Consider the following 72,089-nt stretch of genomic DNA (forward strand, 5'->3'; position numbering starts at 1 on the left):
GTACGCGTATGCGACATATATTTAAATTATAGGCCTATGTAGATCGACACAAACGAACACACACACACACACACACACACACACACACACACACACACACACACACACACATATATATATATATATATATATATATATATATATATATATATATATATATATATATATATACTTTTTTCTTTTGGGGTGGGGGTGGAGGGTGATACCCGACCCAGCGACGCCACTGATCAAAATACACACCCGGCTCTTAGATTCACAATCAAATATAACTATTAAGAAGGGTTCAGTGAATGCGCAAATAAACCTCGCGGAGTTCGGTACCTCCAAACAGTTTAAGAACCACTGCTCTATATTGATCATTCTACCAGGATGTAGCACGGCTGAACAGACAATAGAGAAGTGTAGCCACATTTTTACTTGTTATATTTCGTCATTATATCAAAGAATGTAAAACATTAACATTTACGTTTTGTTAAATAACAGAACTGATGTATGTAACCATGAACTTCATATTTTCGGCAGTTGTCTTTTCTTTCTAGGCGACGGAGTGGTCTAGCGGTAGAGAGCTGGACTGATAACCCGTAAGTCTCGAATTCGAATCCGGATTCACGTCAGTAGTTCGCGATTATTATATCACATTTCAATTATTCTTAATATATATATATATATATATATATATATATATATATATGTATATATATATATATATATATATATATATATATATATATATATATATATATATATATATATATACATATACATATATATATATATATATATATGTATATATATATATATATATATATATATATATATATATATATATATATATATATATATATATATATATATATATATATATTAGATTTGAAAAGAGTTTTAACCAATCAAAAGTACATTAGATGTGAGTCCTTACAAATTGGTAATCCCTTGATGCTGCCCACAACTCCGCTGCTTGTTAATTAGATCGTGTGTCGTTAATATTTTAATATCTATATCAGAAGAGGAATAAAGTAAGATTAGTTGAAAACAAATTAGTTGCTTGCAATATTACGATATCCCTATCAATACAAGCATACCTTGAGATCAGCGGAAAACAAAGCTTTACGTTTCTATAATTAGATACAGACCTTTCATACGTAGACGGAACTGACATTTTAGATTTCTAGTTTCTCAGTTCATATCTACATGTAAGTCGAGAATACAGTTTTGATTTTAAACATACAATTTTTAAAACTGTTTCATTTTTCAAGGTTTAAGAAAATGAGCAAATTCAAATTAATTTCCCTAATAATTATAATATTTCGACCTAACTATTTATTAAAAATTAGAAATCATAATTAAAATGTATTTTAAAATAAAATCGCAATGCGCATATAATCTTAATTATCCTTTTTCTATAAATAATGATACATCTTTTAAACAAAATTTAACTTTTTCCCCATAGCCGAAATAAAATCTTCTTTTGTGAACTTGCAATCTTCAGTTTTTGTTATTTATTCGAATTTCTTTTATAACATTTAGGTAAAAGTTTCGCTAGTGGTAAGTTAAAACATACTATTCATTTGTGCTGTTAGTAAAAAAAAAGTAAAGTTCCCTTTTCAAACCTGACGGTCTATAGGGCAAGTGAAGTAGAGTTCACTTGTTTCGGCATATGAAGATATAGTGTGGCCAGCACTATGCCCAGCAGCCTTTACTTTCCCGAACGTGAGTTAGGTACCCATCAGAGCTGGGTGGACTCAGGGACGGTCTACTGACTTGAACCCGGCTTCGAACTCAAGACTTACCAGTTAGAAGTCCAGCTGTGCTGTTAGTACGTGCACTTTCTTCTAAGTATGAAACTAAAAAATAAGGACCCTTGGATAATCGCGCCTTGGAAAACAAGGAGCAAAGTCTAAGCAGCATGTCGAGCCTGGTGTTGCCTATGTATCAGACATCCTCTCTCAACCTGCTGATGGACCCAAAGGAGCTGTCAAAAGTAAACTGAGTTGGTAATTCTATTGCCTAAGGGGCTCCACTCTGATCTAGGAGATCTCTACTAGGATGGTAGCTGTCAACAGCGTTCGAGCCTCATCTGACCGGGGGTTCAAACTCCGGACTTATATATATATATATATATATATATATATATATATATATATATATATATATATATATATATATATATAATTTGAATCTATTACTACACATTCAGCAGTGCTTGAAAAACATGTTGCGACTCCTATTAACTATTCTGGCCGTGTCTGGTCAGCTGATCAATGGAGAACAGAACCAGCAACAAGACCTCTCAGCTGCCACTTCAGGATTCTCCCAAAGGCTCTACCCGAAGGTGGCGCTGGATAAAGACAACGTTGTCTTCTCTCCATACAGGTACACAGATAACTTTCTTAAAATCTTGAATTATTGCGTAAAAAAGTTACTGATCGACAGCAGTAGTTCACCGTATTTCTAGTTTGTGTTTTCGTTTATGTTTGTATGTGTGTTCGGTTTTGGTTGGTTGTGTTTAGGGTGGACAATGCCGGGTAAGTGCTTATTACTAAACACACATGTCATGGACCTTTACAGATAGGTTGTTCACAGAGACCAGTGCAGGGCCTAGCCGGGACGGCTAGTATATACATATCCAACGAAAATATAGTTAAATGTGTCAGCCATTGTGTTTTTCGGCTCGTCCTGAACCAACAGTGAAGTGCAGACTCATATCACATATTCCAATCGAAGACACATAATATGGGCATCCATTTTAATACAATTTTTGACTTATTCAACACTGACGTTTCTTGCTTGTGTTAATCATATTAATATGTATAGCATCCAGTCAATTCTAACCATGACTTCGCTTGGCGCAAAAGGGAAAACTGCGAAAGAAATGTTAATGACGCTTGGTGTCGAGTCTGCTTCTCAGGTTTCTGCAGAGTACAAAAATTTCACCCACGAGGTTTGATTTAATTTAGCTGCAAATTAATTAAAATTGACATCTTAATGATTATCATCTTAGGTAAAATATTAAATTAAAGTTGCTGATTTTCGCATTGAAGTTTTAAAAACTGCACAGAGTTTCTTAATTAAAAACAAATATTGTTTCAACTTAGACAAAAAAATATTCTTTGGTTTCCTGAGGTTATGTTTTTAAAATAATACAATCAACTAAACAAAATACAAAAGCAAATTGGAAAAATATTCATATCCATCAAAATAAATACATCGTTAATCATTATGCTACTGTCATGCTAGGCTAAATTAGAGTGAATCGTTTTTTTTTCTGTTACAGATTACTTCACTCCAAGAAGTCGTCATTAGCACAGGAAACGGCATTTTTGTCAATCCAAGAATAAAAATCAAAACTGGATTCACTAAAGATGTTGAGACCAAATTTAGTGCCCTAGTGGAGAATATTGACTTTTCCGCCCCTGAAGGGCCAGAGAAGGCAATCAACGACTATATAGCTGGAGCCACAAAAAATGTTATTGAAAACGTTTTACAAAAAGGTTTTTCTAAAATTTCTGTATGCTATACAAATAAATAAACTCTTACGTGTAGATATAAGGTATAAGGTTTTTGAAACTAAAACTAAGAGAACCGAATACAGAAAACGTTCGTTATAAAGTTTTTGCACGGCTTTTGTTTTAGAAACATGAGAAAACTTATATTAATTTATCTAACTAAATGTGGATCGGCGTGGTCGGGACGGTAAGGCTCATAGTTGTTGAACTGAAACGTCCAGTTCGAACCCCCTGGCTGATGAGGCTCTATACCTAGGGAGGCCAACTATTTAGGAGAGAAAACTCCAAAATCAAACAAATGCTGCCTAGTAGTTTTTTTTCTTAGATGGACTATGAAAATAAGTCCAGAAAGAAAAGCAGGCTATGAACAAAGTCAATGGTCCTTATTGCGTATACCATGTTAACACGGAATCTTTAATTGTGTTGGAGGAAATTCCGTTCAATAGAGAACGAAGAAGAAGAACTGCTTTAAACCTGATTATTTTTTAAAAGGGCGAAATAGTTAGTTTACAAACCAGGGTCTTTCTCATAGCAAATGGTGCTACTACCCAATAGGTATTAATACAAATTGTGTTTACAATGTTCTAGGATTTATCACTGAGGACACGGCTATGGCCTTAGTCAACACAATTTTCTTCAACGGGACTTGGGAGACGGAGTTCCAACCAGCAACTAAAAAAAAGTTCTTTAGACATGGCAAGGATGAAATGATGGTAACGTTTATTGAACGATGTTGTATAAATTTACGTTCTATGTTGACCGACGCCAACTTGAAAACAGTTGAATAATCAATGAAACACACACATCATATTAAATTATTGAATAATCAATGAAACACACACATCATATTAAATTATTATACGTCGCAAAAAAATAAAGTACAAAAACACACAGATTGTAAATGGTTCTCAGTAAAATACGTATAATGGAAAACTGCGCAAATAGAAAAATTCGCAAATACAAATTAATTACATTAAAACACTTCAAATTTGTAATTATTTCGTGCAAAAGTGTTTAATTATGCTACAATGTACACCAAGGCAGCCTTTGCTAATGTATATAAATATTCGATTAAAGAAAACAAAAGTGCCCCCTTTTCTATGTGCAGCTTTCCGGGCAGCGATGTAAAACGTCGACTTTTTATTAAAATCTGGATTTCTTGTTTTTTTTTCTGACGATTACAATACTTCCACTCTACTCCGTATACAATAAGTAAAAAAAAATGCAATTTCTTCATGTGAGACTTTTGTCTTTTATTGCCGTTTTAAGATTGATATGATGGATCAATCCAACTACATAAAATACAAGAAGGATAAATCAAATCAAGTTGATGTGGCAGAGCTGCCCTATAAAGGGGGAAGGTTTGCTTTCTACATCGCCCTGCCAAAGAAAAAAGACGGTCTCGCAAATCTTGGTATGTTAACACACAATCACACAACACACCACACCACACCACACACCACAACACAACACACAACACACAACACAACAAAAATTAATATTAAAATACATTTTAATGATTTTCTTTTAAGAAAAATGGCTTTCAAATCCACAACACATGGAGGAGCTGTTCAAAAACCTCCGACCCAAATCGGTCTCGGTCACGATTCCAAAGTTTCAGACAGAGACGACGCTTGACTTGAAACAACCTCTAATGGATCTTGGGATGGTCGAGGCGTTTGGTCCTGGAGCTGACTTTACTGGCATCACCTCTTCAGGTAACCGACTACTGATTAGGTGTTTTAGTTTATATAACATCTTTAGTCTTAGGCAAGTGTTTTAGATAGCTTTTTCAAATTGATTGTTTTTGCATTTTGATGAATAAAATCTCGCACCAGTATTACCCGTTGCGGTAACCGAGGGTGTTACCCTACCCCTTACAACGATTATGCATATTCGGTTTGATGTCACCCTTTTCCCCATTATTTTGTTGTTGTTTACTGGACAAAACACGATATTAGTGATATTAGTGATATTAGTGATATTAGTGATATTAGTGATATTAGTGATATTAGTGATATTAGTGATATTAGTGATATTAGTGATATTAGTGATATTAGTGATATTAGTGATATTAGTGATATTAGTGATATTAGTGATATTAGTGATATTAGTGATATTAGTGATATAAGTGATATAAGTGATATTAGTGATATTAGTGATATTAGTGATATTAGTGATATTAGTGATATTAGTGATATTAGTGATATTAGTGATATTAGTGATATTAGTGATATTTGTGATATTAGTGATATTAGTGATATTAGTGATATTAGTGATATTAGTGATATTAGTGATATTAGTGATATTAGTGATATTAGTGATATTAGTGATATTAGTGATATTAGTGATATTAGTGATATAATATGTTTATTAGATGTAAAACTCCCCTCCCTCCCCATGTTATTAACGGGTGCAGACTGCGACCCCGCCCCCACTTAGTGACGCTGCTAATTATGGGCAACCTGTGCTTCGCCACTGTGAATCTTTTTCTTTTAAATGTACCAACCAACAATACCAAGCATTAACACAAAAGAAACGTAAACGCAAACGCAAACTCAAATATAAACGCTAACTCCAACGCAAACGCAAACGCTTTTTGAAATAGTTTGCCATCTCCCCCAACACGCGATGTAAAATTGTAATTAGAAAAACCGCCGAACAACAAACAAGACCAGCCGATCAAACACTATTTTCTATGAAAGACTCAATGAAATTATCAATGACAGAGTCAATGATAACTACCGCTCTCCTGTATTTTTCTCTTAAGAAACTCAATGATAAAGCGTTAGTAGTTATAAAGAGAGAGAGAGAGAGTTTATCAAAACGGAAATAATTCAACTCGTTTAATTAATAAAGCGTTAAACGTAATTATTAATTCTTAATTTCTCAGCGATTGATACAATTGTTTAGGGACAGTTAAACTATTTTTTAAAAATATAGATCCTCGATCTTCATTTATAATTTATTAATTAAAATAAGATTTTAAAAAAATAATTAAAACAGGTCTTTGTACTATATTATTAAAAAAAACAACTAATGAATATAATAAATAATTTTGACTATTTCTCATTCTAAACCTATCGAATATCTTTTTTTTAAATGCAAGGAAACCTTTTTTAGAACCTACATGATTAACTTTTCTTCTAATAATAAAAAAAAACTCTAAATAAAAACTATTATTCCTACAAATATTAGAGTAGTCTCCCTTGACAGTTTCTATTCGAATGTATTTTGTGTTAATTTTCGTTATGAAATACAGTTGACTTTTTAAATAAATTATATAAGAAAACAATCTATCTCTGTGTATATTTATTTAAAAAAAATATTATTACAATAATTAGAATAGGTGTTACTGGTTAAATAGCAATTATTCTCATTCTAAATCTTTGGCTATCGAGTTTCATGGGTTTTTAAATTTAAGATTATGAACACATTAGCTTGACGAAAATGATTATATACACTTAAATACATACTAAAATTTACTTTTGTTAATAAACCTACACTATTTTATGCACACATACAAAAAAAAAAGAATATTTTAGCGGCAGTTACAACGTCAAAAAAAAAGGAAACTCCTTTATACTGAATAGTTCTACGTAACAACAAAAATGTAAAAATACATAGTCCTAGAGGACACTAACACAAACATATATACATACGAAGATATGTGTGTGTGTAAGTAGGATGTGAGGTGTGTAGACAGGCGGGGTGGAAGGAAAGCAGTTTGGCAGGAATAACGGTAGGTAGGAAAGTAGGTAGGCAGGCAGCAGCGCAGGCAGGTTAGTAGATAGGTAGGTACGTAGGCAGGGAGTTAGGTATGTAGGTAGGTGGGCGTAGGTAGGAAGGCGCCTCACTCGGTATAGTGAGCGATTATAGTAGCCCATCATATTCATAGCGTTTCGCAATTATTAAAACGAACAAAGGTACCATAGTACTCACGGGAAAACCCGGGGAGCTAAATGGAACCCTGCCAGGGCGCCACCAAATCGAATTTTTTTTCGTAGAAACCACCACAGGGGTATTAGCATTAACTTCTCAAATTTGAATGACAAACGAATGAAATCTTTGATAATGCTTAAACAAACAAACCCACATATTCGTTTTTGGGGCGCGGGTTTGTCCACACTGCCGCCTAGACGCACCAAGGCTCACTGTATGAAAGCCTTGAGTGTACGTTAATCAACCTCTGTAATAGTGAGGTAGAACACACATTGGCGACCGCCCATGTGTTAGAGACGCGTCCCTTGGCGCTCCAGGGAGCCACTGGTTATATTTCCGCAGGGGCGCCCCTAATTCGGTTTAATTATAAAATGTCGTGTGCCACCGTGTCCCTATTGTAGGGTGCTCTTTAAGGAGGCACTCTCTGTAGAGCCCGGGGCGCTCGCTGTCGCCAACTGCCAGGGCGCCGGCGGGCGCTCATTATTCTACTTAGTGAACATTTATAGTAGCCCATCTAAACCGTAGTGTCGCCCGAGATGGGTCTTGGCCGCTCTGGGCCACTCAACCGCCGGGGAGCTGGCGGATGAACCTGTGTAGTTTTATCACTGAATCTCAGAGGCGTAGCACCATTCCTGGCGCCTGGGGACAAATTTTCAATTTGGCGCCCCCCCCCCTCCCGCCGAAGACAAACTTTCAATTTGGCGCCCCCTCCCCGTATTTTTTAAAAATATTTATAATGCAAAACTATAGCTAAAATGAGCTTTAAAATTTTTCCAACCATTTTGGCGCCCCTAGGGTTGGCGCCCGGGGACATATGTACCCCCCGCCCCCTCGCTGCGCCTCTGCTGAATCTAGTATTACCTATGACCGCAATTGAAGATAGCCCCTCTGGATTCCCCTCTGGATTCTGAGCTCATAATCGTATAATGAGAAAAATCGAACCCTCCCAGGGTGCCACATTTAAGAATTTTTTCTTTCTCGAAACCCTTTTCACCAACTACCCAAAATGTTATGACTCTCGTACGAACAGTGTCAAATTGCATCTGGCTTTTATTTTTATGGAGAAAAATTGCATTGCTTCCTGTCAGACACCCCAGATCGAATGGGGCGCCAAAAGGGGTAGACAATTTTTAAAAAATCCTCATTCTTCAGTAAAATTTAAGAAAACAGATTTATACATGGCTGATATCCTCAATTATTTTATATAGGGGGGTGTATGTAGGGATGTGCGCCTTTTTGCCAGCGTTTGAATAGGGTTGGCACATAATTGATAATTCGCCCCGGCTGCCGGAATAGGTTGCTACGCTTCTGCTTCCTGCTAGGGTGCCGCCCTGGCGAAATCTTTCCGGGGGGGGGGGGGCGTGCGGACACTGTTAAAAGTATTTTTTTCTATATAAATTCCGTTTCGTTCGGGGGGGGGGGGGTCGATAGACTTTCTTTGGGGGGTGGGGGGGGGGGTCTGCTTCCCCCCCCCCCCCCCCCCCCCCCCCCCCCCCTCCGAATAGATTCCTGGAAAAAACTCTGTTCACAAAGTTTTATGGCGATCCGATGAAAAAGATGTAGTAATTCATATAGGACAAACAGATAAACATACTTTCATTTCTATAAATATAAATAGATATATAGGGCCTACTTTAACTAGTGTCCGCATACCCGCACCCGGAAACTTAGTCACAATTTTCTTTGTTACATTTGAACCCTGTAGGTTAATCAATATTAACAAAATTGAACAAGATGCAACAAATACAGTTAACCAAGAAACTGAACAAATAAAATTCACGTTATCTTTTTATTGTTTTTAGATATAGAGTAGTAACAGACTACCTACAGGTCCTAACTCGCGACGAGGTACACATTTGTATTAAAACACACATCTAAGACATTTTCCATTTAGGTGGGTTTTGCAGTAGAGTGGTTTCTTAAGTCGTGGACAAGTGATTGCGCTTATCTCTGTTGAGTAGCTATGTATTCTGTCCTATATTAGACACATTTGTAAATATCTGTCACAATATGGGCATAGAGATGATATAACGATAGCTTATCTTTGCGGACGACGCTAAACTTTGGCATCGACACCACGGCCTACGAGTTCAAATTCGGTCTTTCAGAAATGTTTGAAGTCTCTAGATTAAAACTACTTTTCTCTTTTATGTACCTACTGACCACATCACATGCATTTGTTCTGAAAGTCTAAAAACAGAGGCACAAATATATCGTCTAGACTTGTGAGGTCTACAGATTAGGTATTTTGGCAGTTATCTAAGCCCTTGCCTGTTCTGACTAAAAGCCTTATTCTTTCTCTATCGACGCCTTGCGTAACATGGGATTGGGTTTTTTAAGGCGGCATAAAGCTTTATGTTGTTCTTTTTTGAGTACACTAGATTAAAAACTAACGTTTTCAGATGCCTAAAGATGTTTAACCACTAATTAATCAGAATAATGGGTCAAGATTTCAATTCTTGGTTTTGGGACACGTTAGTTGCCGGGGTTGAGCTAATGTCGATAGCATAAGGACTGTACCTTGATGCGGGCGTTTTATTTGTTGCCCATCGTAATAATTGAATGGTTGATGGGGCTTCTTCAAGGGTTTGATTTGCCGTAATGTTAATGATATCATGCATGTGCGGCTTTTCTAAGAAGAAAATGCGTTTAAACACTTTTTAGTTATGCTTTTTTTTTAAATAGGCCTATATTTTACGACATCATAATCGTAATGAACAATAAAATGAACAACTTTAGAATAGACCTGTTTCGGCTAACATGAATGTTATTCTTCAAACTAGTAATGTTAAACGTGTCTTTTTCGAATTTTCGACTTATAAGCAATACAGTAAATTCCGATAACGTCCATATGCATACAAGCAATGGCGTAGGCGAGGAGGGGTTTAATAGTGATTTAATAATGATACTTTCTTAACAGTGGCGGAACTAGATAAAAAGGCCCCCCCGCAGAATTTTTTTTTGGGCCCCTATATATATATATATATATATATATATATATATATATATATATATATATACATATATATATATATATATATATATATATATATATATATGGAAAACAAAGGTCGCACTAAATTTAAAAAAAAATGTATCCGGTACCCGAATAAATCAGAGGTTTTCCAACACACGAGCTGGCCCCATTCAGTTTTCCATGTGAGAAGCACGGACTCTCTAAATCTAGTCCAACACTCCAAACTGGCGCCGGTTTTTATGAGGCTTTCATCAAAACGTTACCAACCGTGTGCCCTGTTTTCCAGAAGTTGAATTAAAAGTTAACAATGTCGGCAGTTCATTTCTTGGATCTTAGGGCGCGGGTTTGTCCACACTACCAACTAGACACGCCAAGGCATGCTGTAAGTCCCTCGGCGACGACCCAGGTGTCAGGGGAGTCACGGGGCTCTTGGAGCTACCGGTTACATTACTGCACGGGTGATGGGTGCAACACATTGTTTCTTCCGGCAGAGCTCCCCCTCCCCCACCCCTCCTCCGAAAACAGTCTACCCAGGAAGAAACATTGGTGCGACACCTAATTAGATGTAGTCATCGAGTGTTGTAGCGAGACTTATTCCTAGTGTTGTGGGAACTTTTAAACGACTGTCTGTGGGAGGCCAACTTGCTCATATGTGATGCGCTCAGGATGACACTGACGCCGGTTGTATTCAAGTAGTAACCTCATCCGTTTATGCAGGATCACGGGGCGCTAAATCACATATTTCCGTTAGGAGTCCCCACTCCAATATGTACAAATGTTAGGCCTATGACAGAAACTTTTGCGGGGCTGTACTCAACAGCTTCCCAAGTTTTCATGGCGATTGGGTGAATGATGCAGTAATGCAAAATAGACAGAAAAATGTTTTTCACATGTACAACTGTATGTGGCCAGGTCACGCGTTGGATAACCTTCTGATTTAGGGGAGGGGGGGGGGGACTAACAAAAAGCCAGACCCTCACACACCCCCACCTCAATGACGTCATTTATAAATAGTAATTGACTATTAATAATGTTCAATTAATTCTAAACGTAATTAATTTCTAAATAATTATATAAAAATAATCTTACCTGCCCTGTTTTGTGAATTATATGTGCCTAATACTATGAAAGTAAATTAATATCTGTTGACTAGATCTAGATCTAATGCTGTCTAGTGTCTGAAAAAATGTGCTGAAGTGTTGAATCGTACGGTTAGGAAGTAGTTCATAAACGATACATTTATCTCCTCGATACTTGTGAGGTTGAGAAAGAGGGGTGGGATAGGGGTCGGCTCGGGAAAAAAACTTGAAAGCGACATCAAAACGCCTTGATCTATGTACGTCAGCATCGCCCATTGTAAAACTTACTCAGGGGAGATTATTCCAAGTATAGACTTTAAAAGTTTACTATGATATTTCTCGTAAAAGCAAAAACAAGTAACCGTATATAAAACTGAAGTTTCTAGTATAGTATTATATTATTTTTTTTATTATTTGTAGGATGCAAGATACAAATTCAACCACTATCACAAACACATTAACATTGAAAAATGTACAAAGGATTTCGGGTCCCTTACCAATGCCGCAGAGACGAAAGCCCACTTCATATGTAGCGGCTTTTCGTTCTATGGACTTTGTTGTTTTTTAAAAAGAATTTAGCCGACGAAAGCGTGTGTTTGATTGTAGGGAAATAGAACTCGGCCTTGACAATGGTTAAAAAAATACAACTATAAATAACTGTTTAAAATATGTAAAAAAAATTCGACAATTTTTGAACCCCCTTTTTGGTCCCCATCCCCTGCCTAATCCGCGACAGTACACTTTGGAGGATCGGTTAAACAGTTACGTGTCCTCTATTTAGCTATTAAAGAGGTGGGGGGCAACGAGTCAAAGAAGTCATTCAAATTTGAAGAGTTGCCTATATTTTACACTGTAGTTTGTGTAATGGATTTTATCTGTTGCGGAAGAGCGTGGTATAGTGACTGTAAAATAAAGATAATCGTACCGCAGCTAGTGTTTTTCTTTTACAAACCAAATATTAAGGCAAAAATGCACGAAAATTAAATTCAAAATTTAAAAAAATATTAATTTTGGTCAGCCGTGGACCCCTAAACGGCCTGCCCCCCCCCCCCCCGCGCATTGCGGGGTCTGGCGGGACTGTAGTTCCGTCGCTGTTCATCAGGTAAATGAACAACTACTGTCTAGTGTCTTTAACAAAATGTGCAGGAGTGGTCAGTTTACAGTTCAGTAGTTCATAGACGGTTCGTTAATCTATGCATTACATCTTATTGTAAGATTAAGGGTGTGGTGAGGGGTAGAGGTGAGGGGTAGGGGTGAGAGGGGGCAGGGGAGAGAGTTGGGAAGGTTCATTGGAAGGGGACAAGAAAGCGCCGATGAACATCTACATCAATAGTGCCGACTTTTTCCGGTCGTCTAGAAGACCAGGATAGTCGCCGCAACATTTCCCCAGCCCGATTTCAAAGTGTACCGGCACAGTCAAATTTCAGATGCTTCGCTGAAGGGAGATAACTTAAACTTTTACAAGTTTATTGATACAGTTGTTAAAGTAAAAATGAACGCAATTATAAATGTACGAGATCAAAATAAATAATTATATTTTTTGTAGAATTCAGGCCACACACAATCATAGATATGTATTTTAATAATGTAAACAATATAACAATGCTTTTTTGTTCTCCTAGTCGACGCCACTAAAAAGAACGGTAGGCTGCGTCTTTGAAGTTGACTTTATGTCTGGCGGTCTCTCGAGCTATATAGTCTGTGCATTTTTATCAAAGACGTTTGCCGACTATCGTGTTTGTTTGTAACTGTAGAAGAAAGATAACTTGACCTCCACCTAATTTTTTTTTTTAAATTTTTTTTTTAAATAATTTAGCCAGGATTTTTGGGCCCCCAATCGGTCTGGGCCCCCCCGCATTGCGGGGTCTGGCGGCACTGTAGTTCCGCCCCTGTTTCTTAACCCTCTACTGGACATCATGTTTGGTACCTTGCCCCCGGCAACTGGGTGGATTTGGATTACACCCAAGTTTTACTTCATAGTAAATGGCTTCAGTTTTAATTATTGGAGTTGGTAGCAACATTGACACAGTTGAAATCACATTAATTAGTACATAATTTACCATTACTAACAATAGGCCCTACTTAATTGTTTAATGTTGCTGGATATTAAGCCTAGTAGGTATTTATATTTATTAATTTGTACAGAAACAAAAAAAGGATTCCCAAACAAAGTTTTATTTTTCAGAAATCAATAAAGAACAGTTTTCAAAAGAATTTGTATAAAAGTAAATATTAAAAAATAAGAATATAGCATTGCATAGATAAAAATAAAATACTTGACACAAACAATATGAGGAATATTTTTTATCAGAGAAGAGAAAAATATATGATGTAGTTTGAAAATAATAATGTACAGAATGTAGCTTTTGCAGATTAAAATGAAAACTCTCATGCCTATATAATTTATTGAGTAAATGAAGCAAGACCCAAAACAATAGGCTAAATAATATGCATGGGACAGGCATTGAAAACTACAAATTGCATATAGTGAAGGTTACCCTATTTATTGGCTATATCCACAGTAAAGATTTATGGCTTTATTACCTGCTTGTAAAATTGTTAAGGAAAAAGTAAAGTATTGTTAACTTTTTATGGCAGACCAACTACGGGCTGTGTTCTGGGAACATGTCATCTGTAAGGGGCATTGTTCTCGGCACATGTTGTCATTTTTTGTGTTCTCGGCACATGTTGCCATTTTGTGTGTTCTGGGCACATAATGACATTTTGTGTGTTCTGGGAACATGTTGCCATTTTGTGAGTTCATGGAACATGTTGACATTATTTGGCTGTGTTCTGGGAACATGTTGCCATTTTGTGTGTTCTGGGAACATGTTGCCATTTTGTGAGTTCATGGAACATGTTGACATTATTTGGCTGTGTTCTGGGAACATGTTGCCATTTTGTGTGTTCTGGGAACATGTTGCCATTTTGTGTGTTCTGGGAACATGTTGACATTATGTGGCTGTGTTCTGGGAACATGTTGACATTATGTGGCTGTGTTCTGGGAACATGTTTGTTTCATTTTTAAATATTATAATAATTTTTTTTTAGAAATTCTATATTAGGAATTGTGTATATATATAAATTTATATATTTAATAAGACAATTGGATGAATTATAATAAACAGCAAAAATGATTCAAATAAGTTTAGAAGTATTTGGCTTGCTGTCCTAACAGTGAACTGTATTGCGAGCTTGTTTCCCTAGTGATAACCCATGTTTTTTGTGCGACCCTTCCAATCAAGTATCCAGCTTTTTCTTGGCCTGTATCAAAATGCTGGTCAGACTTGCTTGACTTGTGTATCACAATATGATTTTGAATGTTTTTCTGTAAATGAAAAAAAGGCAAAATATTTTGATACTTTCTTTTGTGGAACTTGCAAGAAAAATAAATTACAAATTTATATTACTATCTCTAATATTTCTTTACTATAACTAATTACTTTGAAAAGATAAAGCACTGAACATGATGAATAACAAGAAACAAACATTATCAGCAAAGATTATAGATTTAAAATTGTGTTCATTCATATTGAAGATTAATGAAGTAGATTATCAATATTTACCCTCTTGATGGCTGATACTTTGATTTGATGTCTTTACTTTAAGCTTACACATCAGTCTCTGTGTGGTAAAATGTGAAATAATATGCTTCAATAAAACTGTTTCAGTATATTAATTATATTAGATAAGTACATAGTTTTGAGCTCTATAACAATATGTGTTTCAATTATCATTCAAATATAATACCCTCAAAGTTGTACACTCACTGATTTATTAGAATTTAAAAAAAGACAATAATTAATAAAATATTTTGGATTAAAATCCATTATATTTATTATAACATACAATGCTATCTCTTGCTATAATAATTACTTTAAAAAATGGGTTATGCCTATAGTACAGTTACCTGAGGATGAAACTAGGCACAGTGTATAGTCCACGGAGACTGATTAATATCCCTTGTAATTGAACATCAGTTGCAGTTATGAAATCTGGATGGCCAAACACACACTCATAGTCCTGAAAAGCAATTTACACATAGATTAGCAAGAATATCTCACAAATTATTAAATTAAAGCTAACCCCTATTTAGTGCAATCCATCAAAGTACTAGCATTTTTCGTTAAGTTGTAGACACAATACAAAGTAATGTTTGGTTTGTGATTTACATACTTTTATAAAATAGCAATCAAATTATATATATATATATATATATATATATATATATATATATATATATATATATATATATATATATATATATATATATATATATATATATATATTCATTGTAAATTTTAGTTATGTCTTGCTATTAAATTTATTTACTCGACTGATCTAAACTCACTTTATTTAAACATAATATAGTGGATAAGTATAGTGATTTTATTATTCAGCAATAAATAGCAGCCCTAAAAAAATTTAAATAGTAACGTTTGCGAATGAACACATTAAATTCTATGTATTTCCATTTCTATGTCTTTCCCAACTTGATGCATATTACTAACCAAGCATTAAACTATAGTCCTAAACCTGACTCTAATTACCATTTATTGGACAACCTGAACCTTTGCGATACCATGTTATAATATATTATTTTAAAAAAGAGCTTACCACTAATTAGTAAAATAAATTGTTTTTAGTATTAACTGAGCCACATACTATCTGCTGCTATTGTCATCACCAGAAATCCAGTATGTTGGCAAAGATTAGTCTCTAAGTTCCCTGCAACCTCTTTCCTCTCGAGTGCGGAAAACACTGAAATTATTAATCATTATTTCATTATGCCTAATAGTTTAAAGGTAGTATTAAAGTAGTACTAAATAGTATGAGTCTTAGTTACTATAGGTCTAATGATAATTATTATTGTGTATGCTTACATGCTTTAAGTTTTATGCACAATATTGGTATATAATATATAGTCTATAGTATATAGCCTAAGCTATAGAGTATATAGGCCTATGAGCCTAAATATAACAGCAGCTTGAATAATGCTCATTAGCATGCATTCACTATAAACTATAAAGATAATCAAATATTTCAATATAATTAAATTATAACTAATAGGCCTAATAGTAAATAGACTTTTTTCTTGTGGCAACAAATTTAAAGTATAGGGCAGTACAGTTATAGTATAGGCCTACTAAATTCTATATTTAAGTATGTGGGCTTTTCATTCCAATGCACCACAATAGATACCACACATGATCAAGCTGGACCTCTAATCTAAAGATTTAATAATTGGGCCTAACAAACAGTGAAACTACAATAAAAATCATGTAAATTACTAATTTAACCTTCTTACCTCCGCTTCTCTAGATTCCTATTCTATTTCCTTCAAACTTTCTTTTTATGCAGCCGTATGATTAGATTCTAGACTATATTCTAATAAACATGAAATAACTACTAACCAGAACACTAGATCTAAATTTCTATATTCTATGCAATATGTATTAAACCTATAGGCCTAATATTTATTTTAAATTCCTATGCGATGTGTCGTGAACTGTAGGTTTCATGTTATTTTTGTAATGGCGGAAATCATTTTAAAATTTCGTTTCCTTCCTTTTGTTATTCTATTTATAGATTCAAACTGCTTAGAGACGGAGCAATTATCATTGAGTTAGTCGGCTGATCCACACAGGAAGTGCGGGTATATCTATTAATTACTCAGTGATCTGATCATTGACAAAAACAGAGATAGCCATTCGCATGGGGTGACAAGACAGAGAGAGAGAGAGAGAGAGAGAGAGAGAGAGAGAGAGAGAGAGAGACTGTCCAACATTCTCTAATTTAAGCATTCGTTTAAATAACATAAAAATTGTGATTTTAAGAGATCATAGCAATTAAAAAACCACTGTAAAACTCTGTTTCGACAAATCAGGAAATAATATAATCTTAACAATAGTAGTAGCGTAGCGAGGGTAGGGGGCGGGGGGGGGGGGACATATGTCCCCGGGCGCCGAGCTTAGGGGGGCGCCAAAATGGGTTGGAAAAATAAATTGAAAGGTTGAGGGGGGTGCAAATCGAAAGTTTGAAGGGGGGGGGGGGCAAATCAAAATCTCGAGGGGGGGGGGGTGCAAATCGAAAAGTTATCCGGGCGCCGGGAAGGGTCGCTACGCCTCTGAACAATAGTCTATTCTAATCATGAGCCTTAACATAATAATCAATGCGGTAGGATTAAAAACATAATACTTAAATAGCAATATTTTGCGCGAGTTGAGTTTCTTTTTAAATTACCTTCGCTGACATAATTAAAAGTACATTTTTAATAATTTGTTTTTTTTCGACCATACTGTTATTAAAATGTACTATTTTTTTCTAGGAATCTAAACGAAAATATCATTTGACATTAATCCGTTTACTATGATTTAACAATGTGCGTGTATTAAATATTTTATTCAAGTTCTTTTGTTGGAGTATACGAAAGTGTAAAAACTTTGCCAACCATAAAACAATTTAAGTCGTTACATAAATAGACCTTCGCAAATTATTTTTAATAAGACAATGCGATGCAATTAAATGCACGGCATGTGGTGTTTCTAGATTCTATAGCGATAAAGGAAGGAAGGAAGGACTGAAAAACTACCTAGCTGCTTACATTATATATATATATATATATATATATATATGTATATATATGTATAGGTACAGGTAAAGGTATAGGAAGAGGTAGGGGTAGGGGTAGAGGTAGAGGTAGAGGTAGAGGTAGAGGGAGAGGTATGTGTATGTGTATGTGTATGTGTATGTGTATGTGTATGTGTATGCGTATGCGTATGCGTATGCGTATGCGTATGCGTATGCGTATGCGTATGCGTATGCGTATGCGTATGCGTATGCGTATGCGTATGCGTATGCGTATGCGTATGCGTATGCGTATGCGTATGCGTATGCGTATGCGTATGCGTATGCGGATGCGGATGTGGATGTGGATGTGGATGTGGATGTGGATGTGGATGTGGATGTGGATGTGGATGTGGACGTGGACGTGTACGTGTACGTGTGTGTGTGTTTGTGTGTGTGTGTATGAATATATATATATATATATATATATATATATATATATATATATATATATATATATATATATATATATATATATATATATAAATATATATATATATATATATATATATATATATATATATATATATATATATATATATATATATATATATATATATATATATATAAATCTTTCACTCTTGAAATTATTGCCCGACACAGGCAACATTTACATCAGTCAAGTGATTCACAAAGCCAAAATTGACGTCACCGAGCATGCAACAACTGCGGCGGCGGCTACCGTTGTTGACTCGGAGGATTACTCAGCTGATAATATAGAATATTCGTTTATAGCTGACCACCCGTTTCTGTATTTCCTCAAGGATATACAATCCGGAATAATTTTGTTCCAAGGAAAATTTTCCGGTTAGGTAGTTCAAAATAAACTTGAGATAAAATGAAGAAAATGTTTTCGTTTTATTTAATCAAAAGCACCATTATCTACACAATTGTTTATTTAATCAAAGGCAACATTATCTACACAATTGTTTATTTAATCAAAGGCACTATTATCTACACAATTGTTTATTTAATCAAAAGCACCATTATCTACACAATTGTTTATTTAATCAAAGGCACCATTATCTACACAATTGTTTATTTAATCAAAAGCACCATTATCTACACAATTGTTTATTTAATCAAAGGCACCATTATCTACACAATTGTTTATTTAATCAGAGGCACCCATAAACAACAGTCTCCGAAGCAAGTACAGCGAAGATACAGACCTTCATGAACAGCTACCTGACACAGATTTTAAAATTCAGGTGGCTGACAAAGTGCCGAACATAGAATTTTGGAGAAAAGCAAGACTGGGTGTCACATATGCTGCGAAAGGCTCACTCAAATGTGACTCGCCAAGCGCGTGATTGGAACCCCTAGGGAAAGCGGAAAAGAGGGCACCCTAGACAGACCTGGGGCGGAGTCTTCTCAAAGAACTGAAGCCAACAGGGATGTCTTTGGAGGCGGAAAAATTAATAGCCGGGGATCTATTAACAGAACTGTTTATTTAATCTAAGGAAATCACTATCAACAAAACTGTTTATTTATAGTCTAGTTTAATGTTTATACATTATGAGACAGTTCTTTATAAGTAGTTAAATTATCGGGTTACCGTTACCTTAGTCTTATAAAATTAGTATTTTTGTTTTCTCTGTTTTGCATCATTGATATTGTTGAGGTGAGTATTGTCAAAAATAGAAGTTTTAGCTGTAGGGCTAACGATCAACAGGGCAGATGGAGAAAAAATGTACATGTTGCTTGGCATATGAAGAGATGGCGTGGTCGCCATTATGCCCATCTGCCTTTACTTTCCCTAACGTCAGTCAGCTACCCGTGGTAGCCGGATGGGCACAGAGATGTCAAACTCAACCCCGCGTTTGAACTCGAGACTTTTCAGGTAAGCATTAGTACGCTCTACTCGATAAACGTATTTACAGCGCTACAAATCTACAGACGTAAGATGTCTAAAATAGTTGTAAAAAAAGTTTCAATGCCTTGCTTAAAACATCCTACAGATGCGGGGTGACAGAAATGTGTTCCTTAAATCAAAAATTATACTTTGCTTGGTCGAGTTGGATTTGAGTTGATCTCTTTTGTTTTGGTCTATCTAGCAAGGTCAAAAGTAACGAGAGCTGTAACAGACTGGGGGTTAAAGGTCGTCTCCTTAGTCACGTGATTGAGGAATGAAGCCTAAAGTAAACAAACGAATCACCCCTTCTCGACATTTTTTTAGCGTTGACTTTGCACATATACCTTGCACATGTATGGAAATGTGTTAATTAAAAAACAACTGCTTTTTCTAATCTAACATTTTTCTTGTTCTCTTTAAAAGTGTGTGTGTGTGCTTGTGTGTGTGTGTGTGCTTGTGTGTGTGTGTGTGATTTGGGGCTTCAAAATCTATTTGACTTTAACTAATTACTTATCCAACTTATACAACGCTTTATTTTATTTGTCTACAAAACTTTATATATATATATATATATATATATATATATATATATATATATATATATATATATATATATATATATATATATATATATATATATTGCTATTATTTGAAGCGTAATATATGCTACTGCAGACACTCTGGCTCCCGAGTATCTGCTGCCTTTGAGTGCCCAATCATTCTTTTAACACCTAACTTGCCGAGTGAAGACAGAATTACACCCTGCCTTTAACCCCTAACTCCCCGTGTGGTCTACACCCGTATGATTATCGCCAAGTGCCTGGCTAGTAAAAGCTTTTCTATTTTTAGTTGAAACCAACAACTTCCGGTTAGGGTCTCTGGGGATGAGGTACAAGCAGGGAGAAAATTGACAGTCTTAAGACTTTTCACTTTGTGGAGTTTTCGTTTTTCTGTATAGACCACTTAAACAGGCTTAGTTTGGCCGACTGTTTCATTGATTGTTTATGTAAGAGTGTTCAGGAAAGTAAAGAAAGCTGTTGTTTTACACGGTATTTCTACCTCGATATGTTTCACGATTTTTTTTTTAAATCCTGTCCGTTTTGTGTGGTAAACATCGTGAATTTTTTTTTAGAAGTATAAATAACTTTAAATTCAACATACGTATTTTTTCAGTAAATGTACATAAGTGATGAACTGAAATTGTCTGAACATATGTGTTTACCTCCTGAAGTAGGACCTAAATCCTGATGAGGGGTGGTACATAAATGATGTCACATTTGTTTGAGGGGGGGGGGAGGTTGTAGCCTGAAGTGTAACGTCATTTTAGGGTGGTGGTGGGGGGAGGGAGAGAGAAGAAGGGTAGGAAAAAATCGTCAAAAAAAAGAGTGACTTCATTAATTGGGAGACTGATAAAAATCAAAGGGAAGTAGAGTTGCTGGTCGTACTACTTTTTTAAATTCCGCAATTGCGGAACCGGAATTCTACTTCACCTATTCCGTCACCGATGAAGAACGCGACTAAACCATAGTGTGAGTAAAAACAGAAGAAATATAAAATAGATTTTGATTGTAATTAAATATGGGCAAAAAAAAACCTAAGATATGATATATTTTGTTTCGTTTATTACACAACATTCCATCTTTTTACCACTAGGAGTCACGTAATGCCTGTTGATACGAGAGAGATAAATAGAGAGGGGGGCAGATAGCAGGAGAGAATGACAAGGAAATTGGTCGCCAAAGTTGTAGTCCGATAGCTACTGGGGTGGGAGGGGCGAGGGCTGAGGGGAAAATGGCTGGCCTGCATACGTCTGTTTGTATACAGTATAAAACTTAAAATGAATATATTTTTGAAGCAATCTAAATTTTCCTGGTAAAACAATCATAATTATATCATTCCAAACTTTTAATATCAGTATAAAGAATATATTTTCATACAACATCAATGTATTACTTTTATATAAATAAAATACCAACGAATCCGACCATGATAGCTTTATTTACAAGTCATTATACATTTAACAAATTAATTTCCCCAAATTATATTTCAAACATAAAATAGTATAAATAGTATTAGCTTCGATTTGTTAAAACAGAAACATCACAGTTTTCATTAAAATCAACATGGTTTTTTTTTAAAATTAGCAACTGGAATGTTGGTTTGGTTATTTTTTTAAAAATTTAGTAATTAGCATCAATCAACAGTTCAATGATTAATTAGTATTAATTAACAGGGAATGAGAGCGACATTTAAAACAAAAAGCCATAACTAATGAGCACACTAATGACTGAACTATGGACATATTGACTACAAGAAAAATGTCTACGATCTTTGAGAAAATTTAAACTAAAATATGGAGAAAAATGTACCTAATCGATGTCTTTCGATAATTACGTGTGAATCATAATGAGGCAAAATGGTGAGATGTAAGCTTCAAGAGAGGTATGAAGATGAAACATGATGAAAAGATTCGTTGAGATAAGATGAAAATAGATGATGATAATACAAAGTGGTTATATATGATAGTGACACATAGTTGTGTGATATGATGGTGATATATCAAAGTAATATATCATAGTCACATGAAGGTCAATTATAATTTCACATAGCTGTTTAAATAGACCATCGATAAAGGATACACATCGTCATTAGTCTGTTAAATTGCGGCAAAGCAGTTGGTCTTATATCTTCACTTTCCTTCTTCCTGTTTATTTGAATGGCATCCACACATCCACACACACACACACACACATATGTGTAAATAATAAACAGACAAATAAATAAAGTAAATAAAGTAAATAAAGCAAATAAAGTAAATAAACTAAATAAACTAAATAAAGTAAATAAAGTAAATAAAGTAAACAAAGTAAATAAAGTAAATAAAGTAAAGTAAATAAAGTAAAGTAAATAAAGTAAAGTAAATAAAGTAAAGTAAATAAAGTAAATAAAGTAAATAAAGTAAATAAAGTAAATAAAGTAAATAAAATAAATAAATAAATAAACAAAAAAATAAAATATATATATATATGTATATATATATATATATATATATATATATATATATATATATATATATATATATATATATATATATATATATATATATGTATATATATATATAAATACATATATATATGTTATATATTTATATATATATATATATATATATATATATATATATATATATATATATATATATATATATATATATATATGTGTGTGTGTGTGTGTGTGTGTGTGTGTGTGTATGTGTATGTGTGTATTTTAGTTACAAGAGCGTGTCATTAATAATTATAAAAATCGTCGCAAAAAATCATATTTGTATCACTTAAGTAATAGCATCATCACACAAAAATACTTTATCGTAAAAGTTAACGTGTAACAGTAACATACAAAGAATACAATACGCATGTAAAAAAAAAAAGATATAGCATATCTCCATGCACATTTTGAAACGAATTAGATTATCAAAATTGGTTCCATGACAAATGATCTCTGGACATTTTGATCTCTCAGATATTTTGTCAGGGGATCATTTATTCATGGTATCATTTGTCCAGATACAATTTGTCATGAGATCTTTTGTCATGAGATATTTGTCCTTATTTCATTTGTGCGTGAGATATTAATTTTGGGATATTTTGTCTGAGATCATTTGTCATGGGATCATTTGTCCTGTCACCCAAAAATATGTGAAAAACATTGAAAATATATCCTTGTCTTAGTTATGGCAAATAAATATAACCTGGAATTCTTATATGAGCAATTAATTTCTATATTATTTTTGCTGCAATTGGTTTCAAGAGCAGGTGAAGTAGAGTTGAGCAGTTACTATTGCCTGTATGCATGTCTTCCCTCTTGACAGCTTGCAACGTTTAGTCCAAACCCAGAGCTATTTCACAACAAAGGCAAAGTATAATAGCAGTGACGTGCCAATATATTACACTTACAATAGACTAACCTCACTATAGCATGATTTTATTTTGTTACCAAAACATATTAGAAGCGATAAACGAACAGTATTTGGAAGAATTTATTTTTTAAACTTCCGATTGTTCTAAGAAAATTGTATTTTCGGGTAGGGAGGGTCTCCTTCTGTGCTCCCCGGGGGTCCTAACAGTCACCGGATGTGACGTCGAGCGTTTCATAGCCAGGTCCGTGGTCATCTCGGGTACAACCTGGCAAGCGACTTTGTTGCCGGACCCTCTGACGTAATACGACAACCGGCTCATTAAGCCGGTCTCTGGCGTCTTTTTCGCGAAATCAATCGTAGGTTCGGAGCGACTGTTTGACTTTTTTTGCTGGAGATTTTTCGATTCCTTCGTGGCGTCATCGAGATTGGTTCCAAAAACGTTTTCGGACTGCGACCTCTGAGTTTCGAGTTTAGCGCCTTGTTGCGCTAGGAATAAATCACTACCGGAAGTGGTACCGTTAGATCGGTTAAACTTTTTGTTTTTTCGTGTAGAGTTCACGGAACTATGAACTTGTAAGTTATTTCCGTGTACGGGAGAAATTCCGGTGATGTTTTTACTCGAGCCCACACAGTTGAAATCATCGTCCGTGACGTCTGTTCCGGTACAGTTGTCGTCTTTCAGGATTAGCGTACAGGCGCTGCTGGCCGCGGAAAGCGGTTCCCCGTGGATTTTGTTTGTGGATCTGTTAATCTCTGACAGAAAAGATGTCGTGGAGCTTTTTTTCATGGCGTTGGACATATACAGAGATGTCGTCACCGTGGACAAACTCAACTGCCGCGGCGCTTTTCTTTTTTCAGAATTTGCTCGTACCTTAAACGATCGTTTTGTTTTTAACTCCTTACCCCCATCTTCGTTACCAGTAGCAACGGGTTTGGCTTCCTCGCCCGCGTCGTCTTCGTCCTTGCTGATGGAGGCTTGGAAGATGGAGATTTTCTTCCCGAAGGGGAGCAGTGAGAAGAAGCCGGATCTGAAGTGGCTGTTCATGGCGACATAGATGATGGGGTTCCAGATGCAGGAACTTTTGGCCACTAGAGCCGGGATGGTTTCGATGAGACGGGACATTTGTGGTCGTGTGCCGAACGCTATGGTGAAACTGACGACAGCGTAGGGGGTCCAGGAGAAGACGAATAACGCTGGGGATAGAGTGTGGAAATAGAAGAGTAGAGTATAACTAGCGTATTACACGAGTATGACAATTGTATGCAATGAGTACGAAATGAGTTGGAAAAGAGTATAACAAGCGTATTACATGAGTATGACAATTGTACTAAATGAGTACGAAATAAGTAGGAAAAGAGTATAAAAGAAGTATGAAAAAAGTTCGACAATAGTATGAAATGAGTATGAAAAGAGTATGATAAGAGTATGAAAGAAGTACGACTAGAGTTTGATAATATATGACATTAATATGAAAAGAGTATCAGTTTCTTTTTTAGAAAAAGTTATTCAAGCTTAGGGGAAAATTGAAAATACAGTCCATCAATGCTTAATAATGCACATTATTTTAAAATATTTTTTGTTAATTTATTTTTAAATTCTTAAGATGAAGTTCAAAATTTATTTACAAATTTTAACAGAGATTATTGTGTAGAAAGTAATTTATTTGTATGTCTGTATGGTATATTGTAAAACTGTTTTGAAAGTTTTAAGTTATTGCTAAAAGTTTGAACGTAACATCAAAGTGATTAATTATGTTGTTGTTAAATCCTCATCCTACCAATCATGACAACAATAGTTTTGATCATGTGACACTCCATCTTGTAATGTTTTTTGGCGTTCCGAATGAAAGTTCCACGGAATACTTTGCGTACCTGCAAGAAAAAGGTAACGTTCCATATAAAAAAAAAGGATTCCTGGGTACACAAATGATCGTATTCACATACACAGACAGACAGACACACACACAGACAGACAGACCGATAAAACTGGGTATTTCCGACTCAAGGAGGAGTACAACGTGGAGGTTCGTTAAAATCACGATTTCGATTTATTTGCACGATTACAATACTTTCTTTTCAAGCTTTTCCATAGTAATCAGTCTGGGTTTAGAAAGTTTCATTCTTGTCACACTGCTCTGATTAAGATGAATGAAAACTGGCTTATAAATATTAACAAAAACCTACTCTGTGGCTCGCTGTTTGTCGATTTCAGAAAAGCCTTTGATTCTATTGATCACACCATACTTCTTAAAAAACTAATTCCATACAAATTCCACGACTTTACAGTTAGGTTACTTCACTCCTTTTTATCTAACCGATCTCAACGCGTGTTTCACCTTAATACCATCTCTTCACAGAAATATGTTAATATAGGGGTTCCACAGGGCTCAATCTTAGGTCCTTTACTTTTTTCTTTATACATTAATGATCTTCCATTACATATTGACGCTGGTCAGTGCGAGATGTTCGCTGATGATACTTCTTTGCATGTCTTTGCAGACAGTGCTGAGTCACTCAGTTACAAACTTCAAACATGTGCCAATCAGCTTGCAACTTGGACAAAATTTAACAAAATGAAACTTCACCCCGATAAAACCAAGTCAATGTTTATTACAACTCATCAGAAACGCCTTCGTCTTCCATCCACCGCATTAAACATTACTATAGACAATTCAAACATTGAACAGGTAGACAGTTACAAATGCCTAGGATTGTTTATAGATCACAACCTCACTTGGTCTGACCATATTCATTTTCTAAGAATGTCCTTATTAAAGACAACCTTTCAGTTAGCAAGGATAAAGAACTTTCTCAACTATAGGAGCAGGCTGGTTTTTTTATGAGGCTTTTATTCAATCCAGGTTGGATTATGCTTCTGTAGTGTGGAGCGGCAGCTTTATATCTAAGCAGCGTCCTCTTCTTTCTTTACAAAAAAGGGCTATAAAACTGGTTACTGGCTTGTCTAGTAGTATGGATTCTTTTCTTACAACTAAAATACTTCCATTAAATAAAAAGATAATATATACTAAATCAATTTTCTTATATAAAATATTCCACGAAACAGCCCCCTCTTACTTATCAGATCTATTTTCTTTTAACATAAAATTAAATCGTCGTCTCAATTTACCATTCCCTTATTCAACCTTTTTCCAAAAACATAGCTTCGCCTACTCTGGTTCTAATTTGTGGAACAATCTTCCTAATAAAATAAAGCTATCTAGATCTGAAAATATATTCAAATCTAAATTAAAACTAAAATTATTTAATGACCTAACTGACTCATTGTAACATTTCTCATTCATCTATTATATTCTCTTTTTTATCTCATTATGTATGATAGCTATGTACCATTGTTTCTTTATTCCACATTTTCAGTGCTATGTGTTACTGCTATGTGTTATTGAATTGCTTTACTTGTTTAAACGGCCAATGTGAAAAAAGGCCTTTGTGCCTACAATTGTAACCGTTGTTTGAATAAATTTGAATTTGAATAAATTTGAATTTGTACTCTGTGTAAGAGAAAGTAAAAATTTCAAGTATCTGATAAATGACCGGAGGTATCTCTTGACTGTCGGGCGGTGGGGGGTGGGGGTACGTAAGGCCCAGGCGACTCATGAAACTATGTGCACTTACAGGTGACGCTCATTAGTAAGAAAAGTGGGGAAAAAATTAAATTTGTTTAAATAAATCGTTTTAAGTAGTTTCTACAATTGAATTAATGAAACCAAAAATTAACTTTTTAAGTAATATAACAGAGTCAATTACAAGTATTATAAAAGTACTTTACAAGTATTATAACAGAGTAATTTACAATTAGTAATTTATAATAGGAATATTGTCTCAAAACAGATTGAGAACTCCTGGGCTATACCATTAAGTTTCCATTTGTGGGTGTTGGGCTATTCCATTATGTTTCCATTTGTGGGTGTTGGGCTATACCATAATGTTTCCCGTAAGAGAGTAAGACATTTTTTTTAAACTCTTGTTGCAGTCCCTCTTTTAGAAAAAAATTCTTTATTTATTACGTCACATGTTCTATTCCAGTTTCTCAAGGGTGCTACATTTAATCAGACAATTCCTAAAGGAGGAAAAATAATTTGGGAAGCCCTGATCTAAAATTTATGAGGGTAAAAAAACATATCGGTCCTAATTATAAGCTACATGCCACCAAAAGTAAGTTCTTTTTTTGCATTGGACAATCTCTAGGGCAGAGGAAGCAGAGTTCGTTTGTGTGTGTGTGTACATGTGTGTATGTGTGTGTGTGTGTGTGTGTGTGAAAACGGTGTGAAAAAATGGGAAAGTGTGTTTCGTTGCCTGGCAATCAGGTTAAAGTCAATCCTGGAGGGATGAGTTCAAGTACGGGATCCTAACGCAAGACTTTCGGGTTAGTAGTTGAGGTCACTATTTTCCGACCACACCGTCACACACTTGCAGTAAAAATGGAACTGATTATCAGCCCCACGTTCAGCAAGATCTACAATAAACGCAATCCAATCAATCCCCCATATACCACAAGACTCACACGGAGTTTTTTGCATGCATCACTTTGGGGGGGGGGGGGGGGGGGTGGGGCTCCGAAGAAAGTCTACCGCCCCCCCCCCCCCCCCCACCGAACGAAATGGAATTTATATAGAAAATATATACTTTTAACTGTGTCCGTACCCCCACCCCTCGACATTTTTAGCCCCCCCCCCCCGAAAATTTTAAGTGCCCCCCCCCCCTCCGGAGATGAAAGTCTGGTAGAAACACTGCACACAAACACACTAACATCCCCCCATATACCACATGACTTACAGCAAACACGATCCTAGCATAGCAGAATCCCATGATGATCAGGGGCAGTAGAAAGCAACCGATAAACAAAGCGATGATGAAGCTGAGAAAGTTGGTGTCTTTCCTGTTCCATGTCACACTGCAGGCCACGCCTGTAAGGATCACGTCAAGGGTTAAAATATGTAATAGTTTAGCATGTAAAGATCACGTCAAGAGTTAAAATATGTAAGTTTAGCATGTAAAGATCACGTCAAGAGTTAAAATATGTAACTGTGAACCACGTAAAGATGACTCGAACAGGTCAAAATCTGTAAGTGGCCATCCATAAATGACGTCACGCTTTTTTGGACGGTTTTTACCTCCCCCCTTCCCCTCCGTCACACGTCGTCACAAAAAGCCAGACCCCCACCCCCTTAAAATAACTACAACCTACAACCTACAACCCCCTTCAAAATTGCAGATGAATTTTTTTTAAACATCGATATTTTTCCAAAATCTTGTCTTAACTCTGTCAAAATAGAGTCCTTTAATCAATCCCTATTACAATTTATTAAAGTAGTTTTCTAAAATGGCTAAAATTCTTTTTCTAACATTGCTTTTTTATAATGCAAACGTGTGACGTCACACCATCTAACCCCCCCCCCCCCCCACCCCTCCTCGTCACACACCGTAACAAAATTACGTACTCCCCTCCCTCCTACAAGTGTGACGTCATTTATGGACGACCCCTAATTGTTTAGCACCTAAAGATCACGTGATGAGTAAAAATACTCAACGTGTACTCAACTTCTCAACGTGTGAAATTCACGTAAAGAAAAATGAAAATCTGCAACTGTTTAAATAAAACATGATTGAAACATTTCTGTGGTAATTCATTGTCACACTTGCAATAAATTTTCAAAATTTTCATTCATTTTTTTTAATTGATTGAAGGCAGCTAATTATTGGTTGTGTTGTTAGCATAAAAAATACATTCTGTGTCATGGTAACATGGGAATTTTCATCCAAACATTCTTGTTATCAATCTTTAGTTTTTATCTTTGAATGTTTTAATTTAAATCAAACTGGGAAAAAAAAACGATGACATCTTTAAATATTTGACAGTGATTTATTTGATTAAATGGGTACAACAGACATAAGGCTAGGATAGGTTAGGTTAGGTTAGGTTGGTGAGGTTGGGTTGGGTTGGGTTGAGTTAGGTTGGGTTGGGTTGGGTTGGGTTGAGTTGAGTTGGGTTGGGTTAGATTGGGTTGGGTTGGGTTGAGTTAGGTTGGGTTGGGTTGGGCTAGGTTAGCCTGTCGCACCTCCTGGGACATAGGCCGCTGACAAGAGCGTTAAAATATTAGATGCCTCTTTTCCTTACACAGATGTGACTCTTACCTAAGCCATCTACTCCCCGCGTAAACGTAAGTTACTTTGCCCACACACATATTACACGTATAATACCCACCTACGACATAACACACATATTATACGTCGAATTCTTACCTATGCCCTCACTCACCTAAATATATTACATCTGTAATACTCATCTTTACCCTTACGCACATATTACACATGTAATTATCACCTATGACCACACACACACATATATTACACATGTAATTCTAACCTACGGCCACACACATATTACACATGTAATGCTTACATATCACTACACACATATTACACATGTAATGCTCACCTATGATCACACATTTTACTCATGTAATGCTTACGTATGATCACACCACACATATTACACATGTAATGCTTACATATGACCACACACATATTACACATGTAATGTTCACCTATGACCACCCACATATTACACATGTAATGCTCACCTATGACCACACACACACATATTACACATGTAATGCTCACCTATGACCACACACACATATATTACACATGTAATGCTCACCTATGACCACACACATATTACACATGTAATACTCCCTATACCCTCAAACACATATATTACATCTATAATTCTCACCTATAATCACACACATATTACACATGTAACGCTTACCTATGACCACACACATATTACACATGTAATGCTTACCTATGACCACACACATATTACACATGTAATGCTTACATATGACCACACATATTACACATATAATGCTTACATATGACCACACATATTACACATGTAATGCTTACATATGACCACACATATTACACATGTAATGCTTACATATGACCACACATATTACACATGTAATGCTTACATATGACCACACATATTACACATGTAATGCTTACCTATGACCACACACACACATATTACACATGTAATACTCACCTATACCCTCAAACACATATATTACATCTATAATTCTCACCTATAATCACACACATATTACACATGTAACGCTTACCTATGACCACACACATATTACACATGTAATGCTTACCTATGACCACACACATATTACACATGTAATGCTTACCTATGACCACACACACACATATTACACATGTAATACTCACCTATACCCTCAAACACATATATTACATCTATAATTCTCACCTATAATCACACACATATTACACATGTAACGCTTACCTATGACCACACACATATTACACATGTAACGCTTACCTATGACCACACACATATTACACATGTAACGCTTACCTATGACCACACACATATTACACATGTAATGCTCACCTATGACCACACACATATTACACATGTAATGCTTACATATCACCACACACATTACACATGTAATGCTCACCTATCCCCTCCAGTGAGTACTGGTTCCATCCCACCAACGGCAGTGTCGCCCAGATAAAGCCAGCACAGAAGCAGAGGACAATAGCAAGATTGGCAGCTCTCTGGGGAAAAACATACGCAATCAGGTTACCATGACAACATATGCAAAATCAGGTCGCCATGACGACGTATGCAAAATCAGGTCGCCATGACGACATATATGAAATAAGGTCACCACGAGAAATCAGGTTACCATGGCGACACATGTGAAATAAGGTCACCACGAGGAAATATGTGTAATCAGGTTACCGAGCCGTTTTGTTGCCAGCTTATTTTCTCTTTCTGCGAGATCTAAAATAAAGGGGGGGGGGGGGGGGCTGAGAGCATTAGCACCAATTTGCCCATTGTTACATCACTTGTCGGATGGTTTGTCAGACACAGAAATACAATTTGTTGGACAGCCACATACACAGGAATGCAATCTGTTGGACAGGCACACATATCAAATACATCTTGGGATGTCGCCCATGTAATTATTACATGCCGTTATGTCGCACCAATAAATTCAGCGTTTTGCGACATCGCTATGATGAATAAAGCTTGTTCAAATATCTTTCTCTCTCTTCCGCCAAGCCTTGTTCCATATCAACCCCCCCCCCCCTCCCATCCTAAAAGATTAGAACAATGTGTTTGTTATATCGAACCTCGTTTGATTCACCGCCAAGTTTTACCCTATGCCATTCCCAAATTCTGCCCTATGCCGTTAACCCGAAAAGTGCGCACTTTACATACCAGATAAACACAGCCACATACAAAACTCACAACACCGATCAGAAGTAAATGTGATCAATTCTGGAATATGACGCCATGATCTTTTAAAAATTTGATCACGTGACCGTTTCAAGACTAGAATGAAAACCCGCTTCTTTCTCTTCTTCAATTCAAAAAGTCTGAACCTTCAGAAAAAAAATATTTTTGGATTTTTTGTTTTTTTTTTTGTTTTCCCGCGAAAATTGCTAGCCAAGATCCGTTTCACGTCCTGGTTGTTCTATTTGATTTACATCTTCTGCTCGGCACATTTTAACGATGGGGTGCCGGGTCCTCGAATGATGGAATACAAGAGTAATGTTTTTTTTCAGCTGTTGGGGTTAATAGCTGATGCACGGATTGTGGGGTTAACATAGTAACACTGGCCTTAGTCGTCTAGTTTGGCTTTATCTGATCCACACATATTAGTTTTTTAAAGTCTCTCTTTCATACGAGCTTATGAAATCAAATAGATTTATAGCCAGTTTGAAAGTGTAAACTCTGTGATCTAAACATAATGTTTGTGACTTCAGTAATTTTAGCTCTTTTCTCTGAAGTTGTATTTAAAAGCGAAACAACACTGGTAAAAAATGTCATTACACAGGTCTCTGAGTACAGGTTATTTGATGACCTACCTGTAATATAGCTACAAACACAGAAGATGACCTACCTGTAATATAGCTACAAACACAGAAGATGACCTACCTGTGAAATGACCAGAGACGCGATAGGTTTGACGATGATGAAGTACCTGTCCACAGAGATGGCGGTCAGCAGGTAGATGGACGTGCAGGCGAGGAAGTAGACTGGGGGAGGATGTAAAACATGAGTCTGTGTGTGTGTGTGTGGGGGGGGGGGAGGGTTGTGGGGGGGGGGGGGGTAGATGGACGTGCAGGCGAGGAAGTAGACTGGGGGAGGATGTAAAACATGAGTCAGTTGGTGGGTGGGTGGGGGGAGGGGTGTGGGGGGGGGGGGGGGGTAGATGGACGTGCAGGAGAGGAAGTAGACTGGGGGAGGATATAAAACATGAGTCAGTTTGTTGGTGGGGAGCGAGAGGTGGGTGCTGGGGGGGGGGGGGTTTATATGGACATGCAGGAGAGGAAGTAGACTGGGGGAGGATGTAAAACATATCAATTTGTGGGTGGGTGGGTGGGTGGGTGGGGGAGCGATGGGGGCTGGGGGGGTGGCAGCAGACACAGAAAAACGCAGGCTGCTTTCACTCTTTCAGTTCGAATTTTAGTTTATTTGTCCTATTTCCCAACTGAGAGAGGTTATACACTACGAGCCGACCCGCGGTGTATCAAACGCCGCTATTTTGTTGTTTTTTCTACTTTTCAGTAATTCATAATTTGTGAATTCGACAGTACCAACGCTGCCATTGAAAATATTTGCTTTAAAACACTAAACCCCCACTCCCCCCCCCCCCCCCGTAAAAGCAGCCTCCTCTTAGTTACCTCCTCTAAGTTTAAAATCGTTTCAAACTGAATTATCTGCCCCTAATAGCCGTCACCAAACCCGGTTCTACGATTGTTTTGTAAACATTTAGCGTGAACTACAACTCACCTGACCATGTGAGGGGGGTGGGGGTGGGTGGGGGGTGGTAGCGATAGAGAGGAAGAGAGGGGACTGCAAGGCGCGCGCTTGCAGCTTGTTTTCTAACGTCTCCCAGAAGAGAATTATATATATAGATAGCAGGTCACTAAGTACCAATAAGGATTTTTTTTTACATCGAATAAGTAAAGAGAAAAAAAAGGAAACAGAAAAAAACTCATAAAAAACTTTAGTCAAATGTAAGTAGAAAAAAAGAAAATATCAAAACTGAATTATTGACTCAAGCCTTGAGGGACTTGTGTGTATGTGGTGTACAAGTTACATGCATATTAAATTAGATGGCATTTATTTCAGCACGTATTTTATTCGATAAAAGTTCAAGAAAGGTGAAATCGGTACACATTATACAATTTTAAAGGGTCAGTGGGGAATAGCGACCAACAGAGGATGCATTTTATTTCAATAAAATCAATTTGAATATAAAGTAGGTGAAGGGGAGGGGGGGGGGGGGGGCAAAGCTTAGCTATCAAGGCCAGTAGAATCAAGATTCCAGGAGCTTAGCAAGGCTCGATCTAATGTAACACGTGACCTTGTAGCTTTGAGGCTTTAAGCGATGGGAATCTTAACACGGATGGATATAAATCTAATACAACAGACGGATATATATCTAATACAACAGATGGATATACATCTGATACGATGGATCTGTATAATCTAATTAAGATCAAAGGCAGAACATGGCAGATAATGGACATCTTAACAGTGTCAATGGCATAAATAGTATAAGATAGGTATGAATCTTAACAGTTAAGGGCAGAAAAGGGCCGATGGTGTATACAAAACTTACAGTGAAAACTACAAGGGCAGAAAGGGCAGATGTTGGACTTGAATCTTATCACTGTCGGGGGCAGAACAGGGCAGACGGTGTATACAAATCTTACCAGTGAAAACTACAAGAGCAGAAAGGGCAGATGTTGGACTTGAATCTTATCACTGTCGGGGGCAGAACAGGGCAGATGTTTATACAAAACTTACCAGTGAAAGCATCAAGGGCACACAGGGCAGAAGACTTGATGTAGGTCTCCAGCAGGGCGTAGTAGGCAGGTATCGGGGCGCCGATGATGCTCATGAGAACATCACAGACACACAAGGCAGCGATGAAGCTGTTGGTGGGCGATCTCAACTCACGGTACCTGAGATGTGGTCAGTTGGTCAGTTGGTCAGTTGGTCAGTTGGTAAGTTGGCCAGTTGGTTAGTTGGTCAGTTGGTCAGTTGGTCTGTGTGTAAGTTGGTAAGTTGGTATGTTGGTCATTTGTTCAATTGGTCAGTTGGTCAGTTGGTGCTTGGTTTAGTCTGAGTTTCTCCCAGGCATCTCTTCGAGGAAGGCGGGGGCAAACCCTCCCCCCATCTCCGAAGAAACTATATCCGCCCCCCCCCCCCACCCCGAACAAAATAAATTTTGTATAGAAAACATATACTTTTACCAGTGCCCCCCCCGGAAAATTTAGTAAGACCCCCCCCCCCCCCCCACCGAGAAAAAAGTCTGGAAGAAACACTGGTTTAAGTAAGCAGCATGATTTTAAAATACACTGTGTCCCAGTTAAGTTTAGATGGTTTAAAGTACTGTGCTCAGTTTTTACTTAAAATACAGTGGGTTCAAGTGTAAACAGTTTTGGTCAAATTACCAAGAAGAAAAGAACATGAAACTTGACTTTGATTATAAAATATTACCACACCATACGTAACGGCCTATTCTAATTTTGGACGGACTTGGGTTTCATTACGTGTTTCGAAATATAACAAAGTATTATAAAATGACTGTCTAGTGTCGAAAATTAATGACGTATGCAGGGAGCTTTTAAAGGACCGCATAAATGAAACTTTATTAAATAAAGAAAACATGTGTCACTATTTTATCTATTTTCTGAATAGCTTTGCTTAAAATTAAAAAGCGAACCACGCTTTTCTTTACAGTTATTTAAATAGGAGTGAGTTATTATAGATTTAATAAAGAAAATAATTTATTTTCTACTTTTTAGTGCATAATTATGTAAAAGCTTTTTAAAATACGTTATCTAAATTATTTTTTGGTGTAAAACTCACTTAATTTTTTAATAACATAAGTGATCTATATATTATTTTCAACGCATTTGAAAACGTTATTATTAGTTTAAGTTCTAGAAGGCACAAAATGGGCCATGAAAGTGAGTAACAATTAACAATGCGTTATTTGCTGACTGTGCGTGACCTTGAACTAAAAGTTCAGACCTGATTGTCAGGAGCAATTATATCAGACGACGTAGTGCTTCCAACGAACAATGGATGAGTATTGGCTGGGGACTGTTCGTTAATGAAAACACAGTACCGGTATATTCGTGTGAACCTAGCGTGATTCTAGTGTGACTCTAGTGTGACCCTAGCGTGATTCTAGTGTGACTCTAGTGTGATCCTAGTGTGATACTAGTGTGACCCTAGTTTGAGTCTAGTGTGACCCTAGTGTGATACTAGTGTGACCCTAGTGTGATTCTAGTATGACCTAGAGTGAGTCTAGTGTAAGTCTAGTGTAAGTCTAGTGTGACCCTAGTGTGACCCTAGTGTGACCCTAGTGTGACCCTATTGTGACCCTAGAGAGAGTCTAGTGTGACCCTAGTGTGACCCTAGTGTGACCCTAGAGAGAGTCTAGTGTGACCCTAGTGTGACCCTAAGCAGACGACTACGGTAAACTTCGTTAGTTAATTTTGCTCAGTCTCGTTTTGAACTTGGTCGTGAGAACATAAAAGTTCTAAAACCCGAAACCAAACAGTTCTAGAATACACACACACAAGTTCTAGAACCCACCAAACAGTTTTAGAACCCGATACAAAACTGTTCTAAAACACACCAAACTGTTCTAGAACTGACCACAATGTTCTATAACCTGACACCCAATTGTTCTAGAACCTGACACCCAACTGATCTAGATCTCACCACGAAGTTCTAGAACCCGACAGCAAACAGTCCTATAACACACCAAACTGTTTAGATCTGACCACGAAGTTCTACAACCTGACACCCAACAGTTCTACAACCTGACACCCAACAGTTCTAGAACCTGACATCCAACAGTTCTAGAACCTGACACCCCACAGTTCTAGAACCTGCCATCCAACAGCCCAATGTGCCAACAGCCGATACTCTATTGATTCCCACGCTTCTGGCCGCCGAGGAATTACGCGCTTGATTCTCCTCTTTTATTCATTGTCTCGTGATCTCACACGAAATCTCGCGAGAGCCCTCCCCTCTCCCCCCTAGACCCCCCACCCCCCTCCTTTGACTTCCTTTACATTAGGATAAAAATAGAAAGATCTCGCAAGGAAATCCATAAAAAATTAATCTTGCCCAGCTTCTCTACGCATTGAATCCCCCTCCCTCCCCCTGTATCCTTGTAGACATGTCCCAGCCGTTAGGACCTTTTTCCTTGATGTCCTCTGATTGTCCTAAAATAGAAAAACAACACTCAGTTCTAGTCAGACTTTCGAATATAGAAACAGCCTGCGGGCTATTCGGAGACCAGTTCGCTGTTTGAGAAAATTGGCTTTCATATATCCCGGGCAAAACGGTGTCAAGCTGTGTCTATTCACCGGCTGTGTTGAACGATCGGGTTTTCCCACTTTAGCATTAGCAACAAGTGACCGGGGTTTCAGATTTTAAAATTAAACCAAAACAAAATTAAAGTCTCACTATATCTCTAGAGCCGGAATAGTTTTTCCTTTTTTAACATAACTGCTATAAATAGCCATACGCTTTTATTTTCGGTTCTTTTTTTTTTTGTCTAAAATTCATAAAAGGTGTATAATTTAAAAACTATTATTAAAAAATAATTTAAAAGAAAACAACCCGAAAATATAAACACAGAAGATTATGATTTGACCTAATTTGACTCAAGTCTTAATAGACGAAAGTTTACTTCTGGTACAAATAGGCTACCTGAATGATTACTTTTGGAATATGACTACCTTGATGAGTTGTATTTGATTTTCTTACTCTTATTGAAATTCATGACAATGACAACTGTAAACATGTCAAAAGAAGGGGAAAAAAGACAAAACCTCAACGGGTTAAATTTAGACGTTAAAGTTTCGTCACAATGATTCTATTCCAAGAAAATCAGTAGCTGGGTATAAAGTTATTGTACATTGCCATTATATACTGATTTCTTATGTTTTGTGCATTCAGGTAAAAGTAGAACGCAATTCTAAAAGTTTTAAGATAGAAATAAATGAATAAATAAAGGAATAAATAAATGAATGAATAAATAAATGAATAAATAAATGAATAAATAAATGAATAAATAAATGAATAAATAAATGAATAAATAAATGAATAAATAAATGAATAAATAAATGAATAAATGAATGAATGAATGAATAAATAAATGAATAAAATGAATAAATAAATGAATAAATAAATGAATAAATAAATGAATAAATAAATGAATAAATAAATGAATAAATAAATGAATAAATAAATGAATAAATAAATGAATAAATAAATGAATGAATGAATAAATAAATGAATAAATAAATGGATGAATAAATGAATGAATGAATAATAAATGAATTATCAAATGAATAAATAAATAAATAAAAGAATAAATATTTATTGACTAACTACCCACCTGATGAAGACAGCAATGGCGAGCCCATTAAACAGGGTCCCAACAGCCGTGACCCCAAGAAGGGTGACCCCAACTATGATGTAATCCAATCGACTAACTCCTTGAGTATAGTCCAGGTCAACATAACTGTCCAGAGCAGGTGCAGTAGAGGTTATCGAAGTAGTATTGACGGTGGTCATAATCCCCAGGTTCCAGAGATATAGCGTTAACCTGTTCCAGGTATACAGCCCTAATATGTTACCTTTGGTGGGTGTTGTTTCTTCTTACCTGGGTATAGAGCATTGTCGTGCTCTGATGGAGGTGTGTGTTGGTGCTGGTGTACTGTTGTTGGGGTATGTTGGTTTTTTGTTGCTGATGTGTGTTGGTTTTGTGTTGGTATGGTGTGTTGGTGTTAGTGTTCTGTTGATGATGTGTGTGGCTATTCGTGTTGGTGGGCTGTTGCTGATGTGTGTTGGTGTTCTGTTGCTGGTGTATGTTGCTGCTGATGTTATGTAGTTGGGGTGAGATGTTGGTGGTGGTCAGTTGCTGTTGGTGTTGGTGGGCTGTTGCTGGCGTGCGCTGGTGTTCTGTTGCTGATGGTCAGTTACTGGAGTATGTTGTTGCTGATGTTCTGTAGTTTGGGTGTGATGGTGTTGGTGTTGGTGGTCAGTTGCTGGTGTATGTTAGTGTTCTGTTGATGGCGTATGTTGTTGCTGATGTTGTGTTGTTGTGATGGTGTTGGTGTTGGTGTTGGTGGTCAGTTGCTGGTGTATTGGTGGTCTATTGATGGTGTGTTTGGCATGTGTTGGTGTGTCAACATTGTTAATGTCATTGGTGTTGTAAAATTTATATTGATGTCGGTCGCTGCTTCTGGGAAAAATTGGTTGTTATTATGCCTGTGGTCTATTGATGATGTGCTTGGCATGTGTTGGTGTGTGTTAATATTGTTAATGTCATTGCCTGCTTCAACGAATCTCTGGCTGTTATTATACCTTGTGGTCTATTGATGATGTGGGCTAGTGGTTAGTTGATATTATAGGTCAGTGGTCAGTTGTTGACAGGCTGTTCTGTCAAGTCTTCAGCCAGCGCCTACACAGTTCACTCACAGCCAGCAGTACAAAAAACGTGGGCTGTAAGTGTAGGGGAGGCAGGCGGTGGGGGCTGAATGTAATTATTCTCTATTCGCCTCCAGCCATCTCTATGGCTCTCACTTCTGCTGGGGTTCTCAAAACATCCAGGGTCAGTCTCAAGAACTTTCTAGAACTCTTCGTCTTTCAATAGCATGTCTTTGGGTACACAATTTAGTAGTTGTAGAACTCTGATGTTTAGATCTTCTAAGATGTGTCTAAATAAAGCTGGTACTTTTACTAGGATAATTCTACTCGGATGTCTTGATCTTTGAGCTGCACAAAGGAAATGAAATACACAAAACATTTAGCGATTAGAAGTGTTTAAAACATTGTAAATAAAATACTTTCAAACATACATACTAAAAACTACTGGTTAACGTGTAGTAAAGCTGATTGTGTGATGTTAGCAAAAGAATCTTGTCTTTGTCGATATTTTACCAATATATGGGGGAGGGAGGCTAAGAACTGAGGCAGTAGCAAGTTTGGCAAATATTAAATTAACTTGAGTTGTATAATACGAATCAACGGCTAGGAACAGAGGCTTATCAAAGGTTATGCAAACAGTAGATAAACCTTAGTTGTATAATAGGATCAAAGACTGAGAACAGAGGCTAGGCAAAGATTAGGCAATCAGTAAATTAACCCGAGTTGTATAACATAATCAAAGGCTGAGAACAGAGACCGTTAAAAATTTGTCACTCAGTAAATTAACCTGATTACTTAAAGCTCTTACTTTTTTTTTAAAGAATGCTGTAACAGAGAGGCCAAAAATAAACTGTACGGGCATCAACTAAACGCCTGCCGATTCCAAATTTTCAGTGAAGAGGTGAAAATAATATGAACTGTTTTAGGGGTTAGAGCGAGTGGGTTCCTAAGTCGAGACATTATAAGATCGAGCGGGTTCAATGTCAGGACAAAATTATGGCCAGTAAGTTCGTAAGTCGGGGCACACACAAAAAAACAGTTTTTTTTTTAAAATCATTTAACCGTATCAGAGCATATTGAAAATACTACGAATTCATTGGAATTACTGTTCTACCCCTCCTGTATTATGTTTATCGGGTGCGTGTGTGGGGGGGGGGGGGGGGATGGAACAGAACTGAGACAAAAAGATTATGTAGGGATTCTTAACATGGTATTAGAGAAGGGTTATAGGAAGATGTTTGGAATTAGAAAACACCGATTCTCATAAAGAAACAAAGCTTCGATATAAAACAGTATTACCATCTTTTATCTACAAGATTTTCTTTTAGCTTGCATAGTAAAACTGGATTTTCTTCGTAAAATCCTTATAAAATATTAACTTTAGCATGCCATTTGTTGCGATGTAAGGTTTTTACTTACAAAATTTAAACCAAAAGTATTTAACTTCAATATTTTTTTCATTGACAAGCATTATAAAACATAATCACCCAACGGGGACCAAGGCTTTCATTTATAATTCTATAAGTCTTTGTGTACTGTTATAACTACAGAAGTGTATAAACAAAAGCTTGTTTTATAAAAGCTTTTTAATGTTTTTTATTGATTGTGTGGCTCATATTCCTGTTACCTTGGTATTATTTTTTTATTTTAAATTCAATTCTTGCAACAATCACTGTTCGCACTACGTATTATATGAGTTAAGTTGATAAAAAGAAAGTCAATTTTTATACCCTTCAAGATGACTAAAAAAATCAGGGAGTAAGATAGGTCGAGTTATTTATAGCACAGTAACTCTATACATTCGTCACTACTTTTTTACCGGGGTTATTCTGAGTTATATTTATCAAGCCAATCGCCTGTCAGTTTTTTTTTCTCTAATACAAAAATAATTTTACGTATCTCAAAATAATAACAGGTTGAAACAGAGGCGTAGCGACCCTTCCCGTCGCCCTAGGACAAACTTTCGATTTGCACCCCCACCCTCAAACTTTCGACTTGCACCCCCCTCAAACTTTCAATTTGTTTTTCCAACCCATTTTGGCGCCCCCTAAGGTCGGCGCCCGGGGATATATGCACCCCCCCCCCCCTCGCTACGCGTCTGGATTGAAATCTTAAAGCAAATTTATACGTTTTTTTTAGAGCGCAGTTAGTATTAATTTAATAAGCTGGTTAACTATATTTGAAGCGTTTATCTGGTAAAAAAAATATGTTTACGCACCTCTAACTAATAACAGATTGAAATTTTCAAGCCAAGTAATTACAAATTTAATTAGGGCGAAGTTGTTAAATTAATAAGCTGTTAACGATATTTAATGTGCTTGTTTTTATCTGGTAAAAAATATGTTTACATACCTCTAAATAAAATAACAAGCAAAGCTATCAGTTTATTTGGAACGAAGTTATTACTTTAATAAGCTAGTTAACGATATTTAAAAAAAAAAGATGATCCGGGTTCATGACCTCTTTTTGCTGAAAGCTTTATGGGATTATTTTCTTATTTCTAATTTACAGTCTGGTACCTGCTAGACAGATTAATAATTTTTTAAAGCCGGGCTGAGACAGGCTTATCGTATAGTCTAACTAAAACACCTTCAAAGACAGCCTTACCTAAGCTTTGGTAATTTCATTTTTCGCACCTTTGAAAACCTCCCTCACATCCTGTCTGGGACGTCAGTGTTGAGTTATGTTAGTGTGTGTGTGTGTTTGGGGGGGGGGGTGTTTTTGTGGTGTTATCGGTACTCTAAGTTATCTTTCCCTGGCGGAGTTTTTTTTTTATCTCCCGTGGTAACATGGAGACGGATAAGAAGAATGGGAATTCGTTGATAAATGGAGAGATGGCAAGCTGTCAATTTGTGTGCTGCAGGTGGGGTAGGGGTAGGGGGGGTAGTTTTGTGTGAGGGGGGAAGGAATGATCAGAATGGGGTAGTGTTGTGTGAACGGAAGGGAATGAACAGACATCCAAAACAATTCATATTATTTGCTTACTTCTTAGTTTTTTGAAACATTCACGTTTATCTAAGCTCCAACCTTTGCTTTTATTTCCAATTTTAGTAAAGTAATAAAACGGGAGTGATCTCACTTAAACTTTCTCGCCTATTCTTGTATAACGGTTGGGATGGCACCAACAGTAGATATTGGGCTGTAGATATAGTCGCTAAGTTTGTGACAAAACTGTTTGTCTTTCTAAAAAATGGATAAAGTTTTTAGAGTTCCCTACTTCATAAGAATATGAGAAATCATTAAACTATGAAGGATTTTGAGAAATCGGACGTAATCAATAAAAATAAAACATAGGTTATCAGAATCAATAACAACGAGGTCCTGCCCATACAGCTAAATTGATAAGATATACGAGAAACACATTCACCTATCCTGGAAGTGTGATCAATAAGGACGGGGGAGCAGACGAGGACACAAAAAGCCGTATCAACAGTGCCAGATGTACCTTCAATTCACTGCGCCAAATAGGGAATTGCACAGTCTTGTACTCCAGAGCAAGATAAGAATCTTCAACACACTGGTTACAGCAGTATTATTTTATGGCTCGGAGACCTGGAGGGTTACCAAGGCAAATACAGACAGGCTGCAGTCGTTCACAAACAGATATTTACGACAGATCCTTAAGATTAGATGTCTAGACAAAATGTCAAACAAAGACCTGAAGTAAGACACAAAGCAACAGCTAATTGACAGGAACATTAAGGCCTGTAAATGGGGGTGGATAGGGCAGGCCCTGAGGAGGTAAGAGGACAACACCGAGAGGCAGGCGTCAGACGGGAATCCCCGGGGATAGGGGACAACATAGAGAGGCAAGCGTCAGACGGGAATCCCCGGGGGTAGAGGAAAGTGGGCCGGACAAAGAAATCCTGGAGAAGGACAGTAGAAGGAGAAGCAAGGGCTGCTGGGCTTATGTGGGCTCAAAATCCAGAGCCGCCCTAGCCATGTCCTGTTGAGAGGTGGAACTACAGCCCTTTGCTCCTCAGGAGAGTTGTAAGTAAAAGTAAAGTTCCCTTTTCAAACCTGACGGTCTATAGGGCAAGTGAAGTAGTGTTCACTTGTTTCTGTGACCTCGGCATATGAAGAGATAGTGTGGTCAGCACTATGCCCAGCTGCCTTCAGTGTTTCTTCCAACCTTTTTTCTTCGGGGGTGCTTTTGAAATTTTCGGGGGGCGGTCAACATTTTCGGGGGGGGGGGGGGCGGACACTAGTAAAAGTGTATGTTTACTATATAAAATCCATCTCGTTCGGGGGATGCCTGGAAGAAACTCTTGCTGCCTTTACTTTCCCTAACGCGATTTAGGTACCCATCAGAGTTGGGTGGACTCAGGGACGGTCTACTGAACTCGAGACTTACGGGTTAGCAGCCCAGCCCTCTACCGCTAGACCACTCCGTCCCACCAGGAGATGTATAGCTGCAGCCATTTGCTCATCATGGGCTCCAAAGGAACAAGTCATTTGACTTAAACGGTACTCAAGTATTTTTTTTGTATCGGCATTATAAATATTGTATAAAAGTAATTAAATTTCAATTATAAACTGAGGCAACATCATTTAGCCACTATAGTTCGCAAGCATCTAAGAATAAATCACATCATGGAAAAACATAAAAAATTAAAACATCCCACTAAATTGCATTAAAAAAAACACTTCTTACCGGCCAAAAAAATTATAATAAGTAGATTAAATGTTTTTTAAAAAAGCCCATTTTGAATTTCAAATTACCTGCGCTGCACCGAACGATCTGAATAAACCAATCAATGAGCCAATCGGATGACATCTATTAATAGCAACGTCAACAGGAAGTAAATAATTTTGCCCTCATCTCATGCAGCTGCCATTTTGTAATTATTTTAAATTTAAAAAAAAAAGTCTTTTCCGTGACATTGTACATCTAAGCCAGTGAATTCTTAAATATTTTTTAAGTACATCTGTACATGAAACGTATATAAAAACTTCGCCAGACGCATGCATACATTGTTGCTTGGAATTTAAAAGTTCAGAGGCTTTATTTTGTTTTACGTTGTAGACTTAAGCAGTTTGACGATGAGAGAAGGGGGGGGGGGGGGAGGAGGGATTAGGACTCTTCCTCAGATTGTACAAAGCTTATGCAAGTTAATGTTGAAATTATTGATTTAATGCAAGCAAGGATGTTTATTTACGATCTCTGGTGTTAAGTGTGGATGTAAATGTCTGCCTAGATGTCTGAGCAGATGTCTGTCAAGATGCCTGTTCAAATGTGATGGATGTCTGCCAAAATGTCTGCCCTAATGTTAGATTAAATGTTTGCCCAGATGTCTGTCTAAATGTCTGCCAATATGTTTGCCCAAATGGCTTACTGTATGTCTGCCTTAATGTTAGATTAAATGCTTTTTAATAGTCCAAAAGAATTACTAAATGTCTGGCAAGATGTCTGCCTAATGTCTTACTAGATGTCTGCTATAATGTTAGATTTTGTCAAGATGTCTGTTGATATGTCTGTCCATGCGTAACCGCACATTACTAAATCCAAGCTTTCACTGTCAACGTAAGGAAGTTATTATAAGAAAGTAACGCGCTTTGTGATAACGTGCTTAAGCACCACATTGTATTCAGTGGGGGGGGGGGGGGGGTTGAGTTAAGGGGGGATGGGGATTGGGAGTGAGTCATGAGCAGTTAAAAAGTCAAAACACGTCAAAACAATAATGAATCATAAATATATTATGAAGTTCATTTTTAACTGTATTGATTTCGATTTAAATAAACCGGTAGTGATCTCCCCTAAACTTTCTCGAATATTCTTATATAAAACAACAGGGGATGGTAACTGGGGATATAGTTATGATTTTTAATCCATTTTAAATACTTAAACTTTTAAAAATAGAATAGAATCTCATAAAAAAAACATTGCGCACCAAGCAAACGCCGAATAAAATCGCGTATAATAGTGCGCAATATTATTAGTACTTTAAAAATTTACATTAGTTTTTTGAGAAATCGGAAGTAGCGTAAATTACTACTTCCAGTCAACGGAAATTACTCAAAATTTAACAGAAGGTAGAGAATTAGATCTTTTACTTACATGTGAAATTTCATTTATCTATCTGAAATAGTACTCAAGTTATAGGCTTTTAAAAAATTCAAAGTAGGAAAAGTACCACTTCCGGTTATCGGAAATCGCTCAAAAGTTGATACGGATCAACGATTTTGATAAAATACTTATATATGAAATTTCATCAACCTAGCTGTAACGGTACTCAAGTTATCGTGTTTACACACGGACAGACACACACACACACAGACACACACACACACAGACATACGGACAAGATTGCAAAATTATGTTTTTCCGTATCAGTGAGGTGTAAAACGTCGAGATTTGTAAAAATCTCGATTTTTTTTTTTGCACGATTACAATACTTTCTCTATACTACGTATATACGAGAAAGTAAAAACAAATCTATTCTAATTAGCCGGTAATTACTTTATAATAAGTGGTTAAATAATTTAACAGGTTAAGGGTCACGTGAGCTTGACCTACCTGCCTGTGCTGCCCCCTCCCCCTCCCCTCCATCTCTACTCTATTGAGTCCGTTTAAATCGACAAGCTTCTGTTTGTTTAACAAAAACCTTCTAGGAAATTATTTGTCTCGCGAACTGCAGCTCTCTATATCTCCACTTCCATTTTTCTCGAGATATTCAAGCTCTGTTCACCCTGATGACGGCACTACTCTTGCGGCACTCTAGACAACACCAGACTGCATTAGCCTTCAAGAATAAGAAATGTTTTAAGAAATGTGCCGAGAAGATTCCTCTGTTCAATTTTACTGTAAACCTTAGAAATAATAAACACAGCCAGAATCCTCTGTTACATTTTACTGTAAACCTTAGAAATAATATAACAAACACAGCCATAATTCTCTGTAATGTTTACTGTAAACCTTAGAAATAATCGAACAAATACAGGTCAAAATGTTGTTATAGTTTTACTATAAAACTATTTTAAAAATGGAAATATTAATATTATGGCTAGAATCTTCTCTCTGGAGCCTTCTAGCGAGGCCTACCTTGGTGGGGGTGGAGAGGGGATGGGGCAATTTTTGAACCATTTTTCAACAGACTACATAATATAAACCCGACAGGTACGGACCATACTGAAATCAAGGGGTGATGACGTGTACATAAACATCCAGTGGATCTAACCACATATCTCCCCCACACGCCCATAAATAAATAGCATAGACAAGTATTTCATCGAATACATGATTAATGGGATAATTAAATGTTTAAACTCCGGTTTTAATTATATTCAAAGTTTGTAAAGAATTGCTAATTTTAATTACATAGAACTTACGTCCTCGAGTTTAATTGTGTCCACACTGTCACTAGAGAAGGTCACGTTCCCTGTTCTTACAAACACAAATACAACGTGAGACATGGATACCAATGAAGGAATAGCCTCCCTTAATAAGCGAGAGTCTCGGGTTACTTCCCCTGTATTTTATGGATTATGGTGTTCTTGCGTTGATGAATACGCTGATCGAAATTCTTTGATCGCTGTCAAAGACAGTTTTCTCTGGGATGGTAGTGGTGGTGGTGAGGGGGGGGGGGGGCTTAAAAATGTCATGTGGGGTGGGGGTTGGGGTTGGACTTAAATTTTCTTCGGGGGTAGTTAGTATTTAATTTAGTATTTAATATGTCGTACGTACATTCTATCTCGTTGGGGGGGGGGGGGGGGGAAAGATGCATGAAAAACACAGATTACTGCGTGTGGAAACTGAACAAGCAACATATCAGGAGCTAAGCTTCGCGTGCCACCTAGTCTATGAATGAACCAGTAAACTGTATGTATGTAGATTAGGTATCGGAATAACGTGGCGAAAGAAAGAGAGAAATAGAAAGTTATCGGTAGCTTGAATTTCTGAGTGAAATGTGCCATACACGTTTAGCTCTAGACAGATACGCATGACGTCAATTAAGCAATACTGATTTTAATTAGAACGCCGTGGGCTAAAACTTTTTTTTTTAAAGGATATTTTGAAAAATATAATTAGCATCGTATACTACGCCATGGCTATATTTAGCAGAAAGTACTTTTTTTAAAGCGTCGTTAAGTAAATGCAGGACTAAACAACATCATTTCTTTGAGTAAGTTTTGCGTGTTTGAAATAAGGCCTACATATTTTTTAAGTTGCATGATTTCAGCCCGTTTAGAACTTGGTCGTCTACAGTCTGGTCTTTTCTATTGTGGTCATTTAATTGCTTGACCTCTAGATCACGGGCATCAATGATTTTAGTCCTTTATTGTGTTAATGGCATGGCGTGGTCTAGCTGTAGAGCGCTAGACTGCTAACCCAAAAGTCTCTAGTTTGAATCCATGTTCAAGTCAATAAAACGTCTGAGTCCACCCAGCTCTGATGGGTACCTAGCTCGCGTTAGGGAAAGTAAAGGCGTCAGGGCATGGTACTGATCAAACTATCTCTTCATATGCCGAGGTCAAAGAAACAGGTGGACTCTACTTCACTTGCCCCCATGGGCCGTCAGGTCCGATTATACTAATCTAGTTACTGGTCCTGTTAGTAGATTTCATTTATTTATATTACATGTCAGGCTAAATTCTTGTCATCTAATTGCTTGTCAACTAGGATATTTGTAGTGGGATACGGTGGTTGGGTGATAAAGCGTAAGACTGCTAACCCGAAAAGTCTAGACTTCCGTTCCCAAGCTTAAGTCAGTAGGACGTCCCTGAGTCCACCCAGCTCTAATGGGTACCTGACTCACGTAACGGAAGGAAAAGCTATCTGGTATTAATCCTGACCACATTATCGCTTCATATGCCAAGGTCACTAAAATGGATAAGCTCTACTTCTCGGACAAGAAAGGTAACTTTAGTTTTAACTTTTTAAGCTAGTCAATTATACTGAGGTAATGAAGTTGGTCATACAGGTAATTGTCTAACTAGATCCGTGTTAACTAAGTACTAGTCTGCACGTTCGTGCTCAAAAAGGCCACAGTCATCCAACTATCGTCTTGAAATAACCAATAACCACAGCGACGGGACTGTTTTGGACCATAATTAAAGTGAAGACATTACATTCTGTAGCTCACATCTCATATACCATTATGTGCCAGTTTGGTCTGAGGTCTCATTGTCACGAACAAGGGAGATAACGCTTATACCGAATCTCACAAAAAAAAATTTGTTTTTTATTTTTGAAAAAAGGGGAAGGAAATCAATTTAAGGAGGGTAACTCGATATTTTTATTTAAAAATGTTGCTAGATATATCGTTGGCTCGAGTAAATTGATATTTTATTTACGGGCACGTTATGAGGTTGTTAGATTTTGCAAGACGTAATTAAAATGCGGTGATGATAGTTTCATTTTTTTTAAGTGTAGAGGTTATTGAGCGATTAGATGTTATAAAACATAATCAAAATACCATTATGATAGCTTCCTTTTTAAAAATGTCAGAAAGGTTATTTTTTTCATATTAAAATATGGGACGGAGTGACCTAGCGGTAGAGAGCTAGACTGCTAACCCGAAGTCTTGAGTTCGAATCCGGGTTTAAGTAATTAAACGTCCCTGAGTCCACCAAACTGATATGGGTACCTAACTGATGTTATGGAAAGGTGGCTGGGCATATAGTGCTGACTAAACTAGATGAACTCTACTTCACTTGCCCCATAGACTATTAGGTTTGAAAGGGAACATTTCTTACTTTACTATACGGTGATGATAGCTGTATTTAAAAAAAAAGTATAGGCAGTATATGGTGGTACATTTTTTAATAAAACGTAACTAAAATACGGTATTGATAGTTAAAACTGTTTTTTTTTAAGTGTAGACGTTTTGTGGTGGTTAGATTTTATAAAACGTAATTTAAAATAGGTTGATTATAGCTTCCTTTTAAATAGAGTTTCTTCAAGGCATCTCTCCTGGTTAGTCTACCCCCCCCCCCGAACGAAATGGATTTTATATAGAAAACATTTATTTTTACTAATACGCCCCCCCCCCCCCTCCCCCGCCCGGAAAATGTAGTCCGCCCCCTCTCCCGAAAATATGAAGTGCCCCCCGGAGAAACATTCTGGAAAAAACACTGCTTTTAAAAATATGTTGACGTTATAGAAAGGATATTTTTTTTAAACAGGGGGTAATTAAAATACGGTGATGATTTAGCTGCTTTTTAAAAATGTATTTGCTTTCATACGATAGTTGTAAACTTGCTATCCGCGGTGATAAATGGGAGATAACACTTCCTATATAAATAGAGGAAAGGGAGACAAGAAGTCACCGCTACTTTAAAGTTGTAAGGTTATCTATAATTACGCTACTCTGGCATAGCTAAATAATAGACAGGACAAAAATAAATGTATAGGTTAGGCTTATACGTAGCATTTGGAGTCCCCATTCACACAAAAATAAATAAATAAAGATTTACATTTGGGGATGATGCGTGTCTGACACATCATTCCCCAAGTAAAAATGATGTGTGACTGACATCATAACACTGTCTGTGAGAATAATGTGTGAATTTTATTATTATGAAGTTTAACATATGAGAATTGGTGGTGACTTTTATTATAAAGTTACATGTGACCATATTGTTGGTAAACAACATCATGAAGTTTAACATATGAGAATCGTTGGTGACTATTATTATAAAGTTACATGTGACCATGTTGTTGGTGAATTACATCATGAAGTTTAACCTTCGAGAATGATGTGTCATTTACATCACAATAGTATCCATGTTAAAATGATGTGTAATCGCCACCATCGTTTAACATGTTAGAATGAAGTATTACCTCACCGTATCTTTATGAGGGCGATTAGGGAGTGAGTATTGTGTGTGTCGTGGTCGAGCAGGGACCTGGAGGGGGGGGTGGAGGTGGGGGGCGGGAGACATGAAAGGCCCACAATCCTCTAACCTCTGAGGCTAAAGTTCGATCTGGATCGATAGCCCAGCATTGTATTAGGTGTGATGTCCGGACTGGGCAGTAGACTGTCTTTAATGGACATTACAATGTGGCCTCACCCTGTGTTTAGTGCTTTAATCTGCGTGTAGTCGACTTTATGCTTCGTGGAGCGGACTTTATACTGCGTGTAGTGGACTTTATACCGCGTGTGGTGGACTGTATACTGAGAGTAGTGGACTCTATACTACGAGTAGTGGAATTTATACCACGAGTTGTGGAATTTAAACTGCGAGTAGACTTTATACTACGGGTAGTGGACTTTAACCCAACATCACAGACTAAACAAGCCAACATCACTGACTTAACCAGCTAACATCACTGACTTAACCAGATAACATCACTGACTTAACCAACTAACATCACTGACTTAACCAGCTAACATCACTGACTTAACCAGCTAACATCACTGACTTAACCAGCTAACAGCACTGACTTATACAGCTTACATCACTGACTTAACCAGCTAACATCACTGACTTAACCAGCTAATATCACTGACTTAACCAGCTAACATCACTCACTTAACCAGCTAACATCACTCACTTAACCAGCCAACATCACTGACAAATAAGTTCAAAGTAAGCTAAAGTTATATTTAAAGTTAATAATGTAAACTAAAAATAAGTTTAAAATTCACTCAAAGTACGCTCAAAGTTTACATTTTTAGTGAACTCAACTAATACCAAAAGTAAACGCAAATTCTACTCTACGTAGGTAAAGCCATCTGTTATCACTCAGATTAAACCTAAACCAGGTGTAATGGTGATATTACATCAGTAAGAGGAAATGTTATACCTACGACAATAACCAATCAACAAAAAATGTATACCAATACCCTTATACAAAGCAAAAATACTCATTTAAAAAGCATAATTTACTCTCAAGTAGTGCTCAATTTAAGCGTTATTGGTTAAATGTTTCGACAAAAGGTCTTCGTTGGAGAAAATATAACTAAACATTAAACGAGGAAAGCATCTGTAATATGTTAAGCTTCTATAAAACATGTTTGTATGTTTGTTCATGTGTAATATTCTAGCTACATTAATGTACCAAGAAGGACATACTGTTTGATTCGAAGTCGTTAAAGATCACTGAAACAATCGATCGTACAAAAATCATACAATAACACAACTCAGGCACTGTATTAAGCGTTCCAATATTGACTAATGTTCAATAAACGAATTTATGACTAATTAATTTTTAATAATTTAAAAAAAAATCACTTAAAACATAGGACAAAAATCACACACGTTCTAATTGACTAAATCGTTATTGAACGAATATATGACTTATTAATTTTTAATAACTAAAACAATATAATCAAAAAACAACATAATGTACTAGTGTTCTAATTAACTAAATCTTCATTTAACGAAATATTACTAATTAAATTTTAATAATTGAAACAAAGACTTACATTAAGTTTGCGTCCGTTCAGAAACCAACGAACCTTGATCCGACAGGCCTATTCACGTGACCAGAACCGACAAATGAAACGACAGGCTCCGTATTTGTATCAATATGGCGGGACAAGGGGAGTTAAGCGGCGATGAGTGAGTGCCCTCCCTTTGGCTCTTAGCGATGTCTTGGCTAGCTGTCTATGACCGGTCGCGCGGGGAATGTGTGGGAACGTCTTAAAAGATAGCTAATAATTGAGGGTTTTTTTTTGTCAGCGCTCTTCTTGGCTTTATCAACGAACAGTGTTATAAATAGTGGAAGAGAACAGAACAAAAGAAATAATAAAATGGTTGTCAACTTTAACGGAAATGAAAATTTCGATAACTTATGTTTCGACATTCGGTATTCATCAACTTAAAAATGGGGGTCGTTTAGTACATTAGTATAAAAGAATGAGTAAAAGGAGGAGAGGGGAGAGGTGTGGGAGGAGAGGGGAGAGATGTGAGGTGATTTGTGGGAGGAGAAGGGCGAGGTGTGGGAGGAGAGGGGAGAGATGTGAGGTGATGTGTGGGAGGAGAGGGGAGAGATGTGGGAGGAGAGGGGAGAGATGTGGGGTGATGTGTGGGAGGAGAGGGGTGAGGTGTGGGAGGAGAGGGGAGAGATGTGAGGTAATGTGTGGGAGGAGAGGGGAGAGATGTGGGAGGAGAGGGGAGAGATGTGAGGTGATGTGTGGGAGGAGAGGGGTGAGGTGTGGGAGGAGAGGGGAGAGATGTGAGGTAATGTGTGGGAGGAGAGGGGAGAGATGTGAGGTGAGGTGTGGGAGTAGAGGGGAGAGGTGTGGAAGGAGAGGGGAGAGATGTGAGGTGATGTGTGGGAGGAGAGGGGAGAGATGTGGGAGGAGAGGGGAGAGATGTGAGGTAATGTGTGGGAGGAGAGGGGTCAGGTGTTGGGTGATGTGTGGGAGGAGAGGGGAGAGATGTGAGGTGAGGTGTGGGAGTAGAGGGAGGAGGGGTGGGAGGAGAGGGGAGAGGTGTGAGGTGATGTGTGGGAGGAGAGGGGAGAGATGTGGGAGGAGAGGGGAGAGATGTGAGGTGATGTGTGGGAGGAGAGGGGAGAGGTGTGGGAGGAGAGGGGAGAGATGTGAGGTAATGTGTGGGAGGAGAGGGGAGAGATGTGAGGTGAGGTGTGGGAGGAGAGGGGAGAGGTGTGGGAGGAGAGGGGAGAGATGTGAGGTGATGTGTGGGAGGAGAGGGGAGAGATGTGAGGTGATGTGTGGGAGTAGAGGGAGGAGGGGTGGGAGGAGAGGGGAGAGGTGTGAGGTGATGTGTGGGAGGAGAGGGGAGAGATGTTAGGTGAGGTGTGGGAGGAGAGGGGAGAGGTGTGGGAGGAGAGGGGAGAGGTGTGAGGTAATGTGTGGGAGGAGAGGGGAGAGATGTGAGGTGATGTGTGGGAGTAGAGGGAGGAGGGGTGGGAGGAGAGGGGAGAGATGTGAGGTGAGGTGTGGGAGGAGAGGGGAGAGGTGTGGGAGGAGAGGGGAGAGATGTGAGGTGATGTGTGGGAGGAGAGGGGAGAGATGTGGGAGGAGAGGGGAGAGATGTGAGGTGATGTGTGGGAGTAGAGGGAGGAGGGGTGGGAGGAGAGGGGAGAGGTGTGAGGTAATGTGTGGGAGGAGAGGGGAGAGATGTGGGAGGAGAGGGGAGAGATGTGAGGTGATGTGTGGGAGGAGAGGGGAGAGGTGTGGGAGGAGAGGGGAGAGATGTGAGGTGATGTGTGGGAGGAGAGGGGAGAGATGTGAGGTGAGGTGTGGGAAGAGAGGGGAGAGGTGTGGGAGGAGAGGGGAGAGATGTGAGGTGAGGTCTGGGAGGAGAGGGGAGGGGAGAGGTGTGGGAGGAGAGGGGAGAGATGTGAGGTAATGTGTGGGAGGAGAGGGGTCAGGTGTTGGGTGAGGTGTGGGAGGAGAGGGGAGAGGTGTGGGAGGAGAGGGGAGAGATGTGAGGTGATGTGTGGGAGGAGAGGGGAGAGATGTGAGGTGAGGTGTGGGAGTAGAGGGAGGAGGGGTGGGAGGAGAGGGGAGAGGTGTGGGAGGAGAGGGGAGAGGTGTGAGGTGATGTGTGGGAGGAGAGGGGAGAGATGTGAGGTGAGGTGTGGGAGTAGAGGGAGGAGGGGTGGGAGGAGAGGGGAGAGGTGTGGGAGGAGAGGGGAGAGGTGTGAGGTGATGTGTGGGAGGAGAGGGGAGAGATGTGAGGTGAGGTGTGGGAGAAGAGGGGAGAGGTGTGGGAGGAGAGGGGAGAGGTGTGAGGTGATGTGTGGGAGGAGAGGGGAGAGATGTGAGGTGAGGTGTGGGAGAAGAGGGGAGAGGTGTGGGAGGAGAGGGGAGAGGTGTGAGGTGATGTGTGGGAGGAGAGGGGAGAGATGTGAGGTGAGGTGTGGGAAGAGAGGGGAGAGGTGTGGGAGGAGAGGGGAGAGATGTGAGGTGAGGTCTGGGAGGAGAGGGGAGGGGAGAGGTGTGGGAGGAGAGGGGAGAGATGTGAGGTAATGTGTGGGAGGAGAGGGGAGAGATGTGAGGTAATGTGTGGGAGGAGAGGGGAGAGGTGTGGGAGGAGAGGGGAGAGATGTGAGGTAATGTGTGGGAGGAGAGGGGAGAGGTGTGAGGTAATGTGTGGGAGGAGAGGGGAGAGGTGTGGGAGGAGAGGGGAGAGATGTGAGGTAATGTGTGGGAGGAGAGGGGAGAGATGTGAGGTGAGGTGTGGGAGGAGAGGGGAGAGGTGTGGGAGGAGAGGGGAGAGGTGTGGGAGGAGAGGGGAGAGGTGTGAGGTGATGTGTGGGAGGAGAGGGGAGAGGTGTGGGAGGAGAGGGGAGAGATGTGAGGTGATGTGTGGGAGGAGAGGGGAGAGGTGTGGGAGGAGAGGGGGAGAGGTGTGAGGTGAGGTGTGGGAGGAGAGGGGAGGGGAGAGGTGTGGGAGGAGAGGGGAGAGGTGTGAGGTGATGTGTGGGAGGAGAGGGGAGAGATGTGAGGTGATGTGTGTGAAGAGAGGGGAGAGATGTGAGGTGAGGTGTGGGAGGAGAGGGGAGGGGAGAGGTGTGGGAGGAGAGGGGAGAGGTGTGAGGTAATGTGTGGGAGGAGAGGAAGGAGGTGTGGCAGGAGAGGGGAGAGATGTGAGGTAATGTGTAGGACGAGAGGGGAGAGGGGAGAGGTGTGAGGTTTTAAACTTAAGACGGTTTATATATCAGACCACGATCAGTGCTAAAGAGGTACGCCAATAATAGTGACAACATTTTAAAATTCCACTCTCTATAAATAAATAGAAACAGTTACCCTTTCAATCCTGTAGTACATGCGGCGCGTGAACTAGAGTTCACCTGTTTGTATTAACATGTGGCAGGTGAAGTAGAGTTTTCCTGTTTCTACTACCATACGTCAGGTGTAGTAGAGTTAACCTCTTTCTATGATGGGATAGCGTAATCAGCACTATGCCCCGCCGTTTTTACTTTCCCTAACGTGAGTTAGGTGCCACTCAGAGCTAGGTGAACTCGAGTCACTAGTAAACATCTGTATTTTAATCGTTTTCAAACCTCGCTCAACTCTACTTACAGGTCAGCGCTAACTATCTAATTAAATCAGACAATAATTAAAAACCGATGTCGCTCATTGTTTAAGTACAATAACGAAAGATAAAATTAAATAAATAATATTTAGAGACAAACTAGCAAACCAGAGCAGTAATGAATTTCTCCTAGAAAACAAGAAAAATATTCGACTTAAAACAGGCGAAACGAAACAAATCTAATTTTTGCATTATTCTAAATGGCTCGTAAATTGATTAAAATAAAAAGAGGGAAAATACCACAAAATCAAATAAAACCAGGTGTGATCATTCAAAAAGTCACGTTGCCACAAAGTAAAAGGTTGAAATCCTATTGTTTCGGACTAATTAATTTAAAGTTTTAATTAGGATTATTACATTTTCCATAATTAACAAAAGTACATGCTTTGGCGATTCTTAATGAACCAAAAATAACAAGAGAGGGCGGAATAAAAGACCACACGCTCGGCGGTAAAAGACGGACATGCCCTAAGTTATCAGCATAAAAGTGAACACAAAATTGACAGGGAATTTTTACAAAAATATCGGCATAATTAGTGACAAACTTTTTCTCTCAATATTACATTTGAAGGTTTCGCGTTTTGTAAAATAATTAACTGAGGTATTTAAAATATATTTTGTAGTCAAGTGCGTTTTGTAAAATAATTAGCTGAGGTATTTAAAATATATTTTCTATCAACGAGATAGTAAGAACTGGTTAGTAAAACAGTGCGTTGTTATCGAAACTCGATCTATTTTTAGGTAACCATCGTACCTACCTTAATGGTACTGTTATACTATGGTATTCTGGCGAAAATATGTTTTTTTTAATATAACGATATCTATCAAAGTATATATATATATATATATATATATATATATATATATATATATATATATATATATATATATATATATATATATATATATCAAGCAATATGTCTTTATAAATATGTATAGGGCATATAAATACTACATTTATTTGTGTATATATATATATATATATATATATATATATATATATATATATATATATATATATATATATATATATATATATATATATATATACATACATTTATATACATACTTATATGATGATTAAACCCATAGTCTAATGAGATCATTAAACACATCCAGATCTGTTCATGTATACATTCTACACGATCTGTCACTGTACCTTGTTATTTGTTGCCGGAAATCAAACTAGATGTTGGCCTTGAATTGAAAGGCTCTAATTGTAATCAGGATAGGTTCGTCCCCCCCCCCTCCCCCACCCTCCCCTGCCCACTTTTGGTAACCATCAGGAACAAAAAAAACGAAAACATCGATCTCGTTCAAAGGGAAGATAATCCACATTTAGGGCATGTTAACAGTTTGTGCTTGTGTGTTCTATTTTTTTCTGTGAAGCTAAAAAGAAAAAAAAGTGAGATACTGACAGTAAGAAGCTTTTCTTTTGTTTATGTTAGAACGCACGCACTTAATCTATAAAGGGACAGTTTGTCTACAGAGCTGCACTTAATCTATAAAGGGGCAATTAATCTGGTGGTTCTGCACTTAGCGTCACAAAATTTCATGACAAAAGCACCCAATGTTAGAAAACTGTTCGGGAGAATGGAATAAAAAACGGACATTGAATAAGTGCGTCCAGACGTGGTCTAATAAGGTGATCGGGTGATGTGAAGTTGGGGTGGGGGAGGGATTGGGGTGGGATTGTGTATTTGGGTGGGGAGTGTGTCGGATGTTTGGAAGTTGTGTGTTTAGGTGTATGTGTATGTGGGGGTTATATTGAACTTTACGGACTGCAGTAAAATTAGCTACAATTTATTTACCCTCGTCTCAATATGTCCGTGAAACTAACAAGGACGACCTGGGGGTTGGGGGAGAGTGACCTGGGGGGTTGGGGGTGGGGCGGGGAGGGGAGGGATGGCATTTGGTTCGATCGTTCTATAAGATTCCTTTACATACCCGTCTTGTAAGCTTGGAATTTTGCGAGGGCTAACAATTAGATGACCAAACACGATAATGTGCAGTCAGTCATCTAATGAGACTTAAGTAAAGTACCACTATTCGATCTCAGGGTCCATTCAGCCAGATGTACAGTTCATCTTAAAAACCCTCATCTTTTCCCGAGTTCACCGGTTTCAGTAACCTTGTATACAGGTTTCTTCAGCACTATGTTCAGCCAACTTTACTTTCCCTAAAGTGATTCAAGTACCCATTAGAGCTGGGTGGACTCAGGAACGTCCTACAGACTCAATCGCTGGATCTGAACTTGAGACTTTCGGGTTAGCAGTCGTAAGCTCTGCCATCCGACCATTTTGCTCCTTTAATCACCTTTATTTTGAGCGAAATGTTAGGAGTTGTAGGAGCTGTAAACACAACCAGGGAATTCTTTAGAATAAAAATGTGTATATATATATATATATATATATATATATATATAACCTTTATAGCAACAAGCTTTTAAACGCACTGAAAATAAGAAAATAAAACTAATTTGCTCTCTTTCATAAAAGCTTTGGTCGCTCATGAGATCTTTTAAATATTTTAGCAACCATAGCTTTTATGAAAGAAAGAAAATTATTTTATTTTCCTATTTTCGGTGCATTTAAAAGCTTGTTGCTATAAAGGTTTTTTATATTCGTTTTTTTAAACTACTTTTTAGTGATTCCTAATTTATGACATCGACACGACTAAAAATAAAACACTTAAAACACCATCAGTAGCTCGCGATATCTAAAAGACTATTGTCTGCCCGTGAAAGCAGCGGTCCGTGACCATATTTTACAGACGAAAGCAATAAGTTCTAAATCATGTTACCTGCCCTTAGGTTCAAATCGTTTAAAAATTTTATTATCTGCCCGTAATAGCCTTCATTAGATCGACCGGCTCAACTATTGTAAACATTCTCGTGAACCACAGCTCACTAGACTGTTAGGGTGATCACGTCTAGCTAGTTAATATATGTTATCTCTCCTTCTTTTATTGAATATAGTAATCTATCGAGTGATTTAACATAGTTATCTCCCTTTACTTTCGAAACCGTTTAATTAATTTTAATTACAAATCAAACATGTAATTAAATTATAAATTAGATTGCTTTGTATTGTTATCGAAGTGGAACGTATCTGGATAGTTTAAACGAAATCGTTGCATTAGAAGTGGGTCAAAACTGAGTTTCAAGATTTGCCAGAAACCTACAAACAAACAAACAAACAAACAGACGCTGCGAAATAAATAAAACCTTGTAAAAAACAACCTGGATCTTCAAAATTAAAATCTTCCTTGTTGATGCATAAACTCTTGAAAGTATTCGAAAAAAATTTGAACAAATATTTTATTTTTATAACTTTTATTCAATAATCAAGAGAAACAATTTTTAGCATAAATAAATAATGAAGGAATTTTAAAAGTTAGTTCTTACAACACGATAAAAATGGTTCTTTTAAAATTCTAAATATTGCTGCATTCACCAAAAAGAAAAACCCATCGGTTAAAAATGGCTTTTCTCTCAGATTTTTTTTTTAGTTGCGTGATGTCAGTCCCGCCCTTCCCCATAAACCAGGAATTGAAAGACAGCTATCAAGTTTAAGCCAGCTAAATTAACTTGCCGTATCTCAGAGAAAATTGATCTGGACATATTTACCTCAAACCTTTTTGTCTACTGGCCCCCAATCACGCGCTGTGAGTGAGTTGGATTAGTCACTCAACAAGACAACGAATACCGTCTTAATTCTAGTTGGATTCTTTAAACAAATTGAGCTGTTGAGTAGAAGTAGGGATTTGTTTGAGAGAGCTTTAGTTGTTGTTGGGTATTGACTTGTTGTGGTCAAGTGTTGTATTCGATACTGTAGTCGTAATCGACTGGTGTTTGTGTTGAGAATTGTCTTGTTGTGGTCAAGTGTATTCGATACTGTCGTCATACTGGACAAACGTTTGTGTTGGGTATTGTCTTGTTGTGACGATGTGTTATTCGATACTACGGCTGTAATCGACTGGTGTTTGTGTTGAGTATTGACTTTTTGTGGTGATGTATATTCGATACTGCCGTCGCAATCGACTGGTGTTTGTGTTGAATATTGATCTGTTTTGACGTTGTGTATTCGATACGGCTACGTTCACCGACAGGTCAAGTCAGTATCGGATTGATGGTTTTTCTTTCTCCTGGTATTGTATTGGAGCGATGAGATATGGCGAGATCGATAATTAAGGCCGTGGTTAGAGACAAGTGGGCTTAAGGTTAATGTGAGGGTTGAAGCTAGAGATTGAATGGTGCAAAAACTATTTTTTTATTGTCCTGAATGTTTAACAAGGTTGTACTGTATCAATGTATCAACTGGGCATTTATTAAAAACGAGCCGACCCGCGGCGTATCATACGCCGCTAATTAGCTGTTTTATTTTCTACTTTTCAGTAATTCATAATTTGTGAATTCGACAGTACCACTGCTGTCACTGAAAATATTTGCCTTAAAACACTATCAGTAAGTCGTTAAGGACGATAACCCCCCCTCCCTCCTTTCCTCAACCCTAACCCCCCCCCCCCCCGTGAGTGAAAGCAGCCTCCTCTTAGCTACCTCACCTAAGTTTAAAATCGTTTCAAACTAAATTATCTGCCCCTAATAGCCGTCACTAAACCCGGCTCTACGATTGTAAACATTTAGCATGAACCACAACTCACCAGACTTCCTAGAGAGGAAGAGAGGGGACTGCAAGGCGCGCTTACAGTTTGTTTTCTAACGTCTCCAAGAAGAGAATTATATATATATATATATATATATATATATATATATATATATATATATATATATATATAGAAGATACCTTGTTGTGGTGAAAGGGGAGGGGGTTTATAAAGATGACTGTCTACTTGTTTAAAAATAAATTATCAAAAAATGAATTTCAAAATTTTCGGTGTGAGTAATATATTTTATTTCACCCTCAACTGAACTGTCAATGAAAGTTTAATAAGGTAGTTACATAAATGTAACATTATCCGTGTACGTGACTCGTGAAACACGTGCGTCTTGTTTCTATTTATAGACAACCATCAAACGATTTGGTTCTGTGAAGCGCGAGTGAAATATCGGAAACTAATCTTTTCCTCTTGTCAAAACTGTGTTTTTCCTATGGGAAAACCCCAACTAGGAAAGATAACCTGTTTGAACACAAAGAGCAGACAATTTCGCGAATCAGCCAAGCAAATAATATCTTTTAAATAAATACATATACGATAATAAATAAGTTTTAGGGTATATTTTGTCCAAAAATATGTCTTTAAGAAATTAAATAAGTTTTTTTCGGCAAGTAAAATTGTTTTCATGCAACTATTAACATCAGAAACGACCTCTTTAGACGGAACAAGAGCCAATCGGAAATCCCCCATCAATCACTATGGTAACATCAAAGGCCGTTAACTCTCCGCGCCCCGTGTAGATCACGCTAAAATCCCCGCCATTAAAGAACTTTTTCTAGCCCGCTAAAGGCAGAACGAGGCACATGATCACAGGCTCGAAATTAGAGGAAAAAATTTAAAATTTTCCCGACAGGATTCGATGGCCTGGAAAGTAAAAAAAAAATAAAAATAAAAACCTACAAGAATTTGGTCAACGCAAACTTGACATATACTAATGACTATCTACGTCTTAGGTCACAGAATTAAGAACCCCTGCTGGTTTTGTTACTGGAGTGTGAAAATTTTTAAAAGGCGACCCGATCCGTCTGGCACGAAGGTTAAAGTTCAAAAAGTGCGTGATTTGAGCCGCGTAGTAGTGTCTCAGTTTACGAAAAACCCGGAATACGAACAACTATGAATATCCAACACATCAAAACAGCAACACGAGCTGTTGCTAAAATTCGTGTTTGCTCTATTCAATGAATCAAATAAGACTTTAAATTTTATTTTTAAAAATTGCGATAAATTTTCTTGGTAAAATTTTATTAAAAAAAAACTTAACTTCAAAGTTTAAAAAAAAATAGTTTTTCTATCCCTATGGCAATGGCAGCGTTCGTCGTTTACCTCAAGATAAGAGACTGACAGATAGAAATGAATAATTGTCAAGATCTAACAGTTCATCCAGATAGCTTAGACAAGACATCTAATCTATCGATTTGCGGTTTAATCAGTAAACCTGGGAAGGTGGGCCACTAGGTACATCCGTCCCAATGATTAAGAGAAAACATGTTGATAAAATAGATCGATGGGGTAAAAATCAATCAGGCACGGCCATTTAATAGATCAAGATCCATCTCAAAGATCAAGATCCATGGAAAAGATCAAGATGATCTATACGATTTTGTTGAAGTTGATTGAGAAGTACTTTTAACAAACGGTTTCACAAAAAAATTAAAATTTTATTTCCGGTAGATACTAAAGTATATATATATATATATATATATATATATATATATATATATATATATATATATATATATATATATATATATATATATATATATATTTAAAAAGTAAACATTGACAAGAGAGGAGTGGGCGAAAAAAATGGGTTGGGGGTGGGGATAATTTGATGGAGTCTGGGGATATCAGGTATCTTATCTGTTACGTCGTTATCGCGTGCTAATGACTGATTAGATATTTTAATGAATTTAATTTTAGATCAATTTTCTTTGACCTTGCTATTTGTCTGGTCTCCTTGGATGGTCTCTTTAGGTGCTAGTCTGGTCACGTTGAATGGTCTCTCTAGGTGCTAGTCTGATCACGTTGAATGGTCTTTCTAGGTGCTAGTCTGATCATGTTGAATCGTCTCTCTAGGTTCTAGTCTTGTCACGTTGAATGGTCTCTTTAGGTGCTAGTCTGGTCACGTTGTTTTTGTCTCTTAAGGTGCTAGTCTGGTCACGTTGTTTTTGTCTCTTTAGGTGCTAGTCTGGTCACGTTGGATGGTCTCTTTAGGTGCTAATCTGATAACGTTGAATGGTCTCTCTAGGTGCTAGTCTGATCACGTTGAATGGTCTCTCTAGGTGCTAGTCTAATCACGTTGAATCGTCTCTCTGGGTGTTAGTCTGATCACGTTGAATGGTCAGTCTAGGTGCCATTATCATCACGTTTGATGGTCTTTCTAGGTGCTAGTCTGATCAAGTTGAATGGTCTTTCTATGTGTTAGCCTGGTCACGTTGAATGGTCTCTCTAGGTGCTAGTCTGGTCACGTTGAATGGTCTCTCTAGGTGCTAGTCTGGTCACGTTGAATGGTCTTTCTATGTGTTAGCCTGGTCACGTTGAATGGTCTCTCTAGGTGCTAGTCTTATCACATTGGATGGTCTTTCTAGGTGCTAGTCTGGTCACGTTGAATGGTCTCTCTAGGTGCTAGTCTAGTAACATTGAATGGTCTTTCTAGGTGCTAGTATGATCACGTTGAATGGTCTCTCTAGGTGCTAGTCTAGTAACATTGAATGGTCTTTCTAGGTGCTAGTATGATCACGTTGAATGGTCTTTCTAGGTGCTAGTCTGGTCACGTTGAACGGTCTCTCTAGGTGCTAGTCTGGTCACGTTAAATGGTCTTTCTATGTGCTTATCTTATCACGGTGAGTGGTCTAAGTGCTAGTCTGATTGGTCTTTCTAGGTGCTAGTCTGGTCACGTTGATTGGTCTCTCTGGTCTAGTCTGGTCTCCGTCACGTGACATCACCGTGCAAGGACAAAACGTATCACATGACCCAGACATCATACGATTATCACATGATTAAGAAATCGCCGGGCCCACCTAATCTCTGTACCATCCAATTTCACCATCTCACGTCCTCATCACAGAAGAGTTCTGTCATGAAAGTTTAAGAAAACGACCCAAGCACTGTGTCCGGAACAACTTTTTCTCAGCGAATTTTTTTTTTCTACCAACACTCCACACTACACAAAAGGGCTCTCAAGACTTTAATTATAGACATCTTAACCTTTGTCTTAACTACATTAAACGGAGACTTCAATACAATGTCTTAAAGTTATTGTGCTACACAAGAGAGAAGGTTTGAGTTAGATCTATCGATTTTTATAAAATATTCTCTCTCTCTCACACACACTTTATCTGCGCGTTTTGTAGGACTCTAATGGGAAAGCAGAGAAAAAAAATTTACCTAACACTGATTTGAGTTCTCTCCCATTTCAATTGTTGGCTACAAGGTGTCAGAAAACAAGATTACAGCGAGCTGTCCATTTGAAATTGACAATCTTTGCTCAAAAATAATTAATTTTGTCAGCCGGGGATTGGGGGGGGGGGGGGGGGGGGGGGGGGGGAAGAGGGGGAGTGGGGGGAGAGGGTTGGGTATAATATTTGGTCATAGTGTTTATGATAGGATGACTTGGTCGACTTTTGCGTAAACTGACGATTGATAACACAAAGCTCGAGTTTGGACCCAAGAGTCGGAATAATGTATGTGAGTCGACTCAGCACTTAAGAGTACCTGACCCAAAAGTCGAGAAAGGTTTGGTCGAGATCGACATAAGTGATCATCTTTACTTTATCTACCTCCTCTATGTACCTTACGAGTATAGGTTGGCGATAATCTGTTTATTTAAAGATGTCGATAGTAATCATGAATTCCATCTTGACCCCTTTAAAATAAATAAACAACTACAGAGTTCTCGTATACTATGAAGTTAAAACTTACTTTTCGTGTGCTACACTCTAAGACCAAATTTTACTTAAATATAGCTGGTAGAAAACGTTACAATCCACATGTACTCTACTTCACCTACAATAAAGAGGCATATGCTGGTGATACCCGTCCCATAACTAGCTAAGCGAGACATGTGATAACTTTGTCCGATGTTAAACACTATTTGATACAACAGTCTTGAGCACTGATATATATATATATATATATATATATATATATATATATATATATATATATATATATATATATATATATATATATATATATATATATATATATAGCCTATATATATATATATATATATATATATACATATATATATATATATATATATATATATATATATATATATATATATATATATATATATATATATATATATATATATTTTTATATATATATTATATATATATATATATATATATATATATATATATATATATATATATAGCCTATATATATATATATATATATATATATATATACATATATATATATATATATATATATATATATATATATATATATATATATATATATATATATATATATATATACAACATACATACACACACATGTACGCAATGAACATATTACAGGGGTCGGCAACCTGCGGCTCGCGAGCCGCATGCGGCTCTTTTAATATCAAGGTGCGGCTCTCCAGCTCCTTGCACACATACTAATAATCTTAATAAAAAAAAAAAATATTTGAAATAAAAAAATGTTAGTGGCTCTTTAAAACCAGGGAAATTTTGAAAATTGTAACTTTTGGCTCTTCCGCTTCACAAGGTTGCCGACCCCTGACATATTAGGTAACAGCTGAAACCGGTAATTTTTTTAAATCTGGAGAGTGCACGCAAAAAGGACTTTAATTTTTGACAAAAAGATCTTTGAATTTTATTTTGTAGATAAAAAAAGAACACTATACCAAAAACTCTCTTTCGCTGTTTAGAATTTTAAAATGAGAAAAATAAAAATTAAAATGCATTTTATGCAGATATCATTTTGCTTTAATTTTTCTTCTAATGAATGTGAATATATGCTCTCCCACTCTCTCCCCCTCTCTCTATCTCTTATCTCCCCTAATTCCATCCGAGAAAAAAAGAACAGCAACTGAGGTTCTTCGCCCTAAGGGAGGGGAGTAACTCTGATCACTTAAAAAAATTTCTGTCATTGTATCCTTAGATGAATTACGTATGAAAAAAGAATAGGGTGATGCTAGTTTCCAGTATAAGGGGTAGTATGTCATATTATGTCAGGGGTTGGTATGCCATTATTTAAATGGTAGCTAGTATGTCATGTTATGTATGGGGGCTGGTATGTCATTATTTAGGGGGGGGGGGGGCGCTGTTATGTCTTATTATGTCAGGGAAATGTCGGCTGTTATGTCACAGCATGTGAGGGGGCTAGTATGTAAATATATGTGATTGGTGGTATATCATATAATGCTGGTATGTAACATTAAATTAGGGGGCTGGTATATCACATTATGTGTAGGTGGCTGTTATGTCACTTTATTTGAGTGGGCTGGTATTTGACATTATGTGTGGGGCTGGTATGTCACGGTGTGGGTAGCTTTTATGTGACATATAAGGGGTTTGTGTCACATTGTGTGAAGGAGCTGGCATACAATCTATGTAACGTGAATCATACTAGGGATTGACGTAGGAAGCTCTGGGTTATGCAAACTTGAGACATAGAGGCTGAAGGTGAGAAGGGGCGGGCAGTAAAACGAGTTTTGAAAAAAACGGTTAATCATTTGAGAAAGGTTAACAAAACCTCCCCCCTCCCTCCTCCGAAAAAAAAACAATATGAGTCAAGTGGCTGTGCATTGATTGTAATATCTCTTGTTTTTACTTCTTAAACATTCACAAAATAGCCTACACGTAATTCAACACTGATGTTTTCAAAGAGACATACTACCATCTTCAGTGACACTGGGCTGAGAATACTAAAGTGTAGGTGTAGTATCGTATCCTGACGCCGGGTAATGTAGGTAGGCGGAGGTGTTGGCTTTCACGACAACTATCACGTGACCCGCCGAGCCAGGCACGGCGTGAGAGCGTTAGTGCCAGAGCCGGAACTGGGCAGAAGAATTCAGTGGCCATTACTTGTTAGACTCCTGGCCGATAGATATACACTCAGCGTTACGACATCATCAATGTCAATGTTTGCATTGCGAGTTCGTGTATAAGTAGGCCTATAGAGTTGACGCATTATGTTACCAACATTGTAAACTAATCAAGCTTGTTGCTGCGAATTTTGAAGATAAAGAAAGAAATTGATACAATTGATAAAAATAAACTTTTTTATGATATTGAAATTCAAGCTAGGAAAGAAGCCTTTAGTTTAAACGCACTCACAAAAAGATAAAATTAAATTTAAAAAAATAAATTAATAAAAAATAATAAAAAATTTCGAGCTTAGGTCAGCTGAGAAATATGACTTTTAGGACATAAAAATTGTTTGGCCCTAAGTAATTGTAGATCTTGGAGATTAAGAATAGAATGTCCACCACACGGAAAATATTAAAGAAAATGAAAATTAAATTATTTCTCATTTGAGGAGGGTTGTTTGTCTCGGCATGACGTAAGCAGAGGGTTGGTTATTTTTTAAATCACAGGCAAATTTCGTTTCGTTTTTCCGATTTCATCATTAAATCTGTCGGATTGTATTCACAAGTTAACGATCATATTTTAAAATCGTTTAACATAGTGTCAAATTATCGACAGACAGATAAAATGTGTCTGTAACTAGCTCAAAAAATTATAAGTAAAACAAAAAAGTCAGCGTATGTTTAAGTTTTTAAGGAAGCAGTAAATTAAGAATGTATTATTTTTCTTGAACAATGTGACCTTTGATTATATTAGACCAAACCTCAAGGCTAATTTTTTTTTTCAAATTAAATTAGAAAATCGTAACTTTATCTGGCATCTTTAGATCAGAGAAAGGACAAAGAGTTCATGAATGTCTATATTCCAATGAGCCTCTGGGTACGTGCATCAGTCTTCAGTACCTGAGGTGCTACTGGAATAAGACACAAGGACAGCCGGTTGGTGGGTTAATTAAAGGGTTGTCTATATATGTGCCAGACATTTATAAAAGATGGGCTCCAATTTCAGTGACGATTGCTACCCGAGGATCCAGGGTAGGAGGGGGGAGGTCAGAAATCTAACATTTAATTTATTTAGAATTTTTTAAGGACATGTATGACGTAGGACATGTATAGATTTTCGTACGATTTTGGGTTTTGAGGTCTGGGATAATTCTGAAGTCAATTTAGTTAGGGGAGTGGCTTTTCTTTTAGCAACATGTGACGTCATTTTGGTAGGGATCTATTTTTATTTTAAACTACAAACACGCTAAGTGTGTGTTAAAAAATTTGCACAAAAAAAATGCAAAAAAATTGCGTGACTTAATGTAGGGATAAAATGAGTTGAAGCAGTAATTACATCCAGATGACCGTCCACCCTCACCTCCCCTACATTCTGGGAGGTATTGAACTATGGAATCATCATCATCTTTTCCCGTTTGTGTCCAAGACACATGGTGCTGATGAAGTAGAGCTCATGCAAGGTGAAAGGGTAGTCAGACCTGAATGGACACAAAGACGTCCAACAGACTCAAACCCGGGACCCGAACTCAGGAACTCGGGTTAGCAGCCGTGAACTCTAATATCCGTCCGCTCGTCCTGTGAAATACTAAGTAGTAGGACCTATACGAGAAACACTCAAATAGGAAATTTAAAAAAAAATGTAAAACGTTCAAACCCTCACCTACAATTAAATAATTTCTATCGAACGAGTGACTATTCAGCTATTTCTACGTGTTAAATAATAGAGTAACTTCCCTTTGTAAGATATCCTTCGGGCGCCATTGTTCGTCAGGTTTGCAACAAAAAATTTGATTGGTTACCGGAGTGAACGAGGTCGTTATCCATTTGGACTAATGGCGGGAACAGGTGGGTGGGAGGAATGAGGTTAGACATCAAATAAAGAGTTAATTCACGCTTATTGCTTTCGAGATGGTTCGTGGAATGATCAGTAATGGCGTAACTAAAAGAGAATAACTGGAACTTTGTCGTCTAGAATGGTCATAAACCTAGTGATCTGAGAATGCTCAGTTGGACTATATTGCTTTTAGATTTTGATCAACTTGCTCTGACAAATGGACAATGGGACCATAGTGCTCTTAGATGGCTCAGTAGGACTATAATGGTTTTAAATTGTTAATTATGATCTAAGTGCTCTGAAATATGGACACTAGTGTCACATTGTTCTTAGATTGTTCATAGGACTGTATTGTTTTTAAATTGCTAATTATGATCAAATTGCTCTGAAATATGGACAGTGCTCTTAGATTGTTCAGTAAGACCAACTTGCTCAAAGATTGATCAGTAAGATCATACTAATTCTAGAATAGTACAGTATGACCATAATAATTCTAGAATAGTCAATATGACCATACTAATACTCAGTGTTTCTTCCAGACTTTTTTCTCCGGGGGGTGCACTTGAAATTTTCGGGGGGGGGGGGGGGGGCGGACAACAATTTCCGGGGGGTGGGGGGCGGACACTGTCAAAAGTATATATTTTCTATATAAATTCCATTTCGTTCGGTGGGGGGGTAGACTTTTTTTGTTGTTTGTCTGCTATGCTGTGCGACACACTTGATTGCCCGTATCGGTGTGTCAGTGTGTTCACAACACGACTGATCGAACCTTGCCACTAGTACTTTCTATCTTCACTGAACCCCCACACTACACAGCTAAACCAAATCATCTGACATGAAATAATCACCCTGACACGATTTAACAACAACTGAAATATTTTATTTTCGATGAAAACACAACACAACATAATATTGACACATATGTTGACGCACTGATTCGGAGTACGAACAATTTCTTATGTCTTATCAAGATTCAGAATAAGAAACTTTATTTAATGGCTTATCAAGATTCAGAGTACGAACATTATCTTATGGCTTATTAAGATTCAGAGTACGAACATTATCTTATGGCTTATCAAGATTCAGAGTACGAACATTATCTTATGGCTTATCAAGTTTCACAGTACGAACATTTATTAAGGCTTATCAAGCCACACAATTAACATATAAAAACATCACATAGTTATAAGTACCAAGTTATAAATAAACATCGCTAAACATCACGTGACTAAATAACACTATGCCAACCATGGACGAGAGCGTTAAAATTTACATCGTATATTAAGGCTTATACATAGCAGGTAAATAACAGCCAAATCTAACACAAGTTTAATACACAAGTAGGTAATACAGTACATCAAAATTTGTTCTAGTTAAATTTAAGAAGTTGCTTAAAACCAAATAGCCACACTATAAATAAATACATATACATATATATATATATATATATATATATATATATATATATATATATATATATATATATATATATATATATATATATATATATATATATATATATATCGAACTCGCGACTTTCTGGTTAGAAGGTGCGGTTTTTCCCGCTATACCACGACGTCCCCTCAGTTGGTAGACTAGTGACATATTTTTCCATGTCACAATGTTATATTTCCATGTGACAATGTGGTTCCATTTGTCACAAGCACTTTGACGTGTGTACAACACAGATAATACATAGAGCTTGTACATGTCACAGAACAAAGGCTGAAATATTACAGGAATGACAATGTACATGTAGTATATGTGTACACCACTCAAACATGTGTACGCAGAGATAACGTGTACAGAACAGGAACAGCAGACCACAGTGTTATATGTGTACACGAAGTGCTTGTGTGTACAAGGTGCTGTCATGATTTGTACACTACAGAAATAACAGGCTATAAACTGCTGTAACTGTGTACTGCAATACAATAAATAAACATGAATGGTAGGCCATACAATGTACACTATATTATATATGAAAACTGTGTACACAGAAATGCCGAGAAGATTGAAACAGTTCAGGAATGACAACGCGTACACAATACAGCTAGCACACAGTGGTGCTAATGTGTACATGAAATGTGTTTGGGCACAAATGAACAACCAGTTCTAGTACACTATATCGTGAATGTGTACATGCAACCTGTACACGTGTACTGTGTTATAAATCTAAATACAGGGAAGCCCTTTAATTGATTATTTCATCAACGATTTAACAAAAACCGTTTGGGCTAGTTTATAATTGTCTAAAATATAAAAAAAAAAAGCCCAATATATGAAAAAGAATTTTTTTTATAAAAGTTGAAAATGAAACGCAGTTTAAAAAAATATCAGATGTCAGAAATATTTAACAATTTCTTTCATTTGTTTTTAACCATATAAAAGAAATATTAATGAAAAATATTGATTCGATGTTTACGAAGTTTTTTAGTTATATATTTTAATAAAAACTGATAAACTCCATAAGATTATAATCACAAATTTAAAAATTCAAATTATATTCTCAATTTATAAGTATAAGATTGCTCTGCAAATTTTTTTTTGTTTTAGATTCCTTTCAAAAAAAAATACGATAGAAAGATATTTATTTGATAGGGTGGTCCATTTATGGCATTGTAAACTGCGTGCGTGGGGTGGGGGGGGGGCTTTTGGATACAGTGAATGATGTGATATGGGAACTGAGGTGGGGGGTGACGTAATACAGATTTATTAAGAGCTATTTTTTATAAATATTTTTTTCTAAAAAAAAATATTAAATAACATCTCAATGAAAATATTGCTATATTAATAAACTTTTTCGATTTTAATCTCAACGGCAATTAAAGACATAAGAAAACGTGTTTATTTTCAAAGCTGGACATATTCTTTTTTGGAGGGAAGGAGAAAGATAAGTTGTATGAATATATTTTATAGAAAGTAAGGTTAGGGGAAGGGGCTGTTTGTAACGACACTAAAGACGGTAAACACCTGTTAAAATAGCGTGATGCCTTTATGGACAACCCCTGCTAAAAGGATGAAACTTAAATTTTTTTTTAAATAGACCAGATCTCTTGTTAGTGTTCGTCACCTAGGTAACTCGCAGACCACGTGACCTAGTCCTGTTTCCGGTCCGAGGCGGAGAAAACGGAAGTGAAGCTGTGGCGAAACCTCGGGGAGACGACGGCGTAGGCCAGGGGGTAGGATGAGACCATCAGCTTACAGGAGAGGGGCGGGATGCTGGAGGCGAGGTAGGAGAGGCCCTGGGCCCCGTTAAAGATGGTGGAGGTGCAGAGGAAGGCGAAGGGCCCCCAGCCGATCAGCATGAGTAGTAGGAACACGTAGCACAGCTGTAAGAGAGAGAGGGGGTGGGGTGGGGGGGGGGGGGGGTGGATGATGGTAAGTGTTAATACAATATTTTTAAAAAATACATAAGGGAAAATTGATAAAAATTTGTGTACAATATCTTCCATTGTGATAGCATGCAATGCAACTTTTTTTTCTGTCCCTGAAGGGATTTAGATTAAGTTTGGTATAGGATTAGGGTGTGCCTGAGTATAATAGCATGGGTTACATGTTATGTCGAAAACAATAAAGTACTTTAAAAAATTTAAAAGATGTGCACAAATTCGTATTACAAATAAAAAATAACGTTGTGTTGAAAATTTAAGAGAACCTAAACATAGCTATAGTAGATGTGCAAACAGTCATTTTACAAATAAAAATAGTGTTGTGTTAAAAGCTACATATTACCTAAAAATAACTATAATAGAAGTGAAAAGTCAAATTACAAAAACAAAATTCCTTTTGACTCGACCCAAATAAATACAGAAATAACAAATCGTCAAAGATATTTGATATATCGGTGGGAATATTAAGATTTTAATTTTTTTTTGTCAACTTCCATTTCTTAAATTTAAAATTCATTGTTTTTAGGATCATACATTTCCACTGTTGATACAATTTTAATGCGCATTGTTTTACCAAAATAGAAATTGTGTTTCGTATTTTAAAGAATGAAACACAATAGTTTTAGTCGGACTGCAAGGGAGATCAGCCAAAGCCAGCTATTTGTTGCATTTGTTATCCCCCTTGAATAATTAATGGATGTGCGAATGTCAACGCCCCACGTCTTTTATCCCTGAGGATT

At 37.3% G+C, this 72,089-nt stretch overlaps 3 protein-coding genes and 1 long non-coding RNA gene across 6 annotated transcripts in view; 1 reads left to right on the forward strand and 3 right to left on the reverse strand.

Moving 5' to 3' along the window:
- The first annotated feature begins 1,094 nt into the window (after positions 1 to 1,094).
- On the forward strand, positions 1,095 to 18,953 carry LOC131947984 (serpin B4). Of its 2 annotated transcripts, none has more exons than XM_059309422.1 (8): positions 1,095 to 1,193; positions 2,201 to 2,373; positions 2,815 to 2,941; positions 3,275 to 3,491; positions 4,095 to 4,219; positions 4,776 to 4,920; positions 5,039 to 5,224; positions 18,735 to 18,953. In XM_059309422.1, the coding sequence occupies exons 2-8, from the start codon at positions 2,213 to 2,215 to the stop codon at positions 18,941 to 18,943; spliced, it is 1,170 nt and encodes a 389-aa protein (XP_059165405.1). In that variant the 5' UTR covers positions 1,095 to 1,193; positions 2,201 to 2,212; the 3' UTR covers positions 18,944 to 18,953. The 2 variants fall into 2 exon arrangements, with proteins under 2 accessions (XP_059165405.1, XP_059165406.1); XM_059309423.1 differs by having other exon boundaries at positions 1,124 to 1,193; positions 2,198 to 2,373.
- On the reverse strand, positions 14,566 to 15,487 carry LOC131947986 (uncharacterized). Its single transcript, XR_009387946.1, has 3 exons — positions 15,415 to 15,487; positions 15,071 to 15,128; positions 14,566 to 14,832 (listed from the first exon to the last, which is right to left on the reverse strand). It is a non-coding gene; the product is annotated as an uncharacterized LOC131947986 (long non-coding RNA).
- A 5,073-nt stretch (positions 18,954 to 24,026) lies between the features above and the next one.
- LOC131947979 (opsin-3) lies at positions 24,027 to 38,588 on the reverse strand. Its single transcript, XM_059309414.1, has 7 exons — positions 38,410 to 38,588; positions 34,788 to 34,945; positions 32,907 to 33,007; positions 31,417 to 31,516; positions 28,694 to 28,824; positions 25,678 to 25,771; positions 24,027 to 25,093 (listed from the first exon to the last, which is right to left on the reverse strand). The coding sequence occupies exons 1-7, from the start codon at positions 38,586 to 38,588 to the stop codon at positions 24,027 to 24,029; spliced, it is 1,830 nt and encodes a 609-aa protein (XP_059165397.1).
- Positions 38,589 to 69,454: 30,866 nt separating this feature from the next.
- LOC131947980 (retinochrome-like) overlaps positions 69,455 to 72,089 on the reverse strand; it is a 10,373-nt gene continuing 7,738 nt past the window's right edge. For both annotated transcript variants that reach the window (XM_059309417.1, XM_059309416.1), the window contains exon 6: positions 69,455 to 71,289. In XM_059309417.1, coding sequence (XP_059165400.1) covers positions 71,056 to 71,289 — 234 coding nt within the window. In that variant the 3' untranslated portion in view covers positions 69,455 to 71,055. The remainder of the gene's footprint in view (positions 71,290 to 72,089) is intronic.

The sequence above is a fragment of the Physella acuta genome, unplaced genomic scaffold (genome assembly GCF_028476545.2).
Source record: "Physella acuta isolate Inbredline_101_S28 unplaced genomic scaffold, ASM2847654v3 ptg000619l, whole genome shotgun sequence".
Lineage (NCBI taxonomy): Eukaryota > Metazoa > Mollusca > Gastropoda > Physidae > Physella > Physella acuta.

What these genes read in the sequence shown, in the direction of transcription:
- LOC131947984 (XM_059309422.1), top strand. Translation starts at nt 2,213, where the DNA reads ATGTTGCGACTCCTATTAACTATTCTGGCCGTGTCTGGTCAGCTGATC. An exon ending in AGACGGTCTCGCAAATCTTG is followed by an intron (nt 4,921 to 5,038) that starts GTATGTTAACAC and finishes TTTTCTTTTAAG; the next exon opens with AAAAATGGCTTTCAAATCCA. An exon ending in TACTGGCATCACCTCTTCAG is followed by an intron (nt 5,225 to 18,734) that starts GTAACCGACTAC and finishes TGCCCGACACAG; the next exon opens with GCAACATTTACATCAGTCAA.
- LOC131947979 (XM_059309414.1), bottom strand. Translation starts at nt 38,588, where the DNA reads ATGACCACCGTCAATACTACTTCGATAACCTCTACTGCACCTGCTCTG. An exon ending in TGCCCTTGATGCTTTCACTG is followed by an intron (nt 33,008 to 34,787) that starts GTAAGTTTTGTA and finishes ATCCTCCCCCAG; the next exon opens with TCTACTTCCTCGCCTGCACG. An exon ending in CGTCTCTGGTCATTTCACAG is followed by an intron (nt 31,517 to 32,906) that starts GTAGGTCATCTT and finishes GTTTTTCCCCAG; the next exon opens with AGAGCTGCCAATCTTGCTAT.